This window comes from Entelurus aequoreus, linkage group LG03 (assembly GCF_033978785.1).
Source record: "Entelurus aequoreus isolate RoL-2023_Sb linkage group LG03, RoL_Eaeq_v1.1, whole genome shotgun sequence".
In the NCBI taxonomy this organism is placed as follows: Eukaryota; Metazoa; Chordata; class Actinopteri; order Syngnathiformes; family Syngnathidae; genus Entelurus; species Entelurus aequoreus.
This window is the reverse complement of record NC_084733.1, coordinates 2,826,473-2,898,561: the sequence shown is the minus strand read 5'-3', so window position 1 is coordinate 2,898,561 and position 72,089 is coordinate 2,826,473. Positions and strand designations below refer to the sequence as shown.

At 39.8% G+C, this 72,089-nt stretch overlaps 2 protein-coding genes across 2 annotated transcripts in view; both read left to right on the top strand.

The window, feature by feature from the left end:
- The first annotated feature begins 30,778 nt into the window (after positions 1-30,778).
- LOC133646010 (gastrula zinc finger protein XlCGF48.2-like) lies at positions 30,779-49,526 on the top strand. Its single transcript, XM_062040949.1, has 2 exons — positions 30,779-31,228; positions 47,996-49,526. The coding sequence occupies exons 1-2, from the start codon at positions 31,042-31,044 to the stop codon at positions 48,766-48,768; spliced, it is 960 nt and encodes a 319-aa protein (XP_061896933.1). The 5' UTR covers positions 30,779-31,041; the 3' UTR covers positions 48,769-49,526.
- An 8,262-nt stretch (positions 49,527-57,788) lies between these two features.
- Positions 57,789-72,089, top strand: part of stard9 (StAR-related lipid transfer (START) domain containing 9) — a 111,500-nt gene continuing 97,199 nt past the window's right edge. The window contains exon 1 of the mRNA XM_062043309.1: positions 57,789-58,136. Coding sequence (XP_061899293.1) covers positions 57,789-58,136 — 348 coding nt within the window. The remainder of the gene's footprint in view (positions 58,137-72,089) is intronic.

The window sequence follows — 72,089 nt, the reverse complement described above, 5'->3', positions numbered from 1 at the left end:
CCATGTATCACCCAGCCCTAATTCTAACTCATAAATGTAAATAAAAGTCCACTTGCAATGGAGCCAATGGGAGGTCCTCTATAACCATCCAAAATACACCAACAATACTCCATTTGCATTTTGTGGCTTGAATGTCCACCAAGTGTTAGTTGACTTGACTTGACTTGACTTTGACTTTATTTGGAACATGCAAGCATACAACATGATACATCACACATGCAAGCATACAACATGATACATCACACATGCATGCATACAACATGATACATCACACATGCATGCATACAACATGATACATCACACATGCATGCATACAACATGATACATCACACATGCATGCATACAACATGATACATCACACATGCATGCATACAACATGATACATCACACATGCATGCATACAACATGATACATCACACATGCATGCATACAACATGATACATCACACATGCATGCATACAACATGATACATCACACATGCATGCATACAACGTGATACATCACACATGCATGCATACAACATGATACATCACACATGCATGCATACAACATGATACATCACACATGCATGCATACAACATGATACATCACACATGCATGCATACAATATGATACATCACACATGCACGCATACAACATGATACATCACACTTACACGCATACAACATGATACATCACACATGCACGCATACAACATGATGCATCACACATGTATGCATACAACATGATACATCACACATGCATGCATACAACATGATACATCACACATGTATGCATACAACATGATACATCACACATGCATGCAAACAACATGATACATCACACATGCATGCATACAACATGATACATCACACATGCATGCATACAACATGATGCATCACACATGCATGCATACAACATGATACATCACACATGCATGCATACAACATGATACATCACACATGCATGCATACAACATGATACATCACACATGCATACAACATGATACATCACACATGCATGCATACAACATGATACATCACACATGCATGCATACAACATGATACATCACACATGCATGCATACAACATGATACATCACACATGCATACAACATGATACATCACACATGCATGCATACAACATGATACATCACACATGCATGCATACAACATGATACATCACACATGCACGCATACAACATGATACATCACACATGAACGCATACAACATGATACATCACACATACACGCATACAACATGATACATCACACATGCACACATACAACATGATACATCACACATGCACTCATACAACATGATACATCACACTTGCACGCATACAACATGATACATCACACATGCACGCATACAACATGATACATCACACATGCACGCATACAACATGATGCATCACACATGTATGCATACAACATGATACATCACACATGCATGCATACAACATGATACATCACACATGTATGCATACAACATGATACATCACACATGCATGCAAACAACATGATACATCACACATGCATGCATACAACATGATACATCACACATGCATGCATACAACGTGATGCATCACACATGCATGCATACAACGTGATACATCACACATGCATGCATACAACATGATACATCACACATGCATGCATACAACATGATACATCACACATGCATGCATACAACATGATACATCACACATGCATGCATACAACATGATACATCACACACGCATGCATACAACATGATGCATCACACATGCATGCATACAACATGATACATCACACATGCATGCATACAACATGATACATCACACATGCATGCATACAACATGATACATCACACATGCATGCATACAACATGATACATCGCACATGCATGCATACAGCATGATACATCGCACATGCATGCATACAACATGATACATCACACATGCATGCATACAACATGATACATCACACATGCATGCATACAACATGATACATCACACATGCATGCATACAACATGATACATCACACATGCACGCATACAACATGATACATCACACATGCATGCATACAACATGATACATCACACATGCACGCATACAACATGATACATCACACATGTATGCATACAACATGATACATCGCACATGCATGCATACAACATGATGCATCACACATGTATGCATACAACATGATACATCGCACATGCATGCAAACAACATGATGCATCACACATGCATGCATACAACATGATACATCACACATGCATGCATACAACATGATGCATCACACATGCATGCATACAACATGATACATCACACATGCATGCATACAACATGATACATCACACATGCATACAACATGATACATCACACATGCATGCATACAACATGATACATCACACATGCATGCATACAACATGATACATCACACATGCATGCATACAACATGATACATCACACATGCACGCATACAACATGATACATCACACATGCACGCATACAACATGATACATCACACATGCACGCATACAACATGATACATCACACATGCACGCATACAACATGATACATCACACTTGCACGCATACAACATGATGCATCACACATGCACGCATACAACATGATACATCACACATGCACGCATACAACATGATGCATCACACATGTATCCATACAACATGATGCATCACACATGCATGCATACAACATGATACATCACACATGTATGCATACAACATGATACATCACACATGCATGCAAACAACATGATACATCACACATGCATGCATACAACATGATACATCACACATGCATGCATACAACATGATGCATCACACATGCATGCATACAACATGATACATCACACATGCATGCATACAACATGATACATCACACATGCATACAACATGATACATCACACATGCATGCATACAACATGATACATCACACATGCACGCATACAACATGATACATCACACATGCACGCATACAACATGATACATCACACATGCACGCATACAACATGATACATCACACATGCACGCATACAACATGATACATCACACATGCATGCAAACAACATGATACATCACACATGCATGCATACAACATGATACATCACACATGCATGCATACAACATGATGCATCACACATGCATGCATACAACATGATACATCACACATGCATGCATACAACATGATACATCACACATGCATGCATACAACATGATACATCACACATGCATGCATACAACATGATACATCACACATGCATGCATACAACATGATGCATCACACATGCATGCATACAACATGATACATCACACATGCATGCATACAACATGATGCATCACACATGCATGCATACAACATGATGCATCACACATGCATGCATACAACATGATGCATCACACATGCATGCATACAACATGATGCATCACACATGCATGCATACAACATGATACATCACACATGCATGCATACAACATGATACATCACACATGCATGCATACGTGATACATCACACATGCATGCATACAACATGATACATCACACATGCATGCATACAACATGGTACATCACACATGCATGCATACAACATGATACATCACACATGCATGCATACAACGTGATACATCACACATGCATGCATACAACATGATACATCACACATGCATGCATACAACATGATACATCACACATGCATGCATACAACATGATACATCACACATGCATGCATACAACATGATACATCACACATGCATGCATACAACATGATGCATCACACATGCATGCATACAACATGATACATCACACATGCATGCATACAACATGATACATCACACATGCATGCATACAACATGATACATCACACATGCATGCATTACAACATGATACATCACACATGCATGCATACAACATGATACATCACACATGCATGCATACAACATGATACATCACAATTTCCAGTTAGTCTATTGAACATGTTAGAAAAGGAGTAGGAAGAAGCAGAGCTTATTTAATCCTACCACTTTTCTTTTACATAACAGTTGCTAAAACTTTAGTTGACTTCCTGTTGTCAATGTATTCACAATATACTCCATAAGTAATCACAATACAAATAAATCAATAATAATGAGTGAAATAAGTTATATTTCATATGGTGAGATGAGTAAGATGATGTAGAAAATGAATGATGGATGAAATAAATTGAGAATGTTTATCATGGTTCTTCTTCTTTGTACTTTGTAAACACTTTAAGTGTGAAGAGTTTCTTGAAGTGGATCATATTAGTACATTGTTTGATTGCTTTGCTTCATCCATTCCATCATTTAATTCCACATACTGATATACTGAAGGTCTTAAGTGTTGTACGTGCATACAAATGTTTTAATTACATTTTTCTCTAAGATTATATTTCTCCTCTTTAGTTGAGAATTGTTGTACATTCTTGGCTAGCAGGTTATAGTTTGCTTTGTGTATCATTTTAGCTGTTTGCAAATTCACTATGTGGTGGAACTTCAGTATTTGTGATTGAATAAATAAAGTGTTTGTATGTTGTCTATATCCAACATGATGTATTATTATAACTGATCTTTTTTGTAACACAGTTAATGAATGAAGTGTACTTTTGTACTTATTTCCCATATTTCTACACAATAAGTCAGATATGTAACACTAGTGAGCAGTAGAGAATATGAAGTCATTTTTGTCCCAGGACATATTATGCTTTATTCATTATTGAAATGTTTTTTGCCACCTTATGTTGTATGTTTTATATATGAGATTTCCAGTTAATTTGATCATCTATTAATACTCCCAACAATCTGGTTTCTTTTACCCTTTCAATGTCTACTCCGTCTTTTGTATTTGTGTGTGATGCTCTTTTCTACTGTTACCAAATAGCATTATTTTACTTTTACTGAGACTCAAAGATTGTCTGTTTTTGTCAAAGCATCTTTTTAATGTGTTCATTTCTTCTGTTATTATTTGTATTATCTTCTGTGTGTTCTCTCCTGAACAAAACACTGTTGTATCATCTGCAAATAAAACTAACTTTAAGTCCTTTGTAACTTTACATATGTGGTTTTTATAAAGATTAAACAATCTTGGTCCCAGTATTGATCCCTGGGGTACACCACAGGATATATCTAGCCGTGTTGACATATTTTCACCCATCTTCACATATTGCTTCCTGTTGGTTAAATAGCTTCTTACCCAGTTCAAGACCAAACCTCTGATGCCATATCCTTCTAGTTTTGTTATTAAAATCCATCCATCCATCCATTTTCTACCGCTTACTCCCTTCGGGGTCGCAGGGGCGCTGGAGCCTATCTCAGCTATATCATGATTAATTGTGTTAAATGCTTTAGTTAAGTCCATGAATACTGCGGCCGCACATTCTTTACCATCTTTTGCATTGCTCATTTCCTCTGTTATTTGGATTAATGCTATCCATGTTGAGATATTTGCTGTGAATTCTGGTGTGTAGTTAGTAAACTGGTGTATGTCTCCATTCTTAGAAATTGGTACGACTTTTGCAATTTTCATTTTGTCAGGGAATTTGCCGGTTAGAAATGATACGTTGCTGATATATGTCAGAGGTTCTGAAATGTCTTCTATAACCTTTTTTTATGGTTACCATATCTATTCCATGACAGTCGCTTGAGGTCTTGGATTTACAATGTTTTACAATTTGGATTATTTCTTCTTTTGTCACGTTCTTAAGAAACATGGAATTGGGATTTCTGTCTATGAGCTCACTCAAGTCCTCAACTGATCCATCATCTGCATTTGGAAATCTTTCTTCCACATTTTTAACAAAGTCATCATTAAAACGTTCAACTATTTGGTTCATATTGTCATTTTTTTGTATTTCCATGTAGAAAGTACTGGGGGTAATCTTTCTTAGCAGCATTTTTAATGATGCTATTTAGGATGTTGCTCTCATGTTGTTTCTGTTCTTCTTTAATAATTGTCTGTAGTATTCCTTCTTACATCTTCCTAGTATACCAATTAGCTGGTTTTTATATTTCTTATACTTATTTTCTGCCTCTATAGATGTCTGTGTTATTAATATTCCATATAATGTCTTTTTTTTGTGACAAGCATTTTTCCGTCCTTTTGTCATCCATGGTTGGTTGTTTTTCTTTTGCTTCTTACTAACTTCTTTCCATGGACAACATAAACATTGATATTATACATTTGGGCCAATATATATATATATATATATATATATATATATATATATATATATATATATATATATATATATATATATATATATATATAAATATATAAATGCTATAAAAGCTACTTTTGGAGTGTAGCTTGTAGTGTAGCGTGCTCCAATTCTCTGAGGATAGCTTAGCTCCATTTAATTGAGAGTAACTTGTAGCTTAGCTTACTACATTGTCCAGGTAGCTTGCCCATCACTGTCTATTTGGCCTAGCTCACATGTCAATAGTTTGAATACTGCAAACTTCAATACAGTAACACCTCATTTGTTCTGCAGACGTCCAGCGGGTGTCAGCGGGGAGTCATGAAGAGGAGTGGCACACCAGTGTGGGACAGAAGGAGCTACAGGCCCCCTCCCACATTAAAGAGGAGCAGCTTCATGATGAAGATGAAGCTCAGTCCTTACAGCTTCATCACAGTCAAAGTGAGGAGAACAGAGGGGCGGAGCTTGTAAGTCAACACATCACAGAAGCTGATGGAGAGCATTGTGAAGATATAAAGTCAGAACCAGACAGCATCTTTGCTCCACTGTCAGACATGGACCACATGATGTCACACTCTTCTGATCACAGTGACCACATCCAAAAACCTTTGGAGAGTCAAAATGACTCTAAAGGTGATACGAGACATCACACTAACAACAAACACTTTGACTGCTCTCAATGTGGGAAATCATTTAGACTGAAGAGTTATTTTACAAGACACATGAGAACACATACTGGAGAGAAACATTTTATTTGCTCTGTTTGTAAGAAGAGTTTCTCCCAAAAGGAACACATGACCAGACACATACGAACACACACTGGAGAGAAACCTTTTCCTTGCTCAGCTTGTGCTAAAAGATTCAACACTAAGTATGACATGATATTACACATGAGAACACACACTGGTGAGAAACCTTTTACTTGCTCTGTGTGTAAGAAGAGTTTCTCCAGAAAGGGTGACATGATCAGACACATGAGAACACACACTGGAGAGAAACCTTTTAATTGCTCAGCTTGTGCTAAAAGATTCAACAATAAGAAGGACATCATATTACACATCAGAACTCACACAGGTGAGAAACCTTTTATTTGCTCTGTTTGCAAGAAGAGTTTCTCCACAAAGGAATGCATGACCACACACATGAGAACACACACAGGTGAGAAACCTTTTACTTGCTCTGTTTGTAAGACTACTTTCTCCAGAAAGGGTTTCATGACCACACACATGAGAACACACACAGGTGAGAAACCTTTTACTTGCTCTGTTTGCAAGAAGAGTTTCTCCAGAAAGTGTGACATGACCACACACATGAGAACACACACTGGAGAGAAACCTTTTTTTGCTCTGTTTGTAAGAAGAGTTTCTTCATAAAACCTAACATGATCACACACATGAGAACACACACTGGAGAGAAACCTTTCGTTGTTCAGCTTGTGCTAAAAGATTCAACACTAAAAATAACATGGTATTACACATGAGAACTCACACAGGTGAGAAACCTTTTTTCTTGCTCTGTTTGTAAGAAGAGTTTCTTCAGAAATGAACACATGACCGCACACATGAGAACACACACTGGAGAGAAACCTTTTACTTGCTCAGCTTGTGCTAAAAGATTTAACACTAAGAAGAAAATTATATTGCACATGAGAACACACACTGGAGAGAAACCTTTTATTTGCTCTGTTTGTAAGAAGAATTTCTCCAGAAAGCAAATCATGACCAGACACATGAGGACACACACTGGAGAGAAACCTTGCTTGCTCAGTGTTAGAATAATTATGTAAATATTATCACACTAACTGTAGTATGCTTATAGACCTACTGAAAGCCACTACTAGCGACCACGCAGTCTGATAGTTTATATATCAATGATGAAATCTTAACATTGCAACACATGCCAATACGGCCGGGTTAACTTATAAAGTGACATTTTAAATTTCCCGCTAAACTTCAGGTTGGAGATGTCTAGGTATGATGACGTATGCGCGTGACGTCACTAGTTAAACGGAAGTATTGGTACACCATTGAATCCAATAAATGGTAAATGGTAAATGGGTCATACTTGTATAGCGCTTTTCTACCTTTTTAAGGACCTCAAAGCGCTTTGACATTATTTTCCACATTCACCCATTCACACACACACACACATTCACACGTTCACACACTGATGGCGGGAGCTGCCATGCACGGCGCTAACCAGGCCCATCAGGAGCAAGGGTGAAGTGTCTTGCTCAAGGACACAACGGACGTGACTAGGATGGTAGAAGGTGGGGATTGAACCAGTAACCCTCAGATTGCTGGCACGGCCACTCTCCCAACTTTGCCATGCCATCCGCAATACAAAATAGCTCTGTTTTCATCTCAAAACTCCACAGTATTCTGGACATCTGTGTTGGTGAATCTTTTGCAATTTGTTTAATGAACAATGGAGACTGCAAAGAAGAAAGTTGTAGGTGGGATCGGTGTATTAGCGGCGGACTACAGCAACACAACCAGGAGGACTTTATGAGTTGGATAGCAGACGCGCTAGCCGACGCTAGCCGCCGACCACACGGATGATCGGGTGAAGTCCTTCGTCCTTCCGTCGATCGCTGCAACGCAGGTGAGCACGGGTGTTGATGAGCAGATGAGGGCTGGCTGGCGTAGGTGGAGCGCTAATGTTTTTATCATAGCTCTGTGAGGTCCGGTTGCTAAGTTAGCTTAAATGGTGTCGTTAGCAACAGCATTGTTAAGCTTCGCCAGGCTGGAAAGCATTAACCGTGTAGTTACATGTCCATGGTTTAATAGTATTGTTGATTTTCTGTCTATCCTTCCAGTCAGGGACTTATTTATTTTGTTTCTATCTGCATTTGAGCCCGATGCTATCACGTTAGCTCAGTAGCTAAAGAGCTTCGCCGATGTATTGTTGTGGAGATAAAAGTCACTGTGAATGTCCATTTCGCCTTCTCGACTCTCATTTTCAAGAGGATATAGTATCCCAGGTGGTTTAAAATACAAATCCGTGATCCACAATAGAAAAAGGAGAGAGTGTGGAATCCAATGAGCCAGCTTGTATCGTCAATGTTCTATACTAAATCCTTTCAGCAAAAATATGGCAATATCGCGAAATGATCAAGTATGACACATAGAATGGATCTGCTATTCCCGTTTAAATAAAAAAAAATAATTTCAGTAGGCCTTTAAAGTCTGTTGCTTTAGTTATTAGTTATTGTGCTCAAGTTAGACTTTTCTATTTGTGCAAGGACAAAAACTTCTTGTCTGAGGGGTGGCCTCAGCCGCAGATGTTATCTTTGTTTTAGCCCTCTAACAGCCAAGGACTTCAATGACCTCAACGAAGATAAGATGACAACACACAGACGAAGCAGAGATTAGGACCTCAACGAAGATAAGATGACAACACGTAGACGAAGCGGAGACTAGGCGAAATCACAAGGCCCCCAGCACATTCCGTCACGTATTGTGCGTCCTGGAACTGCTTTGCATAATATATGTGACCACTCCTTTTAGAGGCGGCCTCAGTGATGTTGACTGTGGAACTCCTGATTATTATACGTTGTGTCAGGTTCAAACACTGATGACATCTATTAATCAGACAAGAAGCAAGGAATCATGCAGAGACAGAGTTTCTCCAGAAAGCGTGACATGACCACACACATGAGAACACACACTGGAGAGAAACCGTTTACTTGCACTGCGTGTGTTAAAAGGTTCAGGTTTAAGAAGCAGGCCAGTAAACACAAGTGTGTAACAGTCATGGAAGCTGCAGGGATTTAAAAACACATAAACAGTGATTGTGCTAAATGTAGTTTAAAAACACAGCATGTTTAAAGGCCTACTGAAAGCCACTACTACCGACCACGCAGTCTGATAGTTTATATATCAATGATGAAATCTTAACATTGCAACACATGCCAATACGGCCGGGTTAACTTATAAAGTGACATTTTAAATTTCCCGCGAAATATCCGGCTGAAACGTCTCGGTATGATGACGTATGCGCGTGACGTCAATCGTTGAAACGGAAGTATTCGGACACCATTGAAATCTATACAAAATAGCTCTGTTTTCATGTCATTATTCCACAGTATTCTGGACATCTGTGTTGGTGAATCTGTTGCAATTTGTTCATTGCATTATGGAGAAAGAAGCTGAGCAAGCAAAGAAGAAAGTTGTCGGTGCGAAGTGTCTATTTTTGCGAGGGAAGTCAGCAGCAACACGTACACAGCCGGCGCTTCTTTGTTTAGATGCAGTCAAGATGGAAGAACTCGGACAACAGAGACTCTTACCAGGAGGACTTTGATTTGCATACACAGACGCGATACCGTGAGTACATAGCTGCGCTTCCAAACATTTGATCGCTTGCTATAACTAGCTCGAACTAGTAGCTAGGAGCTAGGAGCTAGCATAACAAACACCTAGGTGTTTGTTATGCGGGATTAATTTGTGGCATATTAAATATAAGCCTGGTTGTGTTGTGGCTAATAGAGTATATATATGTCTTGTGTTCATTTACTGTTGTAGTCATTCCCAGCTGAATATCAGGTCCCACCCGCGCGCTTCCAAACATTTGATCGCTTGCCCGTACGTGCATGTCACGTACGTAACTTTGGTTAAATATATAAGCTTTATGAACCTTGGGTTAGGTGAACGGTCCTTTGGGCTGAGTGAGTGTGTGTGTTGTGCAGGTGTTTGAATTGTATTGGCAGGTTATATATACGGGATCCCGTCCATATAACCCGCTCGAGCTATAACTAGCTTGAGCTAGTAGCTAGTAGCTAGGAGCTAGCATAACAAACACCTACGTGTTTTTATGCAGGATTAATTTGTGTCATATTAAATATAAGCCTGGTTGTGTTGTGGCTAATAGAGTATATATATGTCTTGTGTTTATTTACTGTTGTAGTCATTCCCAGCTGAATATCAGGTCACCCCCGGCTCTCACAGCATCTTCCCTATCTGAATAGCTTCAACTCCCCACTAGTCCTTCACTTGCACTTTACTCATCCACAAATCTTTCATCCTCGCTCAAATTAATGGGGAAATTGTCGCTTTCTCGGTCCGAATCTCTCTCACTTCATGCGGCCATCATTGTAAACAATAGGGAACTTTGCGTATATGTTCAATTGACTACGTCACGCTACTTCCGGTAGGGGCAAGCCTTTTTTTTATCAGATACCAAAAAGTTGCGATCTTTATCGTCGTTGTTCTATACTAAATCCTTTCAGCAAAAATATGGCAATATCGCGAAATGATCAAGTATGACACATAGAATAGATCTGCTATCCCCGTTTAAATAAAAACAATTCATTTCAGTAGGCCTTTAATAAGAATGTATATTTGATGTTGTATGTAGTGCTTCTCATCTTCTAGTCTTATATGTTGTCCTGTAGTTACTGTTTAAGTTGTGTGCATGTATTGAATATTATATATGTAGCTGCTATTTTATTTTATTTTGTCATTGTTAAAGAGAGGACATCTTATTATTTTTATTTTTATTTTTTTCACACATTCTTTCATTGCATTTTATTGATGTTATTATCCAATTAAAAGTATGAATGAATAAAATGGTTAACACAATGTGGACTGTGGTAGATTAGCAGCATTGTTACATCATGGATGTTAACTACTGCAAAACATCAACAAAGAAGAAAAATGCTGAAGTTAGCAACACATCACTGAACTTTAGAGCCATCGTGAGTGGAGTTGCTGGTTTTTATTGCTGCATTTCTACTTATTTCACCTCACATCTTCACTTCTAAAGTCTTCTTCACATATATTGTTGTAGGCTTCTAACATTTATGTTTCTGATGTGTGTGTAGTCTGTGGAAAGGGTTGTTGTCCCTTGTGGATCCATGTGTTCACTTGCACAGATACATGTTCTTCATCATCATCATCATCATCACCGGTCCACTACTGGACAAAACCTTAGCATTAATGTTTTAATATAAGTGTGACCTCATTATTCCTTGATAATAAGACTAAAAATACAGATTTAAGCTCTGTATTAGAGTGCCTCCTGTAGTACTCCAACTCGCCACACTGAGAAGTGGGGGCGATCATGAGCTAGAAGATGCATGTTGCTATCATGTTTTATCAGCGAGGAAGACAGCATTTGTGTTTACTTTTTGTCAGATCCAAGTTTTAATGCTCTGCTGAATAAATTAATCACTATGGCTGCCAATATGGAGGATTATATATATATTTAACATCAAATACTTTCCTTAGCAGGTAACAAAATGACACCACAAAAAGTGAACTAGCAGCAGGACTCAGTAAATATTTTCTTTATTTACTAATGAATTAACTATAAAGACATGACAGTGGATATTTCACAAGAGTTCACCAAAAAGTGTAAATTGGGAATGCTACATAAAATCATTTAGTGATGTTTAAGATGCAGATGAAGGAGGTGGCACCGTGCAGTAAGAAAAGGGATATTTATTCATAAAAGAACAAAAAGTGAGAGCAACAGGGAACTATGAAGAAAACAAAACAAACTGCTGAAACCCAGCAAAACACTCACAGTTAATATGGAGCAGACGGCGTCCACAAAGTACGTGCGTACTAGAGATTGGCATCAAAAAGTATAGTCGATGGTCACCCGTGAACAAAGAATAATGTCCGGACAACGAAGGTGGCAAGAGGATCAATTTAAATAGTCTTGATTGCAAACAGAAAACAGGTGAGGGGAAATGCTCGGGGACAGAAGTGAAGCAGCCACAGGAAAACAGCAACAAAACCGGAAGAGCCACCAAAATAAAAGCACAGGACAGGAAGTAAAACACTAACAAAAGGCAAACATAAGGCACGGCCTGGTGTAACCAGATGTGACAAATGGACTCTCAGAAATGAGCTGAGCCAAGATTGACACCCTGGATAATATGGCATACCGCGGCCGCTTCCCTGAGGACAGCAGGAACTTCACTCGGTGACAGAAAACACTGTGAGTAATGGCTTCCTGCGCGTCTTGCACCATACTCACACAGAGGTTGGCTCTGCTAGAGGGCCGTGTCCGCCAGTTAGAGCAGAGTAATGTCGTAACTTTAGATGTTGCGGACACATCTGCTAGCGTTAGCTGTAGCGAGCTAACTAGCCCAGCTTGTAGCAGTCCTAAGCGGCCTACAAGCTACGGTGTACCGGTTGAGACGCATAATAGATTTAGCTCCTTAGCTAGTCCTACACCCCAGTCTACCGGGCACCACACCTTAGTCATAGGGGACTCCATCACCCGAAACATAAAGCTTAGCAAACCAGCCACAATAAAGTGTATCCCCGGGGCCAGAGCACCTGACATTGAAGCTAATCTTAGGGAGCTAACTCGCAACAGGCCTAGTAAACACGTACGACAGGCTAATCGCACCACTAATTATGCGAATATAGTCGTACACGTTGGCTCAAATGACACTAGAATGAGACAGTCAGAGATTAAAGAGAGAAACATAGCCAGGACTTGTGATCTCGCCAGAAAGATGTCCAGGCATCGAGTAATTGTCTCTGGCCCCCTGCCTGCGAGAGGCAATGATGAGAGATATAGCAGATTAGTCTCGCTTAACAAGTGGCTGGCTATCTTCTGTAGACAACAGGGACTAACGTTTATTGATAACTGGCCTTCTTTCTGGGGCAAACCAGGCTTGCTGATGAGAGACGGCCTTCACCCTAACCAGGAAGGCGCCATCATCCTGCCTAGAAACATAGACTACTATTTAAGTCTCACTTGACTGACTACACTAGAGCAAGCCCGGTCACAGGCAATTACAGAGTCTGTTAGTCCGGGTGAGGAGTCAGTTAAGCTAGAACTAGCCAGCGCCAGGCTGGATAATCCATGTACGCATAGCAATTCTCTTAGAATAATACACAATTCACATAATGTTTTTTCTGTTGTGTCTGTGTCAGAGGTGGACATGCATTCTACTGAGGTGGCAAATTATGATATGTCCAGTCTATTGCAGCACCAAGCAAACAATTGGAAAATTCCCGTCATATCAATTCCTAGTTATGGTCGAAACTATTTAAAGTGCACTACGCATAATAAACGCAACATTGTTAATATTGCTACTACGGATAATCTTAACAAAAACTCATCAAAACATCCCAATACCTATAATATGGGCTTTTTAAACATAAGATCATTGTCTCCCAAGGCGTTATTAGTTAATGAGGTCATTAGAGACAACAATCTTAACGTCATTGGTCTCAGCGAAACCTGGCTCAAACCAGACGAAGTTTTTGCGCTAAATGAGGCATCTCCTCCTAACTATACGAATGCGCATGTTGCCCGTCCTCTTAAAAGGGGAGGGGGTGTCGCACTAATATACAATGACAATTTCAACCTTGCCCCTAACCTAAATAATAAATATAAATCGTTTGAGGTGCTTACTATGAGGTCTGTCACTCCGCTACCTCTCGACCTGGCTGTTATCTACCGCCCCCCTGGGCCCTATTCGGACTTTATCAGTGAATTCTCAGAGTTCGTTGCTGATCTAGTGACGCACGCCGACAATATAGTCATAATGGGGGACTTTAATATCCATATGAATACCCCATCGGACCCTCAGTGTGTGGCGCTCCAGACCATAATTGATAGCTGTGGTCTTACACAAATAATACATCAACCCACGCATCGCAACGGTAATACAATAGATCTAGTGCTTGTCAGGGGTGTCACCACCTCCGAAGTTATGATACTTTCATATACTAAAGTAATGTCCGATCATTATCTTATAACATTTGAGGTTTTTACTCATTGTCAACAAGCTAATAATAATAATAATAATAACTGCTATAGTGGCCGCAACATTAATGCTGCCACAACGACGACTCTTGCTGACCTACTGCCTTCGGTAATGGCACCATTCCCAAATTATGTGTGTTCTATTGATAACCTCACTAACAACTTTGACGAAGCCCTGCGCGAAATTATTGATAGTATAGCACCGCTAAAGCAAAAAAGGGCCCATAAAAGGCGCACCCTATGGTTTACAGAAGAAATTAGAGCTCATAAATTATTATGTAGGAAGCTGGAACGCAAATGGCGCGCGACTAAACTTGAGGTTTTCCATCAAGCATGGAATGATAGTTTAATAACCTATAAACCAGAGGTGGGACCAAGTCATTGCTTTGCAAGTCACAAGTAAGTCTCAAGTCTTTGCCCTCAAGTCTCGAGTCAAGTCCCGAGTCAAGACAGGCAAGTCCCGAGTCAAGTCCAAAGTCAAGACTGGAAAGTCTCAAGTCAAGTCACAAGTCCTGCATTTTGAGTTTCGAGTCCTTTCAAGTCCTTTTGACCACAGACTAATATTTTTACACAGATTGTGTATGCTTTTAAACCGCTGTATTTATTTATTAAAACAAGTGCATTTGAAATAGCAGGAAAGAAAATAGTACTGACATTGCAATTCATAATAGCACTATTAACCAGTCATTTTAATAGTTTAAACAATTTTAAACATTTAACTCATTCCTTTACAGAATAAACACATTTGCAAAAACAAGTGCAACTGTACTTATTTGTACAAAAGTGTTAACATTGTATTTCCATGGCATATTGCATTGTAACTAGTTCCACAGCAGTTTCTATTCTGTTCTGATCTCATCTCATACTGTATGTGTGTTGATGTGTGCGTACACATGAAAAACATAACAAATACATGAACATAACAATGAACAGAGTTGTACTTTTTAGATGTCAGGGCCCTATGCAATATGTACACATATTCTTAATATAGTATATATTTTAACTGACCTTTATTTGACTATGTTTGTCTTTTTGTAGGTGGCTAAAATATGCGGTGCTGCTGACCGCCGTCTAACGTTATGTTACTGTGTGTGATACATTGACTAACGTAACGTTATGTATAGGTACCTCATGCAACCCTGCTTAAAAAATCACTTGACAAAAAGTATGAATAAGGTAGCAAACTGCAGTGGACGCAACATATTGCCGTGTTTGAAATGACGTTATAACCATAAACATCTTATAAGTAGACGCAATATTGGTTGCTGTGACGCGAGCAATTTGCATCTTGAAGTGGTGATGAGGAGCCGGCGAGCAGCCTAAACTGACAGTTGACAGGTAGAAAACAACGATGCCGGGCTGGTGTTCAGCGTTTTCCTGCTCAAATGAGCGGACTGTTGAAAATAGGAATCGGGGGATTACTTTTCACAAGTAAGATTTAACATTAATGTACTATTGGTTGTATTTTATGAAAATAACATTACCACAGAGTTGAGAAGGAGCAAAGATCTTCAATATTTGTATGTGAAAATCACAAAGAAATCTTCTGGGGGAGGATGACTGCCCTACAGGGGTTTGGTTTACAAACTTTCTGCCCCACCTAAAACAAAATTCACCAGCCGCCATTGATTATAATGCATTCTCATTTTAGGCAAAATATAAGACAATACTTTCTTAACAGTATAATTGTAACCAGGAATAAGTCTTCAAGTAACAATATTCAAATACTAACATTGTTGGGTAAAACAGAATTTGGTTTTATTCTGAATCTAGTGAAACAGATTGGTGGTTTTAGCTGATATAAAGACTTGCAGGTGTTTATACATGTTTAAGTATTTGGCAGACGCTTTTATCCAAAGCGACATACATAAAAAATACATATATAACAATCACTGTAAACATGATCATTTAAAGGAAGAATGTAATACAAAATATCAATACAAAGTGTCAAGACAGAATAAACTCTCTGCTGCTGCAGCAACAGAGATACGGTCTATAAAATATATAGATATCTAATGTATTCATACATTGTTTATGTAGCATGTATATATAACGTAATCATATTGTTTCTTCAATTTAAAAATAGCTGACCGTTTTTTCCCCCCCTTCTCTGGGATTATATTCCCAGTTTTAATCTTGGACGTCTGGTCATTTATAGCGTATAAGAATATTCTATTACTGTTAAGCAAACTATGAATAATAAAACATGTGTCCGTTATCATAGCTACACGTATGACAAAAAAGCGCGTGAAAATGAGTGGTATTCAGTGAGGTAAGATGAATTAAATGCGTTGACAGTTCATTGCTCCTGCCAAATGAATTGCACTGAGTGGAGCGGATCACCACTCCAAGATGGCGGCCCCGCGTCTCGTCTGCGCCAGTAGGCAGTAGCGCTCGATGCTGTGTACCCTTATAAGATGTCTATGGTTATGACGTTAGCAGTAAGTTTACAGCCTCACTGATTTAACTACACAGCAAATAAAAGTAATGTTACTTAGCCAATAAACGTTATCTTACATTCAAAACTTACCCTTCTTTGTGCAACTTCAAATGTCGAACGAAGTTGGAAGTTGTTGCGTCTCCGTCTGTAATATTCGAACTGCGTGATTTGCATACGGCAATTCGTTGACCAAGTCGTAGTTTTTATACCCGAACGAAACCAACTTTGGTATAAATCTTTCTCACTGCCGCATTGTTTGACAACTCATGTTCGGTGGTTGTCCTGCAATTGGATTGGATGAGAGCTGTGGGATGAAAACAATGTAGATCTAATTTGATTGGCTGTTGTACTGAGAGCACACCAGCTGACAAGCAGCACACACGCTTATAGACAGACACGTACAAAATGAAAGCTACGGAGCGCTCCCAAATAACTTTTTAAGCTTTAGGTTTTGGGGAAAGTAGCAAGTCATGTCAAGTCAAAAGGCTCAAGTCCAAGTGAAGTCACAAGTCATTGATGTTAAAGTCTAAGTCGAGTTGCAAGTCTCTTTACATTTTGTCAAGTCGAGTCTAAAGTCATCAAATTCATGACTCGAGTCTGACTCGAGTCCAAGTCATGTGACTCGAGTCCACACCTCTGCTATAAACGCATGCTTACCTTAGCTGAAGCTAAATTCTTCTCAAATCTCATCCGCCTCAACAAAAACGATCCTAAATTTCTGTTTAGTACAGTAGCATCGCTAACCCAACAAGGGACTCCTCCCAGTAGTTCCACCCACTCGGCAGATGACTTTATGAATTTCTTTAATAAGAAAATTGAACTCATTAGAAAGGAGATTAAAGACAACGCATCCCAGCTACAACTGGGTTCTATTAACACAAATACGACTGTATATACGACGGATACCGCCCTCCAAAATAGTCTCTCTATTTGTGATGAAATAACATTAGAGGAATTATTACAGCGTGTAAGTGGGATAAAACAAACAACATGTTTACTTGACCCACTTCCTGGGAAACTTATCAAGGAACTGTTTGTATTATTAGGTCCATCAGTGTTAAATATTATAAACTTATCACTTTCCTCCGGCACTGTTCCCCTAGCATTCAAAAAAGTGGTTATTCATCCTCTGCTCAAAAGACCTAACCTCGATCCTGACCTCATGGTAAACTACCGACCCGTGTCCCACCTTCCGTTTATTTCGAAAATTCTCGAAAAAATTGTTGCACAGCAGCTAAATGAACACTTAGTGACTAACAATCTCTGTGAACCTTTTCAATCCGGTTTCAGGGCAAATCACTCTACGGAGACAGCCCTCGCAAAAATGACTAATGATCTATTGCTAACGATGGATTCTGATGCGTCATCTATGTTGCTGCTTCTTGATCTTAGCGCCGCTTTCGATACTGTTGATCATAATATTTTATTAGAGCGTATCAAAACACGTATTGGTATGTCAGACTTAGCCTTGTCTTGGTTTAACTCTTATCTTACTGACAGGATGCAGTGTGTCTTCCATAACAATGTGACCTCGGACTATGTCAAGGTAACGTGTGGAGTTCCCCAGGGTTCGGTTCTTGGCCCTGCACTCTTTAGTATTTACATGCTGCCGCTGGGTGACATCATACGCAAGTACGGTGTTAGCTTTCACTGTTATGCTGATGACACTCAACTCTACATGCCCCTAAAGCTGACCAACACGCCGGACTGTAGTCAGCTGGAGGCGTGTCTTAATGAAATTAAACAATGGATGTCCGCTAACTTTTTGCAACTCAACGCTAAGAAAACTTTAATGCTGATTATCGGTCCTGCTAGACACCAACATCTATTTAATAATACCACCTTAACATTTGACAACCAAACAATTACACAAGGAGACTCGGTAAAGAATCTGGGTATTATCTTCGACCCAACTCTCTCGTTTGAGTCACACATTAAGAGTGTTACTAAAACGGCCTTCTTTCATCTCCGTAATATCGCTAAAATTCGTTCCATTTTGTCCACTAGCGACGCTGAGATCATTATCCATGCGTTCGTTACGTCTCGTCTCGATTACTGTAACGTATTATTTTCGGGTCTCCCTATGTCTAGCATTAAAAGATTACAATTGGTACAAAATGCGGCTGCTAGATTTTTGACAAAAACAAGAAAGTTTGATCATATTACGCCTATACTGGCTCACCTGCACTGGCTTCCTGTGCACTTAAAGGCCTACTGAAAGTCACTACTAACGACCACACAGTCTGATAGTTTATATATCAATGATGAAATCTTAACATTGCAACACATGCCAATACGGCCGGGTTAACTTATAAAGTGACATTTTAAACTTCCCAGGAAACTTCCGCTTGAAAACGTCGCGGTATGATGACGTATGCGCGTGACGTCACGAGGTCAAGGGAAGTGTTTGGACCCAATTCAAATACCTCTGTTTTCTTCAACAAAATTCCACAGTATTCTGGACATCTGTGTTGGTGAATCTTTTGCAATTTGTTTAATGGACAATGGAGACTGCAAATAAGAAAGTTGTAGGTGCGATCGGTGGAGCGGCGGATACAGCAACACCAACACCAGGAGGTTGTGTTGTGTTTTGAGCAGGATAGCAGACGCACTACAGTGAGTAAGCCCGCCGCCGCATCTAAGTTAGCTTCTGTTTTTTTAGCTTCGCCAAGCTGAATATTATTGATCGTGTATTTACATGTTCATGGTTTAATAGTATTTTTGATCTTCTGTCTATCCTTCCAGTCAGGGTTTTTTTTTATTTAGTTTCTATCTGCATTTGAGACTGATGCTATCACGTTGGCTACGTAGCTAGGTTAGCTTCTATTTTTTTAGCTTCGCAAAGCTGAATATTATTAATCGTGTATTTACATGTTCATGGTTTAAAAGTATTTTTGATCTTCTGTCTATCCATCCAGTCAGGTTTTTTTTAATTTAGTTTCTATCTGCATTTGAGACTGATGCTATCACGTTGGCTACGTTGCTAGGTTAGCTTCTATTTTTATAGCTTCGCAAAGCTGAATATTATTAATCGTGTATTTACATGTTCATGGTTTAATAGTATTGTTGATCTTCTGTCTATCCATCCAGTCAGGGTTTTTTTTTTTTTAGTTTCTATCTGCATTTGAGACTGATGCTATCACGTTGGCTACGTAGCTAGGTTAGCTTCTATTTGTTTAGCTTCGCAAAGCTGAATATTATTAATCGTGTATTTACATGTTCAGTCACTTTAAATGTCCATTTCGCGTTCTCGACTCTCATTTTCAAGAGGATATAGTATCTGAGGTGGTTTAAAATACAAATCTGTGATCTACAATATAAAAAGGAGAGTGTGGAATCCAATGAGCCAGCTTGTACCTAAGTTACGGTCAGAGTGAAAAAACATACGTCCATCACGGCCTCTCAAGTCCTTCACTGTAACGTTCCTCATCTACGAATCTTTCATCCTCGCTCAAATTAATGGGGTAATCATCACTTTCTCGGTCCGAATCTCTCTCGCTCCATTGTAAACAACGGGGAATTGTGAGGAATACTAGCTCCTGTGACGTCACGCTACTTCCGCTACAGGCAAGGCTTTTTTTTATCAGCGAGCAAAAGTTGCCAACTTTATCGTCGATTTTCTCTACTAAATCCTTTCAGCAAAAATATGGCAATATCGCGAAATGATCAAGTATGACACATAGAATGGATCTGCTATTCCCGTTTAAATAAAAAAATGTCATTTCAGTAGGCCTTTAAGATTTCATCATTGATATATAAACTATCAGACTGCGTGGTCGGTAGTAGTGGCTTTCAGTAGGCCTTTAATCTGCTATTGAATAGTTTATCCATGATTTTGTAGAATGGTGGAAGTAATGAAACTGGTGTGTAGTTAGTAAACTGGTGTATGTCTCCATTCTTATAAATTGGTACGACTTTTGCAATTTTGTCAGGGAATTTGCCGGTTAGAAATGATACGTTGCTGATATATGTCAGAGGTTCTGAAATGTCTTCTATAACCTTTTTTATGGTTACCATATCTATTCCATGACAGTCGCTTGAGGTCTTGGATTTACAATGTTTTACAATTTGGATTATTTCTTCTTTTGTCACGTTCTTAAGAAACATGGAATTGGGATTTCTGTCTATGAGCTCACTCAAGTCCTCAACTGATCCATCATCTGCATTTGGAAATCTTTCTTCCACATTTTTAACAAAGTCATCATTAAAACGTTCAACTATTTGGTTCATATTGTCATTTTTTGTATTTCCATGTAGAAAGTACTGGGGGTAATCTTTCTTAGCAGCATTTTTAATGATGCTATTTAGGATGTTGCTCTCATGTTGTTTCTGTTCTTCTTTAATAATTGTCTGTAGTATTCCTTCTTACATGTTCCTAGTATACCAATTAGCTGGTTTTTATATTTCTTATACTTATTTTCTGCCTCTATAGATGTCTGTGTTATTAATATTCCATATAATGTCTTTTTTTTGTGACAAGCATTTTTCAGTCCTTTTGTCATCCATGGTTGGTTGTTTGTCTTTTGCTTCTTACTAACTTCTTTCCATGGACAACATAAACATTGATATTATACATGTGGGCCAATATATATATATATATATATATATATATATATATATATATATATATATATATATATATATATATATATATATATATATATATATATATATATATAAATGCTATAAAAGCTACTTTTGCAGTGTAGCTTGTAGTGTAGCGTGCTCCAATTGTCTGAGGATAGCTTAGCTCCATTTAATTGAGAGTAACTTGTAGCTTAGCTTACTACATTGTCCAGGTAGCTTGCCCATCACTGTCTATTTGGCCTAGCTCACATGTCAATAGTTTGAATACTGCAAACTTCAATACAGTAACACCTCATTTGTTCTGCAGACGTCCAGCGGGTGTCAGCGGGGAGTCATGAAGAGGAGTGGCACACCAGTGTGGGACAGAAGGAGCTACAGGCCCCCTCCCACATTAAAGAGGAGCAGCTTCATGATGAAGATGAAGCTCAGTCCTTACAGCTTCATCACAGTCAAAGTGAGGAGAACAGAGGGGCGGAGCTTGTAAGTCAACACATCACAGAAGCTGATGGAGAGCATTGTGAAGATATAAAGTCAGAACCAGACAGCATCTTTGCTCCACTGTCAGACATGGACCACATGATGTCACACTCTTCTGATCACAGTGACCACATCCAAAAACCTTTGGAGAGTCAAAATGACTCTAAAGGTGATACGAGACATCACACTAACAACAAACACTTTGACTGCTCTCAATGTGGGAAATCATTTAGACACAAGAGTCATTTTACAAGACACATGAGAACACACACTGGAGAGAAACATTTTACTTGCTCTGTTTGTAAGAAGAGTTTCTCCACAAAGCAACACATGACCGCACACATGAGAACACACACTGTAGAGAAACCTTTTACTTGCTCTGTTTGTAAGAAGAGTTTGTCCACAAAGCTTAACATGACCATACACATGAGAACACACACTGGAGAGACACCTTTTACTTGCTCTGTTTGTAAGAAGGGTTTCTCCAGAAAGCAAGTCATGACCACACACATGAGAACACACACTGGTGAGAAACCTTTTACTTGCTCTGTTTGTGCTAAAAGATTCCACACTAAGACAGACATGACCACACACATGAGAATACACACTGGAGAGAAACCTTTTACTTGCTCTGTATGTAAGAAGCGTTTCTCCAGAAAGCAAGTCATGACCACACACATGAGAACACACACTGGTGAGAAACCTTTTACTTGCTCTGTTTGTGCTAAAAGATTCAGCACTAAGAAAGACATGACCACACACATGAGAATTTACACTGGTGAGAAACCTTTTACTTGCTCTGTTTGTAAGAAGAGTTTCTTCATAAAGCAAAGCATGACCAGACACATGAGAAGACACACTGGAGAGAAACCTTTTATTGCTCTGTTTGTAAGAAGAGTTTCTCCAGAAAGCAAAGCATGACCAGACACATGAGAACACACACTGGAGAGAAACCTTTTACTTGCTCCGCGTGTGATAAAATGTTCAGGTTTAGTTATCAGGTCAGTAGACACAAGTGTGTAACAGTCATGGAAGCTGCAGGGATTTAAAAACACTTAAAGGCCTACTGAAATGATATTTTGTTATTTAAACGGGGATAGCAGATCCATTCTATGTGTCATACTTGATCATTTCGCGATATTGCCATATTTTTGCTGAAAGGATTTAGTAGAGAACATCGACGATAAAGTTCGCAACTTTTGGTCGCTGATAAAAAAGCCTTGCCTGTACCGGAAGTAGCGTGACGTCACAGGTTGAAGGGCTACTCACAATTCCCCATTGTTTACACCAGCAGCGAGAGCGATTCGGACCGAGAAAGCGATGATTACTCCATTAATTTGAGCGAGGATGAAAGATTTGTGGATGAGGTACGTGAGAGTGAAGGACTAGAATGCAGTGCAGGATGTATCTCTTTTTGCTCTGACCGTAACTTAGGTACAAGCTGGCTCATTGGATTCCACACTCTCTCCTTTTTCTATTGTGGATCACGGATTTGTATTTTAAACCACCTCGGATACTATATCCTTTTGAAAATGAGAGTCGAGAACGCGAAATGGACATTCACAGTGACTTTTATCTCCACGACAATACGTGGGCAAAGCACTTTAGCTACGGAGCTAACGTGATAGCATCGTGCTTAAATGCAGATAGAAACAAAATAAATAAGCCCACGCGCATACGTCATCATACATAGACGTTTTCAAGCAGAAGTGTGGTGGGAAATTTAAAATGTCACTTTATAAGTTAACCCGGCCGTATTGGCATGTGTTGCAATGTTAAGATTTCATCATTGATATATAAACTATCAGACTGCGTGGTCGCTAGTAGTGGCTTTCAGTAGGCCTTTAAACTGTGATTGTGCTAAATGTAGTTTAAAAACACAGCATGTTTAATATGAATGTATATTTGATGTTGTATGTAGTGCTTCTCATCTTATATGTTGTCCTGTACTTACTTTTGAAGTTGTGTGCATGTATTGAATATTATATACACTACCGTTCAAAAGTTTGGGGTCACATTGAAATGTCCTTATTTTTGAAGGAAAAGCACTGTACTTTTCAATGAAGATAACTTTAAACTAGTCTTAACTTGAAAGAGATACACTCTATACATTGCTAATGTGGTAAATGACTATTCTAGCTGCAAATGTCTGCTTTTTGGTGCAATATCTACATAGGTGTATAGAGGCCCATTTCCAGCAACTATCACTCCAGTGTTCTAATGGTACAATGTGTTTGCTCATTGGCTCAGAAGGCTAATTGATGATTAGAAAACCCTTGTGCAATCATGTTCACACATCTGAAAACACTTTAGCTCGTTACAAAAGCTACAAAACTGACCTTCCTTTGAGCAGATTGAGTTTCTGGAGCATCACATTTGTGGGGTCAATTAAACGCTCAAAATGGCCAGAAAAAGAGAACTTTCATCTTAAACTCGACAGTCAATTCTTGTTCTTAGAAATGAAGGCTCAAACACAAAATTGTAAGTCTTTGCATGTGCACACATGACACTTGAATGTAGCTACTTCTGCTGTTTACCATGAACTTTGTATGTATGATTTAGTAGCTTACTAAAACTGCACGGGCAATGTGTATATGGACATGGATAGTGATAACTTCCCCTTAAATACCCATGAGTCTGCCTAAAATGCTGCAACAACAAATACCTGCTCGCTAGTTCCAAACTGCATTCTTTATACTGCCACATTCATAATCCTGAAATAGAGAATAAAGAGAATTAGCATGTATCACATGAAAAGGATGACAATGATATTAAACACATAATTTATATTACTTACAATCACTAGACTGCCACAAGGAGCTTGGTAACATTTAACATTAGGAGGCTGCCACATCAAGCTTGAAAAAAATGATCAATCTGCAAAAGATGATAACATATTAAGTTGTGAGTGCAAGTACCAGAATACCCAGAATGCAGACAAGTTGAATTTGAATAAAAGCTCTGACCAATAAAACAAGATAACATTTGAACATTTAGAACAGACTACCAATTATTTGACAAACAATAAAGTTTTAATAAGTTAAAGACATGAAATTATTTTAAATTCTGCCATTTTATTAAAATATCAAAACACACAGGAACAATATTAACCTTCCTGCATGTATTCACTGACCATCTTGGTCATTGAATCACTTACCATGAATTGATGAACGTGGACCCCGACTTAAACAAGTAGAAAAACTTATTGGGGTGTTACCATTTAGTGGTCAATTGTACGGAATAAGTACTGTACTGTGCAATCTACTAATACAAGTTTCAATCAATCAATCAATCAATCTGTAAACTAGAATCTACATTTACTGCTTAATCGGAGGCTTTACTGAAGGAGAGAGGGTGTAAGAGGCAGAGACTGGCGGAGATGATGGAGTTCAACAAAACAGGGCACTAACCAGATCTGGTGCCTGAACTTCAAGCAGATCTGTGTGCATTAATGTGCGTGTCCGCTCCTGTCCATCAAGACTCCGTGCACCTTTGACCGTCCTCAACCACCGACTGCGGTCTCCCTCCGCATCACTGCGAGCACAGCCGGTCTGCTGGAGTGCCGAGACAAACAAATTCCTGCGATGATAAAATAGATTGACTCGCGATAGAGCAAGATAATACTCTGAATGAGGTATAAAACACTACATAATCCTTATAAACACAGACTCAAACCCCTATACAATATCCTACCCTAATACCCTACTGTGCAATATTACCCTTCGAGTGCAATACATCCGACACTGATTGTTATTTTTGACTCCGGTACTCTTGTCTTGTTCTGTCTATTGTACAGTATTTTGTATTTCTATAGTGTTTTGTATATTGTACAGGATTGCTTATTATTTGTATTGAATAGTAGTCTGTTTATTTCAATTGTTAGTTTTTTCTTTATTACCTCTTGTGTAATGTCATTTATTTTTACCCCGTATTTGTTCCCACTACCGCACCTTAAATTGGAGTCCTTAATCTCGTTATATGCAAATATAATGAGAATAAAGTCCATTCTATTGTACACACAGGCAGTTTCCAGACGGCCGCAGCTGACACGCAGCGCAGTGGAAGCACACACATTGAATAAAGTCAAACTACACGGGCAGACATTTATCACGTCAATAATCTTCCTGCTCCTCACGTTCATCCCGGCCTGACTTATGTCATATAATAACTGTTCATGTGTGGACTATTAAGCTAGTGGCCATGGTGGAAGTTACCAAGCTAGCATGCAAAGTCGGACTTTAAAAGTCAAGTTTGCCCCCACAAACAATACACGAAATGTGGTATATAGCATGAATACACTAGCGGTACAGTCTAAAGTAATATAAAAAAAAAAGAATACTTACCAAAGACCGATCTCCACCTTCCTTCTCGGTTCCTGCTGATGTGGTCCACTCCCGCCAGAAGACGTTATGCTAATGAGTTATGCCCGCCAAGATGATATGCGCATGCGCAAAGGGCGGCTCCAAGTTCTGAACTCATTTATTTTGCGTTGATCAACATCAAATCAATCCCATTGGATCAATTATGAGAAATGTTATGTTTCACTGATTAAATATATATGTGTATATTTTAAAACTAAATATTTTTGAATAAATTCAACAATACTTAAAGGCCTACTGAAATGATTTTTTAGCAGATCCATTCTATGTGTCATAATTGATCATTTGGCGATATTGCCATATTTTTGCTGAAAGGATTTAGTAGAGAACATCGACGATAAAGTTTTGGTCGCTGATAAAAAAAAGCCCTGCCTGTACCGGAAGTAGCGTGACGTCACAGGTTGAAAGGCTCCTCACATTTCCCCATTGTTTACACCAGCAGCGAGAGCGATTCGGACCAAGAAAGCGAAGATTTCCCCATTAATTTGAGCGAGAATGAAAGATTTGTGGATGAGGAACGTGAGAGTGAAGGACTAGAGTGCAGTGCAGGACGTATCTTTTTTCGCTCTGACCGTAACTTAGGTACAAGCTGGCTCATTGGATTCCACACTCTCCTTTTTCTATTGTGGATCACGGATTTGTATTTGAAACCACCTGGGATACTATATCCTCTTGAAAATGAGAGTCGAGAACGCAAAATGGACATTCACAGTGACTTTTATCTCCACGACAATACATCAGTCGAGCACTTTAGCTACAGAGCTAACGTGATAGCATCGGGCTTAACTGCAGATAGAAACAGAAGAAATAAACCCCTGACTGGAAGGATAGACAGAAGATCAACAATACTATTAAACCATGGACATGTAACTACACGGTTAATGCTTTCCAGCCTGGCGAAGCTTAACAATGCTGTTGCTAATGACGCCATTGAGGCTAACTTAGCTACGGGACCTCACAGAGCTATGCTAAAAACATTAGCTATCCACCTACGCCAGCCAGCCCTCATCTGCTCATCAACACCCGTGCTCACCTGCGTTCCAGCAATCCACGGAGCGACGAAGGACTTCACCCGATCATCGATGCGGTCGGCGGCTAGCGTCGGATAGCGCGTCTGCTATCCATCTCAAAGTCCTCCTGGTTGTGTTGCTGCAGCCGGCCGCTAATACACCGATCCCACCTACAACTTTCTTCTTTGCAGTCTTCATTGTTCATTAAACAAATTGCAAAAGATTCACCAACACAGATGTCCAGAATACTGGGGAATTTTGAGATGAAAACAGAGCTGTTTGTATTGGATACAATGGTGTACCAATACTTCCGCTTTAACCATTGACGTCACGCGCATACGTTTTCAAGCGGAAGTTTCGCGGGAAATTTAAAGGCCTACTGAAAGCCACTACTAGCGACCACGCAGTCTGATAGTTTATATATCAATGATGAAATCTTAACATTGCAACATATGCCAATACGGCCGGGTTAACTTATAAAGTGACATTTTAAATTTCCCGGGAAATATCAGGCTGAAACGTCGCGGTATGATGACGTATGCGCGTGACGAAGTCAGTTTAACGGAAGTTATGGTACCCCGTAGAATCCTATACAAAAAGCTCTGTTTTAATTTCATAATTGCACAGTATTCTGGACATCTGTGTTGGTGAATCTTTTGCAATTTGTTTAATGAACAATGAAGACTGCAAAGAAGAAAGTTGTAGGTGGGATCGGTGTATTAGCAGCGGACTACATCAACACAACCAGGAGGACTTTGTTGGAGAGCAGACGCGCTAGCCGGCGACCTCACCTTGACTTCCTACGTCTCCGGGCCGCCAAACGCATCGGGTGGAGTCCTTCGTCCTTCTGTCAATCGCTGGAACGCAGGTGAGCACGGGTGTTGATGAGCAGATGAGGGCTGGCTGGCGTAGGTGGAGAGCTAATGTTTTTAGCATAGCTCTGTGAGGTCCCGTTGCTAAGTTGCTAAAATAGCTTCAATGGCGTCGTTAGCACAGCATTGTTAACCTTCGCCAGCCTGGAAAGCATTAACCCTGTATTTACATGTCCACGGTTTAATAGTATTGTTGATTTTCTATCTATCCTTCCAGTCAGGGGTTTATTTCTTTTGTTTCTATATGCAGTTAAAGCATGATGCTATCACGTTAGCTCATAGCTAAAGCATTTCGTCGATGTATTGTCGTGGAGATAAAAGGCACTGAATGTCCATTTGGCGTTCTGGACTCTCATTTTCAAGAGGATATAGTATCCCAGGTGGTTTAAAATACAAATCTGTGATCCACAATAGAAAAATGAGAGAGTGTGGAATCCAATGAGCCAGCTTGTACCTAAGTTACGGTCAGAGCGGAAAAAAATATGTATTTCACTGCATTCTAGTCCGTCACTCTAACGTTCCTCGTCCACAAATCTTTCATCCTCGCTCAAATTAATGGGGTAATCGTCCGAATCGCTCTAGCTGCGTTGAAAACAATAGGAAAATATGAGGGAGTGAACAACTGACAACGTCACGCTACTTCCAGTAGGGGCAAGGTTTTTTTTTATCAGAGACCAAAAGTTGCAAACTTTATTGACGTTGTTCTATACTAAATCCTTTCAGCAAAAATATGGCAATATCGCAAAATGATCAAGTATGACACATAGAATGGATCTGCTATCCCCGTTTAAGTAAAACAAATCATTTCAGTAGACCTTTAAAATGTCACTTTATAAGTTAACCCGGCCGTATTGGCATGTGTTGCAAAGTTAAGATGTCATCATTGATATATAAACTATCAGACTGCGTGGTCGCTAGTAGTGGCTTTCAGTAGGCCTTTAAATGTGCCACATCTAAGAAGGGCTTGAATCATTTTTTGAGTGTAACTGAGCTACTGTGTTGAACAATTTCCCTTGTGGATCATTAAAGTTTGTCTAAGTCTAAGTCTAAGTATGGTATATAATGTCATGTAATATGACTTCAACATTATTTATGTTAATATTGGACTAAACCAGTTCTACTTCTGACTATTTATTGTATTTTGTATTGAACAATTAAACATACATAAACAATGTATAGACACATTAAAGTACTTTCAACACAATATGAGTCAATGTTTATCAATATTTTACTCAGCAATATAAAACACATCACATTAAATACAATCCTCCTACGAACAAAACCTGTTAAAGAAAGTCAAAGTAAACATGAGAAACCATAAGAATAAGATTAAAATAAAAATATATATTAATGAATAATAAACTTGTGCTTGAACTCATTATTTAAAACCACTTAAATAATTCCAATAAATATAATAATTTAAGTGTTTTCTATTTTGTACAATCTTCCAAGATTGAATTAATAAAATAAAATAATTAACACAATGTGAGAATTTGGATTTCACTTCAAGAAAGAGACTTTTGTGTACGAGAGCAAATGTTTCACACTTTTTAAAAATGATAGAAATTCACGACACGATCGATCAACGCATGCGCGAAGACTACGTCACTTCCTGGACTTTTTTTTTTTTTTTACGACAGAGCTCCTGCGACATCACGCTCTGTGATATTTGAATGTTTTGTATAACAATATATGATCTAGGAGTAAAAGGGAAGAAGAATAAGAACATGTGGAAGGGTAGATTTAAAAGAATCAGCCAGTAATATCGCTACAATTTCTACCACTTTCACTCTTGTCATTGCAATGAATGTCGCACGGGGGCGCCACTGAACACTATCATTAAAGCTTTGTTATATACTTTACATTTATTTCAAAACATTTGATATCACATTGTTATTGAAATAAATATTAGAGCAAAGAAAAGCATGGTAACAGTGACAGCAGGCAATATCTTATATACGACCTCTTCATCAGTGACGTCATTCCCAGCTTCCGGCGTAAACGGAAAGCAGCAGAACAGCGCAGTCCTGCCTTGTAACGTCAAGTGTGCTAACTGTCGTGAAAGCACTTCGACGGAGAAAGACGTGAGCAAGACGCTAATAAGTCAGTCTTATTATTTTTTATCCAGTTTGAAATATTTACCTCGTATAAAATACATCTTTTATTCTTTATTCAAGGATAAAATGGTCTCGATGCGCTAGAAGCACTTTGCTGCTTCTCGTGCTCGTTTATTGTTAGTTAGCTTAGCTCGCTAGTTAGCTTAGCTTGTTAGCTGCTAACAGAAGTTATCAACACATCGCTAAGTAGAGATCAAGTGTGAGAGTAAAGTGTTGTGATTGTGTGAAAATGTCTACATTACACATGTTGAGAGCGTTGGTGGATCAGCGACTAACTGCTGCCGTTGAAGAAATATTTGTAGTGTTAGAAAGAACGATAGCAGAATACGAGGCGGAACTTTCTAGAACAAAAGAGGAGAACTATCAACTACTGGACGCTGTTTTCAAGAAACATCAAGTTGTGTTACACAGAACAGGTTTGTTGACTTCTTACTCTCACATCTTTACTAACTTTATATTTGACTAATAACAAGAAAATGCCATTTGGAATGTATCATATAATCACAATGACCAGTGGTGGAACAAGTCAGAGCTGGGCCGGGGGCGGGCCCCATGACGGGGCCCCCTCAACCCAAATAATAAAGCTAATTCTAACATCATTTGACAACACACACATGCCTCTCTGGGTTTACTACCAACAATCTTTAACCAGGTTTTAAAAAGTTTGCCAGCCATTTTTGATGAAATTAGCATTTTCCTGACATGTATTTATTTTCTCACTTTCACCACAGCATCACCCGTTCACAGGATGTAGGAAAATTATCAAAGGGGATCTGACTTTTTTATTTTGCCTATCATTCACAATCCTTATGTAAGACAATAACATGTTTTTATTTCTTATGCATTCTAAGTTGTAAACAAACGTTAGCAAAATCCTAACTATCCTAATTCTAACAATGCAGTCAATGAGAGCGCCTCTATTCCGCTCACTAAGCCCCCTAAATAAGAATTAGTTGATCAATATAATATACCCAGAATGCTATCTCTTTAAAACATGCTGTAAAAATGCATATTCTCTGGAAAAATGCCTCATAATAGCCACAAACTGGAGGATACATTTTTAATTAGGATAACATTTAAAAATGTGTTTAAAATTTTTATGGAATTTTCCAGGGTGTACATCACCTTCCGCCCCCCTGTGACCCCAAAAGGGAGAAGAGGTAGAAAATGGATGGATGGATGGAAAAAGACACATCATAGAATGATATTTATATCCTTTAGATGCATGAAAGCTAAAGTTGAGTTAATGAAAGATGTAGAATAGATTGTGTTTTACACCCTCTGTTGTTTCAAAAGGGTACAGTTAGGGCTGGACCATTATGGCAAACATAATAATCACCATTATTTTCATTGATATTGTAATCACCATTAATTACACGATTATTCAATAATTTCAAAACACCAGTATTTATTTTACTACCAAAACTCAACTTTAAATATAGATTAAAAAAACAGATTAGTTAGTAACGAATAAACCACAACAAGTAAAATAATGGTAAAAAAAATAAATTTAAATAACAATGGCAATATAAAACACAATGAAATTAATTTTTTTGTTGTAATTATGTTATGTTCCATTTTTTACCTTTTACACTTATTTTACTACCTTTTAAAGAGTGTGCTTTTTTAAATGTTATTTAATGCAGAATCTCTCACATTTATTGGTGCAATATATCTTTGGACAATTTTTAACCAGAACTTTGGGTCAAAGCATAATAATTGTGTAAATGCATCAATAAGTTCATTATGTTTGTGTGAGGTGCTTTTTTGAAACCTTTATTTTGTCAGCCCAGTCAGGCCTATTATTGTGAAGGGGGAAGGAAGTGTGCTGCTGTTCTCAGCTTGATGTGTGGAGGCGACTTGAGGCTGTTTAAAAAAAGGAGAGAGAGAGACTCTCAAGTTGCGACTGCTGTCCTGTTTGTACATGAATCCTACATGGATGATGTCGTTCACAACAACACAAGCAGATGAGATGTGTTGTGGGTGTATGGATTTCCCTTGCCAGCTTTAGCTTCGTAGTTTAGTCACTATTTGGAATGACCGCCTCAAAGACGGGACGGTTGTGTGTTTCATAGTAACGTTACTAGTCGTTGTGACATGTAGAGGACTAGGAGGTTTATTACCATTGTGGGGGAGTTTTCTGTGTCTACGTACCTTCGACACATCTGTACACCCACCGGAGTGATGCCACGCTTTCTCCGCCGTGTGTTTGAGGAGCCTGCAAAAGACCTGCACATACATGTAACAATCATGAGCCTGCAAAAGAGCTGCACATACATGTAACAATCATGAGCCTGCAAAAGAGCTGCACATACATGTAACAATCATGAGCCTGCAAAAGAGCTGCACATACATGTAACAATCATGAGCCTGCAAAAGACCTGCACATACATGTAACAATCATGAGCCTGCAAAAGAGCTGCACATACATGTAACAATCATGAGCCTGCAAAAGAGCTGCACATACATGTAACAATCATGAGCCTGCAAAAGAGCTGCACATACATGTAACAATCATGAGCCTGCAAAAGACCTGCACATACATGTAACAATCATGAGCCTGCAAAAGAGCTGCACATACATGTAACAATCATGAGCCTGCAAAAGACCTGCACATACATGTAACAATCATGAGCCTGCAAAAGAGCTGCACATACATGTAACAATCATGAGCCTGCAAAAGAGCTGCACATACATGTAACAATCATGAGCCTGCAAAAGAGCTGCACATACATGTAACAATCATGAGCCTGCAAAAGACCTGCACATACATGTAACAATCATGAGCCTGCAAAAGAGCTGCACATACATGTGACTCGCCGAGACGCCGAGATGAGCGGTCGCACCCTCTTTCGCTCCCGATCGGGAATCCAAACAACTGCTCGGATTATCCCACACTTCCTCCTTTTTCTACTGTGGATTACGGATTTATATTTTAAACCTCCTCGGATACTCTACCCTCTTGAAAATGAGAGTCGAGAACGCGAAATGGACATACACAGTGACTTTTATCTCCACGACAATATATCGGCGAAGCACCTTGGCTTCGGAGCTAACGTGTTAGCATCGTGCTTGTCTGCACATCGAGGCAGAAGAAACATGCCCCTGACTGGAAGGATAGACAGAAAGTCAATAATACTACTATTACTTCTACTATCAGGAGACACTGAACTCAACCCTGGACCTGCAACAACACGGTTAATGTTGTCCCGACTGGCGAAGACTAGCAATGCTACTGCTAGCGTCGCCATCGAAGCTAACTCGGCTACCGGCTCGTCTCAGCTCAAGCTCACCTGTGCTCCTGCGGTCGGCGGCTCGGCGGAGGACTTCGCCCCGTTCATCGACACGGTCGGAGGCTCGGCGGCGGCGGTGGAGGACGACCCAGTCATCAGAGAAGGCAGCGACTCAGCGGCGGTGAACGACGCGGCGGCTGCGGTGGACGGCGACCCAGACATCGGTGATTGCGGGGAACTGCACGAGATGGCGGGGGTCCACGCGACCTCTCCCCGGTCCCGGACGGCCGAGGACGCGCCATACACAGGATTTAGAGGCGCCTTTACACAAACATTTTCGTTATTCTCTTTCTCTTTGTCTTCAAAAAAGCCCGCCAAAAGGAAACCCAACCCATCCCCCAGCAACCCTACCTGGCCTCCTCCTCCCTCTCCCTCCCCTCCCCCTTTCTCTCCCTCCCCCTTCACCTGGAGGACGATCAATATGCCTCTCTCTCCTCTCTCTCCTTGCTCTTCAACTGCAACAGCAATAATAACCAACAATTTTTCTGGTCAGTACCACAACACAGCGGACTCTGATGCTCTTTTTGGTTCCAGTGGACTACACATCATCCACCTTAATGTGAACAGCCTCTCTGGAGCCAAACTCGACCAAATCAGAGAAATGTTCCTCAACACGAAGGTAAAAATCTTGTGTTTCTCTGAAACCAAATTTGATCAAAGTATTTCTGATTCAGAGATAGAAATACAAAACTTTTCGGTTATCAGAAAGGATAGGAATAAACACGGTGGGGGCGTTTGTATGTATATTCACCAGGATATTAAATACATAACTCGCACTGATCTTAACCACAATAACCTGGAATCTGTGTGGGCGGAAATCAAATTTAAAAATGCTAAGCCGGTACTAATAGGGACTGTTTATAGACCCCCTAATCAGAGTGATTTCTATGGGGCTTTGGAAGAATGCTTGGCGGGGACAGACAACATGGAGAAAATTATAACTGGGGATCTGAACACAGATATTCAACGCAAAGATGCGCCTGTCTTCAGATCCTTCAGCAAGTTTTGTAATCTCCACGGTCTTTCCCAGCTAATAGCGCTACCCACAAGGGTGTGTGATTCCACCCAATCAACCATAGATCTCATTCTCACTTCAGACCGGCCTAAAATAAAAAATAGTGGGGTCATGATCTGTGGTCTTAGCGACCACTATCTAACCTTCTGCACCCGTAAAATAGCTAAACCTAAAGCCAATGGCCACATAACAGCCCAATCCAGATCACTCAAAAAATACTCCAATGACAATTTCAATTTAAAATTAGATGAGTGGGACTGGTCCCCTGTGCTCGCGAGCAACCTGGTCGATGTCGCTTGGGATCGCTTCAAAACGGCGTTCCTAAAGATACTAAATGACATGGCTCCCGTGAAAACAGTCAGGATCAAAGCCCGCTCGGAACCATGGATGAATCCGGACCTATTAGCTGCCATAAAAGACAGAGACAGGAAATACTCTGAATACCAAAAATGTAAAACAGAAGTAGATAAACAACCCAATAATATCAACCTCAAATTACTCCATTCAACTCTCAAAAAGCAATGCAATAAATTAAGAAATAAGTCAACCAACCTGACTAAATCCTTAAAAAAAAATTACATTAACGACAAAATAGAGGAAAACACGAATAAGCCACGTGAGCTCTGGAAAATTCTCAACAACCAGCTTCCTGGTTGCAGCCAGAAACTTAAAACAAGACTCACCAACATCAGCATCAAGGAGGGTGACTCCCTCATTACAGACAAAATGGAGGTAGCTAGCAGACTTAACGCCTTTTTCACCAGCATAGCTGCAACTCTTGTCAACAAGCTGTCCCACCACTCTGGTCGCTTTGGTGTAGAACACATTAAAGCCTTCTACAGAAAGCTAGGAGTATCCAACAATGATTTCAAATTAGAAATGGTCACAGCTGATGAGGTGTTTAAAAAATTGAGCGCGCTCCACCCTAACAAGGCCACCGGTCTTGATAATATTCCCTCCAGATTCCTCAGGGACTCTGCCTCCATCATTGCCCCGATCATCACGCACATAATAAACCTATCAATTACACAAGGCCAAGTACCAAAAGATTTTAAGATAGCAAGAGTAACTCCCCTCTTTAAAAAAGGAAGCAAATTGGAACCTGGCAACTACCGACCTGTTTCTATTCTCAGCTCCATTTCGAAAGTAATGGAGAAAATAGTTTATGAACAGGTCGATAGTTACCTTGCCACTAATAAACTCATGTACAAATTCCAATCCGGCTTCAGAACTAACCACTCCACTGACACATGCCTTCTCTATCTGACCGACCACATCAAACATGAGGTGGACGCGGGCAAATACTGCGGCATGGTCATGCTGGACCTTCAGAAGGCCTTTGACACCGTTAACCACGCTATACTGTTGGATAAGCTCAGAGCAATCGGATTTAACAAAACCTCTTGGAGCTGGATGCAGTCTTACTTGGAGGGGAGGGAGCAGGTGGTAGAGGTGAACGGCACCGTGTCCCCCCCCCTCTCGGTGAACTGTGGAGTCCCCCAAGGCAGTATATTGGGACCTTTACTGTTCCTAATATACATAAACGACATGTCATCGGCATGTGACTGTGAATTGTTTTTGTTTGCGGATGACTCTGCCCCGCTGGTATCCGGCAAGGACAAGTCACAGGTGGAGAAAATCCTCAGTGCTGAGCTCTGTAGAATTTGCACCTGGCTCGCTGACAACAAGCTATCCATCCACTTGGGTAAAACAGAATCCATCCTGTTTGGGTCCCACATCAAACTTAAGAGAGTCAATCACTTCACCATAAAAGTAGGTGACAGTGTCATCACCAGGAAAGATGAGGTCACCTACCTAGGTTCCATTCTAGAGGCTAACCTTTCCTGTGATAAAATGGCAACCAAGGTAATCAAAAAGGTTAACCAACGAACGAGATTTCTCTACAGAATTTCCTCTCTGGTCAACAAAAGCACCTTGAGGATTCTGGCGGGAACTCTCGTTCAACCCTTTTTCGATTACGCATGCACCTCCTGGTACCCTAGCACCTCCAAAACCCTCAAATCTAAACTCCAAACATCTCAGAACAAGCTAGTCAGGTTACTTCTAGACCTCCACCCCAGATCCCACCTCACTCCTACCCACTTCTCTAAAGTGGGCTGGCTCAAGGTGGAGGACAGAGTTAAACAACTTGCACTGAGCCTAGTCTATAAAATCCGCTACACCTCCCTGATACCGAAGTACATGTCAAACTACTTCCTTAACGTAAATGACCGCCATAACCACAACACCAGGGGGTGCTCCACTAACCACGTTAAACCCAGATTCCGAACTAACAAAGGTCTTAACTCATTCTCTTTCTATGCCACATCAATGTGGAATGCGCTCCCAACAGGTATAAAAGAAAGGGCATCTCTATCCTCCTTCAAAACCGCTATAAAAGTTCACCTCCAGGCAGCTACAACCCTAAACTAACACCCTCCCCGGATTGCTAATAATCAAATGTAAACAATCAAATGCAGATTCTTTTTCTTATGCCTTCTGATCTCTCTCTCTCTCTCTCTCTCTCTCTCTCTCTCTCTCTCTCTCTCTCTCTCTCTCTCTCTCTATGTCCACTACTTGATGTCCATACCCCCCCCCACCCCCACCCCACCCCCCCTCCACACTCCTGATTGTAAATAATGTAAATAATTCAATGTGATTATCTTGTGTGATGACTGTATTATGATGATAGTATATATGATAGTATATATCTGTATCATGAATCAATTTAAGTGGACCCCGACTTAAACAAGTTGAAAAACTTATTCGGGTGTTACCATTTAGTGGTCAATTGTACGGAATATGTACTTCACTGTGCAACCTACTAATAAAAATCTCAATCAATCAATGTAACAATCATGAGCCTGCAAAAGAGCTGCACATACATGTAACAATCATGAGCCTGCAAAAGAGCTGCACATACATGTAACAATCATGAGCCTGCAAAAGAGCTGCACATACATGTAACAATCATGAGCCTGCAAAAGACCTGCACATACATGTAACAATCATGAGCCTGCAAAAGAGCTGCACATACATGTAACAATCATGAGCCTGCAAAAGACCTGCACATACATGTAACAATCATGAGCCTGCAAAAGACCTGCACATACATGTAACAATCATGAGCCTGCAAAAGAGCTGCACATACATGTAACAATCATGAGCCTGCAAAAGACCTGCACATACATGTAACAATCATGAGCCTGCAAAAGAGCTGCACATACATGTAACAATCATGAGCCTGCAAAAGAGCTGCACATACATGTAACAATCATGAGCCTGCAAAAGACCTGCACATACATGTAACAATCATGAGCCTGCAAAAGAGCTGCACATACATGTAACAATCATGAGCCTGCAAAAGACCTGCACATACATGTAACAATCATGAGCCTGCAAAAGAGCTGCACATACATGTAACAATCATGAGCCTGCAAAAGAGCTGCACATACATGTAACAATCATGAGCCTGCAAAAGAGCTGCACATACATGTAACAATCATGTTCAATCAACAATACAGTTTGCTGTAAACATTAAAAAAAACAATACAACCATAAAAGATAAAGGTTGCCGTTTTAGCTAAATGCTAACATACATTGGACGACCACATTGACAGGCTAACAAAAATTAGCACTGCGATGGTTTTAAACTTGTACAAATGTTTAACAAATAGGAGTTTAGTTGAACAAAACTGACATAAAACAACAGATGCATTTTTACTTACATACATATATTCACTAAACTGTGGAGAAACTAAACTTTGTACTACTTTGCCATCATGTTCATTAAACCTTAAAACTCTGATTTAGTATGGGACATTATTGCCAGGTCTTCCTGTATCGCAAAATTGTAAAATTGAATTGTTTTCACTCACAAAGACCCCAAACGTCCAGATATTTAACCACTAATTTTTATTTTTGATGTTCAGTTGGCCGACCAGAGGAATTAGTTGTTACGACAGCTAACTGTATCTTCTTACATCACACCTTCAACCATCCTCCATTGCAGCAAAGAAGAAAGATGGCGGCCAGGAGCTCCTACAGCCGGCATAGTTTTTACACACTGTTGATACTGCTCTGTGTTTTCTGGTATATTGTTGGAACTGCGGCGATACAATACAGTCACGAGGATCTGGTGCAATTCAATACGGGAATTTTTCACAAACTGTCAGCCGAGTTTATTTTCCCGGCTGAGATCATCAGACCACCTCCCGGGCCCCCAACAGCAGACGGCCGAAGAAGGAGGCGTTGCCAGCGGAAGCGCAAAAGTGGTGTATATTCCCCCAGATGCTAATGCGAAGCTTGCGCTAGCACACATACATGACAGTATTAACAATTGCCTTGTCACACACCCCGACAGCGCTCTCATTGCAGCGGGAGATTTCAACCATGCAGACTTAAAAAGTGTCTTTCATAAATACCATCGGAATGTTATACGTATGTGCAACCAGGGGAGAGAAAACACTGGATCAAGTGTATGCAAACATCGCAAATGCATACAGAGCCCATGCATATCCCCATCTAGACATGTCAGACCACCTTTCTCTTCTGTTGCACCCACGTTACACACCCAAAACTATAAGAACATGGCCAGAAGATGCTATCCATCAGCTCCAAAATTGTTTTCATCACACTCTCTGGGACATATTTAGAGACCAGCGTGCGATTTCGCGTGAGTCTCTGGACCAATACACCTTAACTGTGCTGAACTGTATTACCTTCTGCGCTGATTGTGTTACATCATTTAAAACAATCCGTGTGTTACCAAATAAAAAACCCTGGATGACACACAAAGTGATACAGTTACTCAAAGAGAGAGACATGGCATTTAGATCAGGTGATCCAAATGCCAGGACTGCTTTAAAGAAGGGGATCAATGCTGCTAAATCGGACCATTACAATAAACTCCAGGATTGCTTAAATAACTCAGACCCTAGGCAGGTGTGGGAAGGTGTCAACGCAATTACAAACTTTAAAAAAACTACTTATTCCTCAGTGAAAGGCAGCGCCATCTTAGCTGAGGAATTTAATAATTTGTATGTCCGCTTTGACAATGAAAACACAGACTCAGCACTGCCCCCCCCTGCCCCTCCCTGCCCCCCTCTCCTCCGACGACACGGCCACAGTCCTCAGCCCGCATGAAGTAAGACTCACCTTGCGTAACATCAACCCAAGGAAAGCAGCTGGACCTGATGGTGTTCTGGGCCGTGTGCTTAAGCACTGCGCGGGCGAACTGACGGATGTATTTGTTTCCATTTTTAATCTGTCACTGTCTACATCCTGGGTCCCTGCCTGTTTTAAAACCGCTACAATAATCCCCATCCCCAAACAGGCCATCATCTCATGCCTAAATGACTACAGACCTGTAGCACTCACCTCCATACCTGCCAAATGCATAGAGAGACTGATATTGAAATGGATTGAAAAGGCAATACCACCATCCCTTGACCCATATCAGTTCGCGTACCGGGAGAACCGATCTATCGAAGACACCGTCGCTATTGTAATCCATAGACTCTTGTAACATCTTGAGTTTAAGGACACTTATGCAAGACTGCTCTTTGTCGATTTCAGCTCAGCATTTAACACAATAAGGCCAAACAGACTTAGATCTAAGCTTCACAACCTTGGTCTGAACACCTTCCTCTGCAACTGGATTTTGGACTTTTTAACGAATCGCACACAGTATGTGAAAATAGGCGAGCACATTTCTGCCACACTCACCATCAACCCCACAGGGTTGTGTGCTAAGCCCTGTGCTCTTCACCCTCTTCACACATGACTGCATAGCCTCTTCAACATCCACTCTCACAAATGCAGAGGACACATTTCACCACACCTAGTGTGTGTGTGACAATCATTGGTACTTTAACTTTACTTTAACTTAACAATGATGAGACAGCATACAATGCAGAGGTCCAACAGCTGGCTTCATGGTGTGCTAACAACAACTTGGTTCTTAACACTAACAAAACCAAATAACTAATTGTAGACTTCCGCAGGAAAGGGCAGAACAAACACCCTCCACTTTTAATTAATAAAAATCTCTTACGGCTTTTTAGTGTGGTTTGCTAGCCGCACTAAAGCGAACCAACAAGCCCTCCAGCGAGTGGTTAAAGCGACGGGGAAAATTACAAGGACGATACTCCCAGAGATGAGTGCCATGTACACAACTCGCTGCCTAAAGCGAGTACACAACATCCTGAAGGACAGATACCACCCAGCACATGGCCTCGTCAACCTGCTACCCTCTGGAAGGAGGTGTAGATCGACTCGCGCCAGGACCACCAGAATGTCTCACAGTCTATATCCCCAGGCTGTGAGACTGCTAAATGAACAGCCTGCCCCTTTGCTGCCCCGGACCATCTTATTACCTCACTCTTCACCACCTCAATAATTGTGCTCTGGACATTGCATTGCTGCAACATCAACGTAACACCCATCAGACATCTGACTGTTCCCACCCCCACGCCTCTCTATTCGCCATCTTCCTGACAATGCTAAATTGTAAACTATGGTCAACCTGCACTTCAATGCAGTTTCTATGCCCCTAGACCAGTGGTTCTTAACCGTGTTGGAGGTACCGAACCCCACCAGTTTCATATGCGCATTCACCAAACCCTTCTTTAGTGAAAAATATATATGTATATTTTTTCAAATTCAAGACAAAGTTATGTTTCCTTTACCGGTGCATGAACATCACCTTGTTCAAAGAACAAAACCAACACAGTGCATGAACTCACAACAAATTACACACCTGCATGTTTTCTATATACTTTTTCACTATTATTAAGATTTGATACCTTTATATTTTAATGAGATCATTAAAATGTGTGACTTTTGCGGTTGCCGTATCCATAATACGCCGATAGGGAGAAGTTTTATTTACACGATGAGTCGGGTGTGTCTCGCCCTCCGCGGCAGAAGGTCCGCCGAACCCCTGAGGCCGACTCACCGAACCCCTAGGGTTCGATCGAACCCAGGTTAAGAACCACTGCCCTAGACAAAGCTCAAACAAAATCTCGTTGACACGTATGACTTAAAGGCCTACTGAAATGATTTTTTATTTATTTAAACGGGGATAGCAGATCCATTCTATGTGTCATACTTGATCATTTCGCGATATTGCCATCTTTTTGCTGAAAGGATTTAGTAGAGAACATCGACGATAAAGTTTGCAACTTTTGCTCGCTGATAAAAAAAAAGCCTTGCCTGTACCGGAAGTAGCGTGACGTCACCGGTTGAAAGGCTTCTCACAATTCCCCGTTGTTTACACCAGCAGTGAGAGAGATTCGGACCGAGAAAGCGACGATTACCCCATTAATTTGAGCGAGGATGAAAGATTTGTGGATGAGGAAAGTGAGAGTGAAGGTTTACAGTGCAGTGCAGGGTGTATCTTTTTTTGCTCTGACCGTAACTTAGGTACAAGCTGGCTCATTGGATTCCACACTCTCTCCTTTTTCTATTGTGGATCACGGATTTGTATTTTAAACCACCTGGGATACTATATCCTCTTGAAAATGAGAGTCGAGAACGTGAAATGGACATTCACAGTGACTTTTGTCTCCATGACAATACATCGGTGAAACACTTTAGCTACTGAGCTAACGTGATAGCATCGTGCTCAAATGCAGATAGAAACAAAATACATAAACCCCTGACTGGAAGGATAGACAGAAAATCAACAATTCTATTAAACCATGGACATGTAAATACACGGTTAATGCTTTCCAGCTTGGTGAAGCTTAAACATGCTGTTGCTAACAACGCCATTGAAGCTAACTTAGCTACAAGCTAACGTGATAGCATCGGGCTCAAATGCAGATAGAAACAAAATACATAAACCCCTGACTGGAAGGATAGACAGAAAATCAACAATACTATTAAACCATGGACATGTAAATACACGGTAATGCTTTCCAGCTTGGCGAAGCTTAAAAATGCTGTTGCTAACGACACCATTAAAGCTAACTTAGCAACGGGACCTCACAGAGCAATGATAAAAACATTAGCGCTCCACCTACGCCAGCCCTCATCTGCTCATCAACACCCGAGCTCACCTGCGTTCCAGCGATCGACAGAAGAACGAAGGACTTCACCCGATCATCCGCGCGGTCGGTGGCTAGCGTCGGCTAGCGCGTCTGCTATCCATCTCAAAGTCCTCCTGGTTGTGTTGCTGTAGTCCGCCGCTAATACACCGATCCCACCTACAACTTTCTTCTTTGCAGTCTTCATTGTTCATTAAACAAATTGCAAAAGATTCACCAACACAGATGTCCAGAATACTGTGGAATTCTGAGATGAAAACAGAGCTATTTTGTATTGGATTCAGTGGTATACCAATACTTCCGTTTCACTGGTGACGTCACGCGCATACGTCATCATCCAAAGACGTTTTCAAGCGGAAGTGTGGCGGGAAATGTAAAATGTCACTTTATAAGTTAACCCGGCCGTATTGGCATGTGTTGCAATGTTAAGATTTCATCATTGATATATAAACTATCAGACTGCGTGGTCGCTAGTAGTGGCTTTCAGTAGGCCTTTAAGTGTTATTATGACAATGACAATAAAGGAATTGATTGATTGATTGATACATTACATTTCTTACAAGTATTATTATCACTGAAGGACAGTAGAACGAGGCTAAACATGTTACACACAAAGGACGGGCAAGCTAAAAGCTAAGATAGCCGCTAAATTAGCTTGAAACAAGAATAAATAAGTGCTTAGTAATTTTTCCCATTCAAAATGAATTTGCCGTTTTTTAAATTTGTATCATTTCCACTTTTTTCAACCGATTCAAATCATTCCACCTTCAACATATTCCGCTAATCCTGGACATTCAAACTATCATTTTTCCAAGTTTCAAAAACTTTGACGAATACCCAGAATTCCTGTTTTTTTCAAACCCTTTTTTCACACTTTTTTCTGTCGACCACATTTTTCAACCCACTTCAACCGTTCCACCGGCAAATTATTCCTCTTAAAAAACGATTTTTTTTTCTCTGGAAAAATTCCAGCTTTTCCCGAAACTCCAGGAATTCCATAATACTATTTCTCAATTGAAAAATGTTTACTACTTCAACATTTCTCGACCGATTTGAAAAATTCCAACACCAACCCTTCACTCATTCAGAACATTCTAATTTTTTAGCATTTTCAAAAAAATTCCCACTTTTCCCAAAATTCCCCAAATTTACATGAAATTCTCATTGAAAATAATGGGACATTTTTCAAAGTTCAACAACCCCAACATTTTTCATCCGATTCAGACCGTTCCAACTTCAAACTGTTCAGCCTATTCGGTAATCACAGGCTTTCCCTTGACAAATTCCAAAAATTCCCAGAATTCCAGGTTTTCCGGGACATTTTTCCCCATTCAAAATGAATTACCCATCCATCCATCCATCCATCCATCTTTCTCCGCTTATCCGAGGTCGGGTCGCGGGGGCAGCAGCCTAAGCAGGGAAACCCAGACTTCCCTCTCCCCAGCCACTACGTCCAGCTCCTCCCGGGGGATCCCGAGGCCTTCCCAGGCCAGCCGGGAGACATAGTCTTCCCAACGTGTCCTGGGTCTTCCCCGTGGTCTCCTACCGGTTGGACGTGCCCTAAACACTTCCCGAGGGAGGCGTTCGGGTGGCATCCTGACCAGATGCCCGAACCACCTCATCTGGCTCCTCTCGATGTGGAGGAGCAGCGGCTTTACTTTGAGCTCCCCCCGGATGGCAGAGCTTCTCACCCTGTCTCTAAGGGAGAGCCCCACCACCCGGCGGAGGAAACTCATTTCGGCCGCCTGTACCCGTGATCTTGTCCTTTCGGTCATGACCCAAAGCTCATGACCATAGGTGAGGATGGGAACGTAGATCGAACTGTAAATTGAGAGCTTTGCCTTCCGGCTCAGCTCCTTCTTCACCACAACGGACCGATACAGCGTCCGCATTACTGAAGACGCCGCACCGATCCGCCTGTCGATCTCACGGTCCACTTGTCCCTCACTCGTGAACAAGACTCCTAGGTACTTGAACTCTTCCACTTGGGGCAGGGTCTCCTGCCCAACCCGGAGATGGCACTCCACCCTTTTCCGGGCAAGAACCATGGACTCGGACTTGGAGGTGCTGATTCTCATCCCAGTCGCTTCATAATCGGCTACGAAACGATCCAGTGAGAGCTGAAGATCCTGGCCAGATGAAGCCATCAGGACCACATCATCTGCAAAAAGCAGAGACCTAATCCTGCAGCCACCAAACCAGATCCCCTCAACCCCTTGACTGCGCCTAGAAATTCTGTCCATAAAAGTTAAGAACAGAATGGGTGACAAATGGCAGCCTTGGCGGAGTCCAACCCTCACTGGAAACGTGTCTGACTTACTGCCGGCGATGCGGACCAAACTCTGGCACTGATCGTACAGGGAGCGGACAGCCACAATCAGACAGTCCGATTCCCCATACTCTCTGAGCACTCCCCACAGGACTTCCCGAGGGACACGGTCGAATGCCTTCTCCAAGTCCACAAAGCACATGTAGACTGGTTGGGCAAACTCCCATGCACCCTCAAGCACCCTGCCAAAAGTATAGAGCTGGTCCACAGTTCCACGACCAGGACGAAAACCACACTGTTCCTCCTGAATCCGAGGTTCGACTATCCGGCGTAGCCTCCTCTCCAGTACACCCGAATAGACCTTACCGGGAAGGCTGAGGAGTGTGATCCCACGATAGTTGGAACACACCCTCCGGTTCCCCTTCTTAAAGAGAGGAACCACCACCCCGGTCTGCCAATCCAGAGGTACCGCCCCCGATGTCCACGCGATGCTGCAGAGTCTTGTCAACCAAGACAGCCCCACAGCATCCAGAGCCTTAAGGAACTCCGGGCGGATCTCATCCACCCCCGGGGCCTTCCCACCGAGGAGCTTTTTAACTACCTCAGCAACCTTAGCCCCAGAAATAGGAGAGCCCACCACAGATTCCCCAGGCACTGCTTCCTCATAGGAAGACGTGTCGGTGGGATTGAGGAGGTCTTCGAAGTATTCCCTCCACCGATCCACAACATCCGCAGTCGAGGTCAGCAGAACACCATCCGCACCATACACGGTGTTGATAGTGCACTGCTTCCCCTTCCTGAGGCGGCGGATGGTGGTCCAGAATCGCTTCGAAGCCGAATGAATTACCCATTTTTCAAAATTCCACCATTTCCACAGTTTTCAACCGATTCAAACCATTCCACCTTCAACATGTTCCACTAATTCTGGAAATTGAAATTACAACATTTTTTAACCCACTTCAGCCGTTCCACCGTAAAATCATTCCTCTTAATCAGGACAGAAAACAAAGTTATTTTTTGAACTGGAAAAATTCCCGGTTTTCCCGAAATTCAAAGAATTCCATAATACCATTTCTCAATTAAAAATGTTACGACTTCAACATTTCTCAACCGATTTTAAAAAATCCCAACACCAACCATTTCAACTCATTCAGAACATTCAAATGTTTTAGCATTTTCAAAAAAAAATCCCGCTTTCCCCGAAATTCTCAAAAATGAAATTCCCGTTGAAAGGAATAAAATGAAAGTTCCACAACTCGCACATTTTTCATCCGATTTAAACCGTTCCAACTTCAAAATATTCCGTGTGTTCAGGAATTGTGTGATCCCTTTCAACACTTAATAAATGAAATTCCTGGATTTTCTAGAATTCCCAATCTTTAGGGACATTTTCACCATTCAAAATTAATTATCCATTTTTCAAACTTCCACAATTCCCACATTTTTCAAACCATTCCACCTTCAACACATTCAATTCATCCTGGAAATTCAAATAACCATTTTTCCACATTCAACAAATTTCCAGGAATACCGTTTTTTTTCTAACCTTATTTCCAACCTTCTTTAGTGTGATGACTCCTTTCACATTGTTCAACTCATTTCAACCATTCCACTGTCAAAACATTCCTCTGAGTCAGGACAAAAAAACAAGTTGGTTTAAGAACTTCAAATATTCCCGGTTCCCCCGAAATTCAAACTCTTCAACATTCAAACCATTCCAACATTCAAACTATTCTTACATTCATACTACATTCTGTCAGCATTTCAGTTCAACTTCAGCATTGGAGCATTCACACGCAATTTTTTCAGCAATTGCTTCATCTAGTTATTATTATTATAATGAAATGTAGCTTACCACATTGAATGTGTGGACCACATGAATGATGCCTTTTCAGTTCTCACTCTAACGCAATTTGAGTGTCTAGAAACACACAAAATTAATCTAATGCATTATTACTATAAATAGATAGATAGATAGATAGTACTTTATTGATTCCTTCAAGGTAAACAAGTTATATTTTGAAGGAGTAGTCAGTAATCTGATTACTTCTTCCCAGTTTAACTATGGCAACACTATCTAAATGAAAGCAAAACAGATGTCATCTTTTTTGGCTAACATGTTGACTGTGCTCATGCTTTTTTTTAGAGCAGACATGTCTCTAAAGATTAATGTGAAAATCACCGTTATTATTGTCCACCAGCAGGGGGAGCTCATCACTAGTACTACTGCGTGGAGGCTGGCATGTGGTACATTATGTCCTGTGTGTGTATGACTTATTCAGAGGGAGAACAGCACACTTTCACGTATGGCGTCTACCATTAAGGATTGCAGGAATGACTTTTAGCATGTTTTTATATGAATAAGGTGGATTGGACGTTGGCCTGGGAAGGCATTCCTCTGAAGGTCTTCTTCATGTGTCAGCTGGAAGTACCCTGACTGCTGTGAGGGGAAACTGATGAGATTGTGAGATCATATGTTGGTGCAGGACAATGCCTCATGTGACTGAGCAAAGCTGGACTTTTCTAAAGAATGTTTGTTTTCTCCTGTCCCGCAGATGTCGTAGAAGAACATCTTCCTCGTGAGCAGGAAGAAGAGCCACAGCCCCACCACATTAAAGAGGAAGAAGATGTACCACATTCCCATCACATTAAAGAGGGAGGGGAGGAGCCACAACCCCCCCATATTACAGAGGAAGACGAGACGCCACAGACCCATAGTGTTAAACTGTCCCTTCACATTAAAGGGCAAGCGGAGGACCCACTGGTCTTACACAGCAAAAATGAAAAGGAGGACCCACTGAGCCCTCACATTAAGGAGGAAGAGGAGGAACACAGCATCAGTCAGCATGTTGAAGGAGTGGAGGAGGTTGATGTCACCAAGATGCCAGTGACTGGTGTCCCTGTGAAGAGTGAAGATGATGAGGTCAAAGGTGAGAGTGAGGAGAAGAGAAGCAGCAGCTCAACACAACACATGACAACAGAAGCTGATGGAGACCACTGTGGAGGATCACAAGCAGACAAGATCTTAGCTCCACTATCAGATAGTGAGGACACAACGTCACACTCTCCTGACACTGATGATGAACACTCTAAACATGATGCAACATGTCACACTGACAACACTCACTTCACATGTTCTCACTGTCACAACACTTTTAAATATCCTAGTTATTTGAAAAGACACATGAGAACACACACTGGAGAAAAACCTTTTTCCTGCTCAGAATGTGGTAAAAGTTTTGTAATAAATGGAAATTTAAAAGTTCACATGAGAACACACACTGGAGAAAAACCTTTTCTTGTTCAATCTGTGGTAAAGGTTTTGTAGAAAGTCAGTATTTGAAAAAACACTTGAGAACACACACTGGTGAAAAACCTTTTATCTGTTCACTCTGTGGTAAAGGTTTTGTACAAAGTCACAGTTTGAAAGTACACATGAGAACACACACTGGTGAAAAACCTTTCACATGTTCAATCTGCAACAGACGCTTTTGTGACCAATCAAACCTTGTAGCACACATGAGAAGACACCCAGGAGAGAAAGTGTTGAGTTGCAGTGTGTGTGGTGAAAGATTGTCTTCTAAGTACCAGTGTAAGAAACACAAGTGTGCTGGTGAGAACAGCAGCAGCAAATGAAGATGCAGGATTTGAAATAAACTTTAACTTTGACTTTCTAACAACATCAGCACATATAACATGTGCGACATTGTTGTAACTATCTCTTTAATATGCTTCTATATTTATCAATTAGATATTTTATATTAGTGCTTTTTTCAGTCGAGTACATGCATTAATATGCAATCAAAGTTTGGAGTGTCAGGCAAAAGCCAATATTGTACATCATCCCACAGAGATTCACTTTGCATACATTCATAAAATAAACTGTTTATTTTGTTTTCCTATCACAGAACAAACAAGTGTTGTCTTCAATTGCAAAACAACATCCTAAAAATTATTTTAAGTGGTCAATTCTGTCTTTTTTTTCTTAAATGAACTTTCAAGATATGAGTATTTTTTTGTTCCAGAGAAAGTACAGTAAAGAATAAATAGTAAATAATTAAAAAGATGATATACTATAATTAGAATATTTTGAAGAAAAGCTTTTTTAATTTTTGTATTTTTTTTCCCAGCTCGTACTTAACAATGAAATCTTCAAATAATAAAATACTTTAATCACTCAATAAGTGCATCAGTTTCTCATTTTAATATAACAACAATTCCATAGTATAGTATTGTGTGTGATGAAGTTGTGTTCGTAAGTTAGTTTCAGTACAACACTTGCTGGCAGGGATGAGTACTGTTCACTTTTAATTCCATGTTTTATGTGTTATATGTGTCAATATATTGTGCGTTTGTATTTTGCCAACATGGTAGAATCACATGATTGGCAGGTTGTATCATGTTTTTCTGTCACCTTGAGGAAATGGCATGAAGAGGAAGATGACAATCTAATGTCACTTGGACAATGATGTACAGAACAGAGGAGATTTAGTTCATTTTTATTTTGGTTTCAGGCGATTCTTCTTTTTTTTTTTTGACAAAACCTCTCCATTATGCAGCTATTGATTTCTGGTAGCTGGTTACATATATTTAAAACATAATGCTTTACTTTAACAAATATAATGTTTCCAGTGAAAAACACAATTGGGAACTGACGTTACCAAGAATGGAACCCACGTCTTGTAGAATAAAAGGCCAATGAACCTGTTAGGGGATTCAGTGGTCTCGTTCTCGCGAGACTCTCAATTGACGGCTCAAAGGTCGAGAGGGATAAACAAACGGAGAAAATGTCTTCCTTATTACCGAGTGGTGTTGATTTGGAAGCAAATGTCGACTTTTAATACTTTAATAGAAGGAGTGTTGACTCCTTGAAAGCCCATTTGTGTCGTTGTGGATTCAAGGCATTCGGAAATAAAAAAGATCTTGCTGCCAGGACTTTTGCTGCGTGGGAAATGAGAGTCCAAGCCGGGAAATGAGAGTCCAAGCCGGGAAATGGGAGTCCAAGCCGGGAAATGAGAGTCCAAGCCGGGAAATGAGAGTCCAAGCCGGGAAATGGGAGTCCAAGCCGGGAAATGAGAGTCCAAGCCGGGAAATGAGAGTCCAAGCCGGGAAATGAGAGTCCAAGCCGGGAAATGAGAGTCCAAGCCGGGAAATGAGAGTCCAAGCCAAGAAAAGCGAACAAGAGGTGAAGGAGGAAAAGGCTGAGGACTACCAAAAGACTTTGTTAGTTAAAGACACTGGTAACTTTTTGCCAGACCCTCTCTTCATTTCTGACTGTTGGGATGGCATGAAGCTCTGGCCGCCAACCATGTACTTTGATTTAGGCATGTACCTTGTTCTTACACACATGTACTTTGATATAGGCATGTACCTTGGTGTTACACACATGTACTTTGATATAGGCATGTACCTTGTTGTTACACACATGTACTTTGATATAGGCATGTACCTTGGTGTTACACACATGTACTTTGATATAGGCATGTACCTTGGTGTTACACACATGTACTTTGATATAGGCATGTACCTTGTTGTTACACACATGTACTTTGATATAGGCATGTACCTTGTTGTTACACACATGTACTTTGATATAGGCATGTACCTTGTTGTTACACACATGTACTTTGATATATGCATGTACCTTGGTGTTACACACATGTACTTTGATATAGGCATGTACCTTGGTGTTACACACATGTACTTTGATATAGGCGTGTACCTTGTTGTTACACACATGTACTTTGATATAGGCGTGTACCTTGTTGTTACACACATGTACTTTGATATAGGCATGTACCTTGTTGTTACACACATGTACTTTGATATAGGCATGTACCTTGTTGTTACACACATGTACTTTGATATAGGCATGTACCTTGGTGTTACACACATGTACTTTGATTTAGGCATGTACCTTGGTGTTACACACATGTACTTTGATATAGGCATGTACCTTGGTGTTACACACATGTACTTTGATATATGCATGTACCTTGGTGTTACACACATGTACTTTGATATAAGCATGTACCTTGTTGTTACACACATGTACTTTGATATAGGCATGTACCTTGGTGTTACACACATGTACTTTGATTTAGGCATGTACCTTGGTGTTACACACATGTACTTTGATATAGGCATGTACCTTGGTGTTACACACATGTACTTTGATATATGCATGTACCTTGGTGTTACACACATGTACTTTGATATAAGCATGTACCTTGTTGTTACACACATGTACTTTGATATAGGCATGTACCTTGGTGTTACACACATGTACTTTAATAATGGCATGTACCTTGGTGTTACACACATGTACTTTGATATAGGCATGTACCTTGTTGTTACACACATGTACTTTGATATAGGCATGTACCTTGTTGTTGCACACATGTACTTTGATATAAGCATGTACCTTGGTGTTACACACATGTACTTTGATATAGGCATGTACCTTGTTCTTACACACATGTACTTTGATATAAGCATGTACCTTGATGTTACACACATGGACAGAAGAATGCTTCAAAGTAGCAAAGAAGGCAAGGGTTACAGTTATTTCACAACAGGTCAGATGTTTGTATTTTAATGATACCATAGCCCAGGTGAGATCACCATATTTTAGCTACATGAACGTTTTTGTTGTTGTTTTTCACCAATATCTAGCAATCACACACCTGGTAATTTTATTTAGCAATATTTGGTATAATAAGTTTTCCAACACAATTGTGCATGTACAAACCCTGTTTCCATATGAGTTGGGAAATTGTGTTAGATGTAAATATAAACAGAATACAATGATTTGCAAATCCTTTTCAAGCCATATTCAGTTGAATATGCTACAAAGACAACATATTTCATGTTCAAACTGATAAACATTTTTTTTTTTGCAAATAATCATTAACTTTAGAATTTGATGCCAGCAACACGTGACAAAGAAGTTGTGAAAGGTGGCAATAAATACTGATAAAGTTGAGGAATGCTCATCAAAGACTTATTTGGAACATCCCACAGGTGAACAGGCTAATTGGGAACAGGTGGGTGCCATGATTGGGTATAAAAGTAGATTCCATGAAATGCTCAGTCATTCACAAACAAGGATGGGGCGAGGGTCACCACTTTGTCAAAAAATGCTTGAGCAAATTGTTGAACAGTTTAAGAAAAACCTTTTTCAAGCAGCTATTGCAAGGAATTTAGGGATTTCACCATCTACGCTCCGTAATATCATCAAAGGATTCAGAGAATGTGGAGAAATCACTGCACGTAAGCAGCTAAGCCCGTGACCTTCCATCCCTCAGGCTGTACTGCATCAACAAGCCACATCAGTGTGTAAAGGATATCACCACATGGGCTCAGGAACACTTCAGAAAGCCACTGTCAGTAACTACAGTTGGTCGCTACATCTGTAAGTGCAAGTTAAAACTCTCCTATGCAAGGCGAAAACCGTTTATCAACAACACCCAGAAACGCTGTCGGCTTCGCTGGGCCTGAGCTCATCTAAAATGGACTGATGCAAAGTGGAAAAGTGTTCTGTGGTCTGACGAGTCCACATTTCTAATTGTTTTTGGAAACTGTGGACGTCGTGTCCTCCGGACCAAAGAGGAAAAGAACCATCCGGATTGTTATAGGCGCAAAGTGTAAAAGGCAGCATGTGTGATGGTATGGGGGTGTATTAGTGCCCAAGACATGGGTAACTTACACATCTGTGAAGGCACCATTAATGCTGAAAGGTACATACAGCTTTTGGAGCAACATATGTTGCCATCCAAGCAACGTTACCATGGACGCCCCTGCTTATTTCAGCAAGACAATGCCAAGCCACGTGTTACATCAACGTGGCTTCATAGTAAAAGAGTGCGGGTACTAGACTGGCCTGCCTGTAGTCCAGACCTGTCTCCCATTGAAAATGTGTGAAGCCTAAAATAGCAGAAGGGAGACCCCCGGACTGTTGAACAACTTAAGCTGTACATCAAGCAAGAATGGGAAAGAATTCCACATCAAAAATGTGTCTCCTCAGTTACCAAACCTTTACTGAGTGTTGTTAAAAGGAAAGGCCATGTAACACAGTGGTGAACATGCCCTTTCCCAACTACTTTGGCATGTGTTGCTGGCATCAAATTCTAAAGTTAATTATTATTTGCAGAAAAAAGTTTATGAGTTTGAACATGAAATATGTTGTCTTTGTAGTGCATTCAACTGAATATGGCTTGAAAAGGATTTGCAAATCATTGTATTCCGTTTATATTTACATCTAACACCATTTCCCAACTCATATGGAAACGGGGTTTGTATTTAAAATACTTGGTACATCATCTATTTTGATGCAATAGCTAAACATAATTAGAGTTGCAATAGTTTTGTTTTATTTTCAACAGACTGCTTAAAGAATAATTATTGGTAAATGCAATCTCTGAAATATTTTATTCATTAATTTGAAAAGTTCTTGACTTTAAACAGAATGACATTCACCCTTACTTATGACGTGGAACACATTACACACCATTATACTAAATGTAGGACTATTCCTTGCAGGTTGGATGAATGAATTGTTCTACAATCATATCAGCAATGAAAGGCAGTTTTGTTTCCTTAAGGCCGAGTGTATCCATCCATCCATTTCTACCGCTTGTCCCTTTTGGATGCCTTCCATGAATGTTCACTGTGCTCCCATAAGCTGTGGCTTGCTATGAGAAGAAGTCAATAGTGCATATTGTACCTGTTTTGCTGGGTGTTTAATTATTCAGGATCATACAAAACCCAATCTGAATAATACAATTCATATTAAATGTTTAACTTGTGTTGTGTTTGAGTTTTAATGCATGTAATATTCATTCTGTTTGTGTAAAACATTTAGGATGAATTTGAAGTTTTTAAGCCTCTTGCCATCTCCAGGTATTGCATAAATTACAATGATTTTTGTGACTCCAGAAAAAACAGATGTTTTTGATGATGATCATGTTCCACAGATTCCACTCCAGTGTTGAGTTTTGGGGACTGAAAAAAAGAAGAAGAATGTGTCATTTAAAATCATTTACCGTAATTTCCGGACTATAAGCCGCACCTGACTAGCTAAATTTAGGGTAAAACACAGATTGTTCCATATATAAGCCGCACCCGACTATAAGCCGCACCTGACTAGCTAAATTTAGGGTAAAATACAGATTGCTCCATATATAAGCCGCACCTGACTATAAGCCGCAGGGTTTTGATGTGTAATTAGCGTAGTATATAGTGTAATTAGCGTAGTATATAGTGTAATTAGCGTAGTATATAGTGTAATTAGCGTAGTATATAGTGTAATTAGCGTAGTATATAGTGTAATTAGCGTAGTATATAGTGTAATTAGCGTAGTATATAGTGTAATTAGCGTAGTATATAGTGTAATTAGCGTAGTATATAGGGGTTCCTGCTACCACGGACGGGATTGTCGGGACAGAGATGACTGTTTGGGAACGCAAAGCGTCCCATTTATTAACAATAAATCTTTCAATCATTCAATCAAACTTTCACATCTTTGACATGGCGAACAGCATTCGTGCAGAGTACAAATAATACAACGCTGCAAAGTAATACAAAGCGCTTGCCTGTACGTTATCAAAATAACCAGCCTACCGGTATATGAAAAGTCAGTCTTTAATCATTGTGTCATCGTCTTCCTCCTGCGTACTAAAACCACAGAAATCCTCTTCGTCGGTGTCGGAGAAGAACAGGCCGTATATAAGCCGCACCCTTGTATAAGCCGCAGGGACCAGAACGAGGGGAAAAAGTAGCGGCTTATAGTCCGGAAATTACGGTATATAACTGTTTATTGGTAGTTTTTAGTAAAAAAAAAAAAAAAAATGTCAGTTGATATAACCTATTAGTAGATAATCCATGACACTTAGAACATTTCTGGTTACAGGATAACAATGATGTAATGTACCTTTTATGAATATTTGTACACAACATTATTGTATAATGTAGCAATATGTTTCAACAATGTTTATTTCAACTACTGTCCATGTCATGTTTTATCATACCTGGTGTGGTGGATTCAGAACTATCCTCTACTTGGCCAGTCCGTGGGATAACTTCATCCATGGAAGCAGCAGCAGTAGTTGACGCTGATGTTGACGTTTGTGTAGGTTCATGCCGCACTAGTGTTCTTCTTCTTTTCACGCTAACTGTTGACGTATAGCCCATTTCTAACAATGGCAAAGGTGGTCATTCGTTGGTTTACCATGCAAGAAATGTTTACTGCAGATCTGTGAGTCTTTTTGTAGGCTTCCAGTCCACCCGCTTGTTATTAGCGTTCTTACATTTCCTATTAACGGCCTTAATCCATCTTTTTTTCATGTCTGGATCTTTTGGAAATGGGTACTGTTTGAATGGTGGATCACAAACACATCTTCCTGAGTCCAAATAACACTCATGAATGTCACACATAGTTTGTTTCCATCTTGTGAGGTGATATGTACTATTAGAACACCACTATACTATCAGCACCAGACGTCCACGAACACCACCATTTTCACCTGTGTGGTGCCAAATTAAACTTTTTCGCGGCGGCGAATGACAGTAGCGGGGCGGTGAGGGAGAGGCCCGGCTGGAGGCTAACGGCTAGCGCCTGGCAGCAGCGGGACCATCTCGCGGCGACGAGACCGGCAGGCGATGGCGGCGAGCTAGCAGCCAGCAGCAGCGGCACCACCACCTAGCGGTGGCGAGACCGGCAACTTTTTCGCGGCGGCGAGTGACGGCAGCAGGGCGGCGAGGGAGAGGCCCGGCTGGCGGCTAATGGCTAGCGACTGGCAGCAGCGGGACCATCTCGCGGCGACGAGACCGGCAGGCGACGGCGGGGAGGCCCGGGAGAGGAGAGAGGCTGGAGCGAGGCTTGCCAGGCCGGACGGGACCTCATCGGTGGGAAGGCGAAAGTGCCGTGACTCGTCTCGGCAATTTAGCTTGTGAGTTTAAAGGCCTACTGAAATGAATTGTTTTTATTTAAACGGGGATAGCAGATCTATTCTATGTGTCATACTTGATCATTTCGCGATATTGCCATATTTTTGCTGAAAGGATTTAGTAGAGAACAACGACGATAAAGATTGCAACTTTTGGTATCTGATAAAAAAAAGGCTTGCCCCTAGCGGAAGTAGCGTGACGTAGTCAGTTGAACATATACGCAAAGTTCCCTATTGTTTACAATGATGGCCGCATGAAGTGAGAGAGATTCGGACCGAGAAAGCGACAATTTCCCCATTAATTTGAGCGAGGATGAAAGATTTGTGGATGAGTAAAGTGCAAGTGAAGGACTAGTGGGGAGTTGAAGCTATTCAGATAGGGAAGATGCTGTGAGAGCCGGGGGTGACCTGATATTCAGCTGGGAATGACTACAACAGTAAATAAACACAAGACATATATATACTCTATTAGCCACAACACAACCAGGCTTATATTTAATATGCCACAAATTAATCCTGCATAAAAACACCTGCGTGTTTGTTATGCTAGCTCCTAGCTCCTATGCTAGCTCCTAGCTCCATAGAACACGCCAATACAATTCAAACACCTGATCAACACACACAATCACTCAGCCCAAAAGACCGTTCACCTAACCCAAGGTTCATAAAGCTTATATATTTAAAAAAAAGTTACGTACATACGCAAAAAAAAGTTGCGCACATACGGTCAAGCGATCAAATGTTTAGAAGCCAAAGCTGCATACTCACAGTAGCACGTCTGCGTCTTTGTCATCCAAATCAAAGTAATCCTGGTAAGAGTCTGTGTTGTCCCAGTTCTCTACAGGCGTCTGTGTATCGAAGTCAAAAGTCCTCCTGGTTAGAGTCTCTGTTATCCGAGTTCTTCCATCTTGACTGCATCTTTCGGGAATGTAAACAAAGAAGCGCCGGCTGTGTACTGTTGTGGCTGACTACGTTCGAAAAATACGTCCATTTCGCACAGACAACTTTCTTCTTTGCTTGCTCAGCTTCCTTCTCCATAATGCAATGAACATGATTGCAACAGATTCACGAACACAGATGTCCAGAATACTGTGGAATTATGAAATGAAAACAGAGCTTTTTCGTATTGGCTTCAATGTGGAAGGCATACCCGTGTTCGCCGGTCTACGTCACGCGCATACGTCATCCTCAGAGGCGTTTCGAACCGGAAGTTTAGCGGCAAATTTAAAATGTCACTTTATAAGTTAACCCGGCCGTATTGGCATGTGTTATAATGTTAAGATTTCATCATTGATATATAAACTATCAGACTGCGTGGTCGGTAGTAGTGGCTTTCAGTAGGCCTTTAAGCAAGTAAAGAAACTGAACTGAAACTAAGAAGAAAACCAAGTGAATCAAGAAAATGAGTGCGAAACACAAGAAACTCGAGGAAGAAATGGAGGAGATCAGGAAATGGCTTAACTCCCTGTCGGAGGATGTAAGGACAGTGGCCAAACAGCAAGACACACTCACAGAGCTGTTGACCGAAATCAAAATGCTGAAAAACATCATCAAGGAAAAAGACAAGAAAATTGTCGACTTAGAAGCAAGAATTGACGAAATTGAACAGTACACCAGAATGGAAGATTTGATTATAAGCGGACTAGAAACCAAACATCGCACATATGCAAGAGTGGCCGGGACTCGCAGCAAGGACGCTGACAAGGACGCCGAAGCCCCGGCAGACGAACTTGTGACACTTGAACGGCAAGTAATTAACTTTTTTTCCAGTAAGAACATGACTCTTCAAAGTGGCAGCATTTCGGCGTGCCATACTATCCCCAGGAAGGACAGCAGAACCAACCCAGCCATTGTGATCCGGTTTGTAAATGGAGAACACAAGACGGAGTTACTACGGCAGGGAAGGAAGCTGAAGGGAACTGGGGTTTACATCAATGAACATCTTACAAAAAAGAACGCCGACATTGCAAGACAAGCACGCATCCTCAGAAAAGAAAACAAGATGCAAGCAACATGGACACGGAACTGCAAAATCATGATTCGGCTAAATGGATCATACGAAGAAGCCAAAGTTGTCATGATCCGAGAGCTCCGCGCCTTGGATCAATATAGATGAGACCTGCTAGACTTATGACTGACACGGCTCATTCATGGCTGGAGACGGGGAAGGCTACGCAGCAAGAAGGTGAGACAACTGAGAATCAAACGTTTTCAAGAGCTGAATACATGGACTATAAACTGTATGACTTTGAAAATGATGTTGACCCAGAAAAGCATCTGTTCAACTCAATCAATGCTACTTGTGACTACTACACCGAGGAACAATTCAATGACAATGTTAGTTTAGATAATACATTTTCTTTAATACATTTCAACTGTAGAAGCTTTTATGCACATTTCTCAAAGATTGACAAATACTTGAAGACTCTAAATGGCAAATTCAAAATAATAGCACTTTCTGAAACATGGATCGATAAAGACAGAGGTATGGATTTCTCCATTGACGGGTATGAGTTGTATCACTGTAGTAGAAGAAACAAGAAGGGAGGAGGTTTGTTGACTGTGACTTGAAATGTAGACCTGTTGAATGTATGACAGTGGTAATCCATGATTTATAGGAATGTGTAACTGTGGAGGTAGAAATAAAAAAGAAGAGAAATGTTATTGTTACGTGTTTATATAGGACACCTGGGTCTAAAGTAGAAGCATTAATGATAGTTTGGAAGAATTATTGTGTAAGGTAAATGAAAAGAAAACATTGGTCATGTGTGGCGACTATAACATAGACCTGCTAAGCTCACCCAGAAATAAATCAACAAGAGACTTCTTGGATGTGGTATATAGTAGAGGGCTTTATCCATTGATCACCAAACCCAGTAGAATAACCACAAATTGTGCAACGTTAATTGATCACCTCTTTATAAATGACATAGAAAATAATATAAAAAGTGGACTAGTAATCAATGATATAAGTGACCACTTACCTGTGTTTCTTACTTATGGCTGTCCAATTGATAGAAAGAGGGAGGAAAAAACCCATAGGTATGTAAGGAAAAGAACTGAAGAGGCAATAAATAGGTTTAGGAAGGACTTATTTGAAACAGACTGGAATGAGGTGTATGTGGGAGAGGCAAATGATGCATATGAGGCTTTTCTTAATATATATTTATCATTGTATGAAAAAGCATTGTCCCGAATGTATGGAAACAAAGAGACAGCTACAATAAAAAGCCTTGGATTATAAAGGGACTACAGAATGCTTGTAAAAAGAAAAACAAAACTTTATAGAGATTTCATAAAAGTAAGAACAAAGGATGCTGAAACGAAATATAAGGTTTACAAAAACAAATTGATAACAATAATGAGACAAGCAAAAAGAGAATATTATAATAATTTACTAGAAAAAATAAAAACAATATCAAAGGAACTTGGAATATTCTGAACAAGGTAATAGGAAAAACATCTGGGCCTACAAACCCACCAAGCCATTTTATCAATGAGGATAATAAGATGATAACAAATATGAATGAAGTGGCAACCGGATTCAACTCTTTTTTTTGTGAATGTTGGACCCAAATTGTCAGAGAGTATTGGAGAACATAAAGATATACAGAGTGGAAGCAAAGTGCTTACAGTCCATGCTTCTAGGAGATGTTAGTGAAAATGAAATTGTATCGGTGGTAACAAAAGTGAAAAAATAAGACATCAACAGACAGTGATGGTATAGACATGATAATTGTAAAAAAGACTATTGACTGTATCATCAAACCTCTTTGTTATGTTTTTTAATCTTTCTTTTCAAACAGGGACCTTTCCAAATAAAATGAAGGTAGCAAAAGGTAATTCCACTCTTTAAAACGGGAGATAGACATAGATTCACTAATTACAGACCAGTGTCACTACTGTCACAATTTTCTAAAATAATTGAAAAAATATTTGTAAAAAAATGAGAGAGTTTTATTGAAAAGAAGATGCTGTTGAGTGAGAGCCCAGTATGGATTCCGGACCAATAGATCCACTGCTTCAGCTGTAATGAATATAATGGAGGATATAGCAACAGAAATACACTATAGGGCTGTTTATCCATCTTAAAAAAGCATTTGATACTATAGATCATTCTAGATTATTGTCCAAGTTGCATTCATTTGGTGTGAGAGGAGTAGTTTTAGACTGGCTAAGAAGTTATTTAGATAATAGACAAGAGTTTGTGGATTTTATGGGTAATACATCTGAACAAATGAGGATTGAATGTGGAATTCCACAAGGTTCAGTTTTGGGACCAAAATGGTTTATTTTATATATTAATGATATATGTGAGGTATCAAAGTTATTGAAATTTGTATTATTTGCGGACGACACCAACTTTTATAGTTCGGGAAATGACTTAAAAGCATTATCAAACATTATTGAACAGGAAATGATTAAACTTAAGAGATGGTTTGATGTCAATAAATGATCATTAAATGTAGAAAAAACAAAGTTCATGATTTTTTTGTAAGAGGAAAAGTGAGGAAACGATCAAACTGTCAATAGATGGAATTGATATTGAAAGGCTTTCTGAACTTAGATTTTTAGGAGTGATACTGGATGACGATCTGACATGGAAAGCTCATATTGCACATGTACGGAAAAAGATGTCTAAGAGTATTTTTATATTAAATAAGGTAAAATATGTGTTAGATTATAGGGCAATGCGTATATTGTATTGTGCACTTATATTGCCATATATCAGCTGCTGTGTGGAAGTGTGGGGGAACACATATAAGAGTAACATAAAGTGTGGGGGAACACATATAAGAGTAACATAAAGTGTGGGGGAACACATATAAGAGTAACATAAAGTGTGGGGGAACACATATAAGAGTAACATAAAGTGTGGGGGAACACATATAAGAGTAACATAAAGTGTGGGGGAACACATATAAGAGTAACATAAAGTGTGGGGGAACACATATAAGAGTAACATAAAGTGTGGGGGAACACATAAGAGTAACATAAAATGTGGGGGAACACATATAAGAGTAACATAAAGTGTGGGGAACACATATAAGAGTAACATAAAGTGTGGGGGAACACATATAAGAGTAACATAAAGTGTGGGGGAACACATATAAGAGTAATATAAAGTGTGGGGGAACACATATAAGAGTAACATAAAGTGTGGGGGAACACATATAAGAGTAACATAAAGTGTGGGGGAACACATATAAGAGTAACATAAAGTGTGGGGGGAACACATATAAGAGTAACATAAAGTGTGGGGAAACACATATAAGAGTAATATAAAGTGTGGGGGAACACATATAAGAGTAACATAAAGTGTGGGGGAACACATATAAGAGTAATATAAAGTGTGGGGGAACACATATAAGAGTAATATAAAGTGTGGGGGGAACACATATAAGAGTAACATAAAGTGTGGGGGAACACATATAAGAGTAACATAAAGTGTGGGGGAACACATAAGAGTAACATAAAGTGTGGGGGAACACATATAAGAGTAACATAAAGTGTGGGGGAACACATATAAGAGTAATATAAAGTGTGGGGGAACACATATAAGAGTAACATAAAGTGTGGGGGAACACATATAAGAGTAACATAAAGTGTGGGGGAACACATAAGAGTAACATAAAGTGTGGGGGAAACACATATAAGAGTAACATAAAGTGTGGGGGAACACATATAAGAGTAACATAAAGTGTGGGGGAACACATATAAGAGTAACATAAAGTGTGGGGGGAACACATATAAGAGTAACATAAAGTGTGGGGGAACACATATAAGAGTAACATAAAGTGTGGGGGAACACATATAAGAGTAACATAAAGTGTGGGGGAACACATATAAGAGTAACATAAAGTGTGGGGGAACACATATAAGAGTAACATAAAGTGTGGGGGAACACATAAGAGTAACATAAAAGTGTGGGGGAACACATATAAGAGTAACATAAAGTGTGGGGGAACACATATAAGAGTAACATAAAGTGTGGGGGAACACATATAAGAGTAACATAAAGTGTGGGGGAAACACATATAAGAGTAATATAAAGTGTGGGGGAACACATATAAGAGTAACATAAAGTGTGGGGGAACACATATAAGAGTAACATAAAGTGTGGGGGGAACACATATAAGAGTAACATAAAGTGTGGGGGGAACACATATAAGAGTAACATAAAGTGTGGGGGAACACATATAAGAGTAACATAAAGTGTGGGGGAACACATAAGAGTAACATAAAGTGTGGGGGGAACACATATAAGAGTAACATAAAGTGTGGGGGAAACACATATAAGAGTAACATAAAGTGTGGGGGAACACATATAAGAGTAACATAAAGTGTGGGGGAACACATATAAGAGTAACATAAAGTGTGGGGGAACACATATAAGAGTAACATAAAGTGTGGGGGAACACATATAAGAGTAACATAAAGTGTGGGGGAACACATATAAGAGTAACATAAAGTGTGGGGGAACACATATAAGAGTAACATAAAGTGTGGGGGAACACATATAAGAGGTAACATAAAGTGTGGGGGAACACATATAAGAGTAACATAAAGTGTGGGGGAACACATAAGAGTAACATAAGTGTGGGGGAACACATATAAGAGTAACTATAAAGTGTGGGGGAACACATATAAGAGTAACATAAAGTGTGGGGGAACACATATAAGAGTAACATAAAGTGTGGGGGAACACATATAAGAGTAACATAAAGTGTGGGGGAACACATATAAGAGTAACATAAAGTGTGGGGGAAACACATATAAGAGTAACATAAAGTGTGGGGGAACACATATAAGAGTAACATAAAGTGTGGGGGAACACATATAAGAGTAACATAAAGTGTGGGGGAACACATATAAGAGTAACATAAAGTGTGGGGGGAACACATATAAGAGTAACATAAAGTGTGGGGGAACACATATAAGAGTAACATAAAGTGTGGGGGAACACATATAAGAGTAACATAAAGTGTGGGGGAACACATATAAGAGTAACATAAAGTGTGGGGGAACACATATAAGAGTAACATAAAAGTGTGGGGGAACACATATAAGAGTAACATAAAGTGTGGGGGAACACATATAAGAGTAACATAAAGTGTGGGGGAACACATATAAGAGTAACATAAAGTGTGGGGAACACATATAAGAGTAATCATAAAGTGTGGGGGAACACATATAAGAGTAACATAAAGTGTGGGGGAACACATATAAGAGTAACATAAAGTGTGGGGGAACACATATAAGAGTAACATAAAGTGTGGGGGAACACATATAAGAGTAACATAAAGTGTGGGGGAAACACATATAAGAGTAACATAAAGTGTGGGGGAACACATATAAGAGTAACATAAAGTGTGGGGGAACACATATAAGAGTAACATAAAGTGTGGGGGAACACATATAAGAGTAATATAAAGTGTGGGGGAACACATATAAGAGTAACATAAAGTGTGGGGGGAACACATATAAGAGTAACATAAAGTGTGGGGGAAACACATAAGAGTAACATAAAGTGTGGGGGAACACATATAAGAGTAACATAAAGTGTGGGGGAACACAATATAAGAGTAACATAAAGTGTGGGGGAACACATATAAGAGTAACATAAAGTGTGGGGGAACACATATAAGAGTAACATAAAGTGTGGGGGAAACACATAAGAGTAACATAAAGTGTGGGGGAACACATATAAGAGTAACATAAAGTGTGGGGGAACACATATAAGAGTAACATAAAGTGTGGGGGAACACATATAAGAGTAACATAAAGTGTGGGGGAACACATATAAGAGTAACATAAAGTGTGGGGGAACACATATAAGAGTAACATAAAGTGTGGGGGAACACATATAAGAGTAACATAAAGTGTGGGGGAACACATATAAGAGTAACATAAAGTGTGGGGGAACACATAAGAGTAACATAAAGTGTGGGGGAACACATATAAGAGTAACATAAAGTGTGGGGGAACACATATAAGAGTAACATAAAGTGTGGGGGAACACATATAAGAGTAACATAAAGTGTGGGGGAACACATATAAGAGTAACATAAAGTGTGGGGGAACACATATAAGAGTAACATAAAGTGTGGGGGAACACATATAAGAGTAACATAAAGTGTGGGGGAACACATATAAGAGTAACATAAAGTGTGGGGGAACACATATAAGAGTAACATAAAGTGTGGGGGAACACATATAAGAGTAACATAAAGTGTGGGGGAACACATATAAGAGTAACATAAAGTGTGGGGGAACACATATAAGAGTAACATAAAGTGTGGGGGAACACATATAAGAGTAACATAAAGTGTGGGGGAACACATATAAGAGTAACATAAAGTGTGGGGGAACACATATAAGAGTAACATAAAGTGTGGGGGAACACATATAAGAGTAACATAAAGTGTGGGGGAACACATATAAGAGTAACATAAAGTGTGGGGGAACACATATAAGAGTAACATAAAGTGTGGGGGAACACATATAAGAGTAACATAAAGTGTGGGGGAACACATATAAGAGTAACATAAAGTGTGGGGGAACACATATAAGAGTAACATAAAGTGTGGGGGAACACATATAAGAGTAACATAAAGTGTGGGGGAACACATATAAGAGTAACATAAAGTGTGGGGGAACACATATAAGAGTAACATAAAGTGTGGGGGAACACATATAAGAGTAACATAAAGTGTGGGGGAACACATATAAGAGTAACATAAAGTGTGGGGGAACACATATAAGAGTAACATAAAGTGTGGGGGAACACATATAAGAGTAACATAAAGTGTGGGGGAACACATATAAGAGTAACATAAAGTGTGGGGGAACACATATAAGAGTAACATAAAGTGTGGGGGAACACATATAAGAGTAACATAAAGTGTGGGGGAACACATATAAGAGTAACATAAAGTGTGGGGGAACACATATAAGAGTAACATAAAGTGTGGGGGAACACATATAAGAGTAACATAAAGTGTGGGGGAACACATATAAGAGTAACATAAAGTGTGGGGGAACACATATAAGAGTAACATAAAGTGTGGGGGAACACATATAAGAGTAACATAAAGTGTGGGGGAACACATATAAGAGTAACATAAAGTGTGGGGGAACACATATAAGAGTAACATAAAGTGTGGGGGAACACATATAAGAGTAACATAAAGTGTGGGGGAACACATATAAGAGTAACATAAAGTGTGGGGGAACACATATAAGAGTAACATAAAGTGTGGGGGAACACATATAAGAGTAACATAAAGTGTGGGGGAACACATATAAGAGTAACATAAAGTGTGGGGGAACACATATAAGAGTAACATAAAGTGTGGGGGAACACATATAAGAGTAACATAAAGTGTGGGGGAACACATATAAGAGTAACATAAAGTGTGGGGGAACACATATAAGAGTAACATAAAGTGTGGGGGAACACATATAAGAGTAACATAAAGTGTGGGGGAACACATATAAGAGTAACATAAAGTGTGGGGGAACACATATAAGAGTAACATAAAGTGTGGGGGAACACATATAAGAGTAACATAAAGTGTGGGGGAACACATATAAGAGTAACATAAAGTGTGGGGGAACACATATAAGAGTAACATAAAGTGTGGGGGAACACATATAAGAGTAACATAAAGTGTGGGGGAACACATATAAGAGTAACATAAAGTGTGGGGGAACACATATAAGAGTAACATAAAGTGTGGGGGAACACATATAAGAGTAACATAAAGTGTGGGGGAACACATATAAGAGTAACATAAAGTGTGGGGGAACACATATAAGAGTAACATAAAGTGTGGGGGAACACATATAAGAGTAACATAAAGTGTGGGGGAACACATATAAGAGTAACATAAAGTGTGGGGGAACACATATAAGAGTAACATAAAGTGTGGGGGAACACATATAAGAGTAACATAAAGTGTGGGGGAACACATATAAGAGTAACATAAAGTGTGGGGGAACACATATAAGAGTAACATAAAGTGTGGGGGAACACATATAAGAGTAACATAAAGTGTGGGGGAACACATATAAGAGTAACATAAAGTGTGGGGGAACACATATAAGAGTAACATAAAGTGTGGGGGAACACATATAAGAGTAACATAAAGTGTGGGGGAACACATATAAGAGTAACATAAAGTGTGGGGGAACACATATAAGAGTAACATAAAGTGTGGGGGAACACATATAAGAGTAACATAAAGTGTGGGGGAACACATATAAGAGTAACATAAAGTGTGGGGGAACACATATAAGAGTAACATAAAGTGTGGGGGAACACATATAAGAGTAACATAAAGTGTGGGGGAACACATATAAGAGTAACATAAAGTGTGGGGGAACACATATAAGAGTAACATAAAGTGTGGGGGAACACATATAAGAGTAACATAAAGTGTGGGGGAACACATATAAGAGTAACATAAAGTGTGGGGGAACACATATAAGAGTAACATAAAGTGTGGGGGAACACATATAAGAGTAACATAAAGTGTGGGGGAACACATATAAGAGTAACATAAAGTGTGGGGGAACACATATAAGAGTAACATAAAGTGTGGGGGAACACATATAAGAGTAACATAAAGTGTGGGGGAACACATATAAGAGTAACATAAAGTGTGGGGGAACACATATAAGAGTAACATAAAGTGTGGGGGAACACATATAAGAGTAACATAAAGTGTGGGGGAACACATATAAGAGTAACATAAAGTGTGGGGGAACACATATAAGAGTAACATAAAGTGTGGGGGAACACATATAAGAGTAACATAAAGTGTGGGGGAACACATATAAGAGTAACATAAAGTGTGGGGGAACACATATAAGAGTAACATAAAGTGTGGGGGAACACATATAAGAGTAACATAAAGTGTGGGGGAACACATATAAGAGTAACATAAAGTGTGGGGGAACACATATAAGAGTAACATAAAGTGTGGGGGAACACATATAAGAGTAACATAAAGTGTGGGGGAACACATATAAGAGTAACATAAAGTGTGGGGGAACACATATAAGAGTAACATAAAGTGTGGGGGAACACATATAAGAGTAACATAAAGTGTGGGGGAACACATATAAGAGTAACATAAAGTGTGGGGGAACACATATAAGAGTAACATAAAGTGTGGGGGAACACATATAAGAGTAACATAAAGTGTGGGGGAACACATATAAGAGTAACATAAAGTGTGGGGGAACACATATAAGAGTAACATAAAGTGTGGGGGAACACATATAAGAGTAACATAAAGTGTGGGGGAACACATATAAGAGTAACATAAAGTGTGGGGGAACACATATAAGAGTAACATAAAGTGTGGGGGAACACATATAAGAGTAACATAAAGTGTGGGGGAACACATATAAGAGTAACATAAAGTGTGGGGGAACACATATAAGAGTAACATAAAGTGTGGGGGAACACATATAAGAGTAATATAAAGTGTGGGGGAACACATATAAGAGTAACATAAAGTGTGGGGGAACACATATAAGAGTAACATAAAGTGTGGGGGAACACATATAAGAGTAACATAAAGTGTGGGGGAACACATATAAGAGTAACATAAAGTGTGGGGGAACACATATAAGAGTAACATAAAGTGTGGGGGAACACATATAAGAGTAACATAAAGTGTGGGGGAACACATATAAGAGTAACATAAAGTGTGGGGGAACACATATAAGAGTAACATAAAGTGTGGGGGAACACATATAAGAGTAACATAAAGTGTGGGGGAACACATATAAGAGTAACATAAAGTGTGGGGGAACACATATAAGAGTAACATAAAGTGTGGGGGAACACATATAAGAGTAACATAAAGTGTGGGGGAACACATATAAGAGTAACATAAAGTGTGGGGGAACACATATAAGAGTAACATAAAGTGTGGGGGAACACATATAAGAGTAACATAAAGTGTGGGGGAACACATATAAGAGTAACATAAAGTGTGGGGGAACACATATAAGAGTAACATAAAGTGTGGGGGAACACATATAAGAGTAACATAAAGTGTGGGGGAACACATATAAGAGTAACATAAAGTGTGGGGGAACACATATAAGAGTAACATAAAGTGTGGGGGAACACATATAAGAGTAACATAAAGTGTGGGGGAACACATATAAGAGTAACATAAAGTGTGGGGGAACACATATAAGAGTAACATAAAGTGTGGGGGAACACATATAAGAGTAACATAAAGTGTGGGGGAACACATATAAGAGTAACATAAAGTGTGGGGGAACACATATAAGAGTAACATAAAGTGTGGGGGAACACATATAAGAGTAACATAAAGTGTGGGGGAACACATAAGAGTAACATAAAGTGTGGGGGAACACATATAAGAGTAACATAAAGTGTGGGGGAACACATATAAGAGTAACATAAAGTGTGGGGGAACACATATAAGAGTAACATAAAGTGTGGGGGAACACATATAAGAGTAACATAAAGTGTGGGGGAACACATATAAGAGTAACATAAAGTGTGGGGGAACACATATAAGAGTAACATAAAGTGTGGGGGAACACATATAAGAGTAACATAAAGTGTGGGGGAACACATATAAGAGTAACATAAAGTGTGGGGGAACACATATAAGAGTAACATAAAGTGTGGGGGAACACATATAAGAGTAACATAAAGTGTGGGGGAACACATATAAGAGTAACATAAAGTGTGGGGGAACACATATAAGAGTAACATAAAGTGTGGGGGAACACATATAAGAGTAACATAAAGTGTGGGGGAACACATATAAGAGTAACATAAAGTGTGGGGGAACACATATAAGAGTAACATAAAGTGTGGGGGAACACATATAAGAGTAACATAAAGTGTGGGGGAACACATATAAGAGTAACATAAAGTGTGGGGGAACACATATAAGAGTAACATAAAGTGTGGGGGAACACATATAAGAGTAACATAAAGTGTGGGGGAACACATATAAGAGTAACATAAAGTGTGGGGGAACACATATAAGAGTAACATAAAGTGTGGGGGAACACATATAAGAGTAACATAAAGTGTGGGGGAACACATATAAGAGTAACATAAAGTGTGGGGGAACACATATAAGAGTAACATAAAGTGTGGGGGAACACATATAAGAGTAACATAAAGTGTGGGGGAACACATATAAGAGTAACATAAAGTGTGGGGGAACACATATAAGAGTAACATAAAGTGTGGGGGAACACATATAAGAGTAACATAAAGTGTGGGGGAACACATATAAGAGTAACATAAAGTGTGGGGGAACACATATAAGAGTAACATAAAGTGTGGGGGAACACATATAAGAGTAACATAAAGTGTGGGGGAACACATATAAGAGTAACATAAAGTGTGGGGGAACACATATAAGAGTAACATAAAGTGTGGGGGAACACATATAAGAGTAACATAAAGTGTGGGGGAACACATATAAGAGTAACATAAAGTGTGGGGGAACACATATAAGAGTAACATAAAGTGTGGGGGAACACATATAAGAGTAACATAAAGTGTGGGGGAACACATATAAGAGTAACATAAAGTGTGGGGGAACACATATAAGAGTAACATAAAGTGTGGGGGAACACATATAAGAGTAACATAAAGTGTGGGGGAACACATATAAGAGTAACATAAAGTGTGGGGGAACACATATAAGAGTAACATAAAGTGTGGGGGAACACATATAAGAGTAACATAAAGTGTGGGGGAACACATATAAGAGTAACATAAAGTGTGGGGGAACACATATAAGAGTAACATAAAGTGTGGGGGAACACATATAAGAGTAACATAAAGTGTGGGGGAACACATATAAGAGTAACATAAAGTGTGGGGGAACACATATAAGAGTAACATAAAGTGTGGGGGAACACATATAAGAGTAACATAAAGTGTGGGGGAACACATATAAGAGTAACATAAAGTGTGGGGGAACACATATAAGAGTAACATAAAGTGTGGGGGAACACATATAAGAGTAACATAAAGTGTGGGGGAACACATATAAGAGTAACATAAAGTGTGGGGGAACACATATAAGAGTAACATAAAGTGTGGGGGAACACATATAAGAGTAACATAAAGTGTGGGGGAACACATATAAGAGTAACATAAAGTGTGGGGGAACACATATAAGAGTAACATAAAGTGTGGGGGAACACATATAAGAGTAACATAAAGTGTGGGGGAACACATATAAGAGTAACATAAAGTGTGGGGGAACACATATAAGAGTAACATAAAGTGTGGGGGAACACATATAAGAGTAACATAAAGTGTGGGGGAACACATATAAGAGTAACATAAAGTGTGGGGGAACACATATAAGAGTAACATAAAGTGTGGGGGAACACATATAAGAGTAACATAAAGTGTGGGGGAACACATATAAGAGTAACATAAAGTGTGGGGGAACACATATAAGAGTAACATAAAGTGTGGGGGAACACATATAAGAGTAACATAAAGTGTGGGGGAACACATATAAGAGTAACATAAAGTGTGGGGGAACACATATAAGAGTAACATAAAGTGTGGGGGAACACATATAAGAGTAACATAAAGTGTGGGGGAACACATATAAGAGTAACATAAAGTGTGGGGGAACACATATAAGAGTAACATAAAGTGTGGGGGAACACATATAAGAGTAACATAAAGTGTGGGGGAACACATATAAGAGTAACATAAAGTGTGGGGGAACACTATAAGAGTAACATAAAGTGTGGGGGAACACATATAAGAGTAACATAAAGTGTGGGGGAACACATATAAGAGTAACATAAAGTGTGGGGGAACACATATAAGAGTAACATAAAGTGTGGGGGAACACATATAAGAGTAACATAAAGTGTGGGGGAACACATATAAGAGTAACATAAAGTGTGGGGGAACACATATAAGAGTAACATAAAGTGTGGGGGAACACATATAAGAGTAACATAAAGTGTGGGGGAACACATATAAGAGTAACATAAAGTGTGGGGGAACACATATAAGAGTAACATAAAGTGTGGGGGAACACATATAAGAGTAACATAAAGTGTGGGGGAACACATATAAGAGTAACATAAAGTGTGGGGGAACACATATAAGAGTAACATAAAGTGTGGGGGAACACATATAAGAGTAACATAAAGTGTGGGGGAACACATATAAGAGTAACATAAAGTGTGGGGGAACACATATAAGAGTAACATAAAGTGTGGGGGAACACATATAAGAGTAACATAAAGTGTGGGGGAACACATATAAGAGTAACATAAAGTGTGGGGGAACACATATAAGAGTAACATAAAGTGTGGGGGAACACATATAAGAGTAACATAAAGTGTGGGGGAACACATATAAGAGTAACATAAAGTGTGGGGGAACACATATAAGAGTAACATAAAGTGTGGGGGAACACATATAAGAGTAACATAAAGTGTGGGGGAACACATATAAGAGTAACATAAAGTGTGGGGGAACACATATAAGAGTAACATAAAGTGTGGGGGAACACATATAAGAGTAACATAAAGTGTGGGGGAACACATATAAGAGTAACATAAAGTGTGGGGGAACACATATAAGAGTAACATAAAGTGTGGGGGAACACATATAAGAGTAACATAAAGTGTGGGGGAACACATA

Excerpts from the sequence above, each read along its gene's own strand:
- LOC133646010 (XM_062040949.1), top strand. The coding sequence starts at position 31,042 with ATGTCTACATTACACATGTTGAGAGCGTTGGTGGATCAGCGACTAACT. Across the intron at positions 31,229-47,995 it reads AGTTGTGTTACACAGAACAG|ATGTCGTAGAAGAACATCTT; the intron begins GTTTGTTGACTT and ends CCTGTCCCGCAG.